General features: G+C 45.2%; 2 protein-coding genes across 22 annotated transcripts in view; one reads left to right on the top strand and one right to left on the bottom strand.

Moving 5' to 3' along the window:
* ELP4 (elongator acetyltransferase complex subunit 4) overlaps window positions 1-15742 on the top strand; it is a 144888-nt gene extending 129146 nt beyond the window's left edge. For 2 of the 3 annotated variants that reach the window (XM_030483000.1, XM_030483001.1), the window contains one exon: window positions 12141-15742. In XM_030483000.1, coding sequence (XP_030338860.1) covers window positions 12141-12272 — 132 coding nt within the window. In that variant the 3' untranslated portion in view covers window positions 12273-15742. The remainder of the gene's footprint in view (window positions 1-12140) is intronic. The other variant, XM_030483006.1, reaches the window with a different exon arrangement.
* A 7450-nt stretch (window positions 15743-23192) lies between these two features.
* PAX6 (paired box 6) lies at window positions 23193-48093 on the bottom strand. Of its 19 annotated transcripts, XM_030484300.1 has the most exons (14): window positions 41736-41925; window positions 41484-41627; window positions 38046-38122; window positions 37655-37709; window positions 34940-35070; window positions 33999-34040; window positions 33690-33905; window positions 32952-33117; window positions 28662-28820; window positions 27744-27826; window positions 27300-27450; window positions 27062-27177; window positions 24931-25081; window positions 23193-24184 (listed from the first exon to the last, which is right to left on the bottom strand). In XM_030484300.1, the coding sequence occupies exons 4-14, from the start codon at window positions 37662-37664 to the stop codon at window positions 24099-24101; spliced, it is 1311 nt and encodes a 436-aa protein (XP_030340160.1). In that variant the 5' UTR covers window positions 37665-37709; window positions 38046-38122; window positions 41484-41627; window positions 41736-41925; the 3' UTR covers window positions 23193-24098. The 19 variants fall into 19 exon arrangements, with proteins under 19 accessions (XP_030340160.1, XP_030340156.1, XP_030340157.1 ...); XM_030484296.1 differs by lacking the exons at window positions 37655-37709; window positions 38046-38122; window positions 41736-41925 and adding exons at window positions 44107-44219; window positions 48000-48089; XM_030484297.1 differs by lacking the exons at window positions 37655-37709; window positions 38046-38122; window positions 41736-41925 and adding exons at window positions 44107-44239; window positions 48000-48077.
* Between the last annotated feature and the right edge of the window lie 23055 nt (window positions 48094-71148).

The following is a 71148-nucleotide window of genomic DNA, read 5'->3' as shown; positions in this document are numbered from 1 at the left end:
GAAAAAAATACTGACACATGAAAAGTACAAAACCAAATAACAGCTAGAAGCAACTGAAAGCAAATAACTATAATTTGCCATATAGTTTCTGTACAAAACACATTTTTGATGTAGGAATCTGCTCAAATGTTCATCCCTCCCCACCCCCCCAGCTTCCAGATAAACAGTAATGTTTATTTTATCTCAATTAGTCACAAAAGTCTTGCATTTAATGTGATACCAGTTTCTGTCACACATATTTAATATATTTGTTTCAGTTTACACTGAGTCCCACTGTCTTAGAGTCATTCAAAAAGGTATTAGCATGACCTCTCTTTTAACCTTTCCCCAGCAACTTCTTATTCTGTGTTTAAACTTCTTTTAAAGCACTGGTTTGCCAAAGGGGAGTTAGCACCTGATCACCAATGTGATTTTTGTACTTTTTTATATGAGCAGTATCAATCACTGAGTAAATATATGCCACAGTATGTTTTCATACCAAAACAAGTTGATCCAATATTATAGATATTAAATAACACTTGAGTGATTTCTGAAGTCTAAGGTTATTTGGTAATAATACTACAAAAGGCTTTGTTAGCTGGAGTTTTAAACTATAGCCCTCATGAGTCATGGGGAATTAGTACTCAAAATATGAGATATTAAAATATGAATTATATGATGTCTACAGCCTTACCTGGGAGTTACAGGGTCTAAACATACTTCCTTATCAGTGCCAGTTTGAGAGTGAGAAGACACTGAGAGCAGAAATACTTCTTTTTTTCTCTTCTGGCCTGGATTTTGCCGTAGTGTGGAGCATCTGACAGTGGCATTCGCCGTTGCAGAGCTGAAGTTTCGAGCTTATGAAAAGCTGCAATCATAAACAAACTGGTCCTCTGTTTAGCAGCCTTGGTCCATAAATGTGCAGTATTTTGTAAACCACCAGTACATTCATCTGTGTAAATGATACTTGCTTTTAAAACAGAGATTAGTAATGATAGTTTGCACTTACATAGCACTTTTTCATTTCTCTAGCACTGTTTTAAAGTGATTGAATAATTTATGTTTCTCTACACCTAATAATCCTGCGAGGCACACTCAGAAAATACCTGTAGCAAAGAAGAACTTGTCCATGCATGAAAAGCAAAATGATTTAAAAAAAAAAAAGAAAAAGATAAAAAGCTGCAGAAAATTAGTCTGCTTCAAAAAGCTATTAAATTGTTCCTACCCCTGAAGCTTTACAAATGTGCTAATTATTGTGTTCTGGTCATGTAATATGTTTCTGCACAAAGTTAAGGCACTTTCCTGTTGGCCAAGCCCCTGTGCCATCAGGGGGGGCCTGGCGGGCCGTGTAACACAGGGCAGTGAATCTTCCCTTCAGACAGCGTGTGCTTCAGGTCTGAATGCCCAGAAACGCTTCACAGATGTTCTGAGCTGCCTAGCAATGGAAATTCTCTAATTCTAGCTGACCTAAAAAAGTAAGTAGGCTACTGAGCAAAGGGCTACTCCCAGTATAAAACGATACTCCCCCCAGCTAGCATTTACATTTTGCCCCCTCGTGCGCTCCTGTTTCATAACCAGCAACTTGCCAAACCTGTGACACTGGTCGCTTGAAACAGACATTCAGGAACGTAATATATTGGTGGTTTCTTTTCCTCCATCTCAGACATGGCTAGATCTTTGAGCCCAATGCTCCTTTCCAGTTGCCAAACCTGGTTAGTGGGATACACGATGCAGCCTGGTTAGAAACCTGTACTGCCGTGAGACCCAAGACAGCCAGTAGACACCAGAACCCCATCATTGCAGAGGGACTTTTTACAAGGGCTTGTAGTGACAGGACAAGGGGGAATGGCTTTAACCTGACAGAGGAGAGATTGAGATAAGATATTAGGAAGAAGTTCTTCCCTGTGAGGGTGGTGTGGCACTGGCACGGGTTTCCCAGGGAAGCTGTGGCTGCCCCATCCCTGGCAGTGTTTAAAGCCAGGTTGGACGGGGCTTGGAGCAACCTGGTCTAGTGTGAGGTGACCCTGCCCATGGCAAAGGGTTGGAACTGGATGAGCTTCAAGGTCCCTTCCAACCCAAACCAGTCTATGATTCTGTGATTCTATGGTTTGCATTTTGTAGTCAAATGTAAAACAGTACAGCTCACACTGCCTCAGTGCTTTCTAGAGCAATACTGCATGCCTTGGAGAGATTCTGTAGGTAGACACATTGGCCATTATCAGTAACTCATATGCAGTGATAAATAATGTGTGCATTTTCATGCATAGTTACATATTATGTTTGTGTTTGTATGCACAACTTCTGCAACTGATGTATACGAGGAAATCAGCATTGTTAATATATACAAAATCTAGAAAAACCACTGAGGCAGCAGCTGGTCCAGAGTCTCAGAGCAGGTCCCATTTTCCTCTGTTCTTCTTAGGAAAGCATTTCATTAAACTCGATTTTGTTGGATCTACAGACTAGATACTTGCGACCAGTGAAAGCCTGTAAGCCGTGCATGGTTTAGCAATAGCTGGCAGAACTGTTCCATTCAGAAATCTGTCTTCAATTCTGTTGGTTTTGAGTTGGCAAATCAGGCATTGACACGCACTTGTAATGGAGACTTGCCAGTGCGAGTTACCTGTCTTGGAGGACAACCTTTCTGTGAAGTGCTGAAATCTATCTGGATCATTTTATCAAGAGACAGAAAATGTTTTATCAGTTATTTGTGGTGTTGCACACCCCCAGATAAAATGGTGGGTTTAAATGGGTGTATTAATGACTTTTCTGAAAAGTGACAAAATATTTAAGCTGAGACAGAAGCCTGATAGATTACAGTGAACTGTAACAGATAGCTTTGGATACAAATGCAAATATTTGTTAGTTCTCCAGCTTAGCTGAAATTTTAGAGAGTGGCAGTAACGTTGTAGTATGTGGGACCCCCTAGAACAGATGCCTTTGTCTCTGAATGCTATTTCTCCCTCCTCACTTTCATAGCTTCTGTTTGTACACACAGTGTCTTGAACTCTTCTCAAGCTTCTCAGTAGAGAGACCCAAGTTGTTGTAGAGCAGTGCAGGCATTGCCAGCAACTCTGGAACTTTTCCAGTGAGCCATCTGTGGTTTGATACGAAATCCGTAGTGTGTGGCATGTTGAGATGTCATTCAAAGAAAGAGATGTGGAGGCACTGTCTCTATGAGAAGCTTCACAGAGTTGTAGTACTGAATTCCTCTCCTTGACACTCCAAGTTAAGAATTTAGTTTAAGCTAGTCATCCAGGTTTCCTGAATAATCAGCAGATATGGGCAAGCACTTGCAAGGATGATTCATCTTATCCTAAGTATATAATATAGGTTAGACTGAATGGCTGACTTGTAGACAGCTGCAATTAGGTTGAAAGAATCCATCAGGGAAGAGAATGTGACATTTACATTAGCATACATCCAGCTATCCTGAGAGCCCTAGAACTACTCAGACTTGCATCACAGGTCCCACACTCCTCTTATGTAAGCTCAAGGAGGAGAAATTCAGCAAAAAGAACAAATCTACAGGAGAAATGTTAATCTGTTTGCTTTGGACATAGATGATATAATCAGACTCCTGAACTACTGTTTGAATTTAGAACAGTATTTCCCTTCAGCATTTAGACAATGTATTCCAATCTCAACAATAACACACCTAGATAATATATCTACTCCTGCCCTCCATCCTTCCTTTTCTTCACTCCATCTTCTCTTCAGCTCTTTGTCACTTAATTTCTTCCCCTATGGCTGTTCTCTTTCACTCACCTTTCTGTGCAATATTTTTTTCGGCCAGAAAGGAAAAAAAAAAAAAAAAAAAAACCAAACCAAAACTTTGCAATTCATACAGTATTTAGGTATCATGACATTTTTCCTTCTGCCTGGATATTTTATCTTTCACCTCTTCCTTTTCACCTACTTTGTGATTTCAGACCATAAACTCATCAGGACAGAGACAGTGGTTCAATATGTGCTTGATCAGGGCTGGATCAGTATATCAATAGTATGCTATGTAAGTATTTAGTACAGTTCTGGTTGTAAGATTACCATGTATTTCTCTGAATTTTGATCAGACAACTGGTTGAACAGCTGTAGTCCTTGGATAGCCTATAACCATCCCTGATTAATCCAGCCCCCTTTATAACATCAGGAGCTGCTTCATTTTGTGGAGAGTACAGTTATAATATAAAGCAGGCCTCTTAATTGTATGTGTGATTTGGAGTACTTTGTGGTGCCAAACACTCAAATGTTCTCAATTGTCACAGAAGGTAAAATCTTCCTGATATTTTTATCTTTCCCTTGTGTCCCTTCACATATAGCAAATCATCTTTAACACAACTTGGGCGTTTTTCTTTGGAATGAAAGAGTTTGTTCAGACAATTGTCTGTGGTTTTCTGTCACTGAAACGTAGTGATTAATGCTGCATATACTGCATTACAAAAGCCCACCCATTTCTACTCACATGTTACTAGTTCTTCAGCCATCTGGAATCCTCTAGGGATTCACTTTACAGAAATGTACAGAATTGAATTTTATTTGTACAGGTATCTCTGAAAGAGTTTCACTTTGCAACAGTCAGTGTTTAAATCAAGTTTTAAATTCAGATTCAAGAATTCAGATTTTAAATACTTTGTATAGTTTTCTGGCCAGAGGACAGAAACAATACTCTGTGGTGTATCCAAACAAATCACACAGTTTCAATTGAATTCTCCTGGATATTATCATGTCACTTCTGTAAAGCAGGTAACACTGGAAAGCTGCACTAGAGAGGCGCATACGAAGATTCAGCATTCTTAAAAGTAAAACAGCTTTTACAAAATCTGTCACAAAATGAAGTGTGTTTAGTAATGGTTATTAATTTTGCCAGGTGTCTTTAAAGTCCCTGTTTAAATAATCTCCTTGTAGTATTGGAAACCACCACAAAACATCACTGTCCTGCAGATGAGGTGAAAATGAGAATTACCCTGGTTTTATTTTACATTCTCTAAGTGATGGAAAATAAGAGGTTTAGAATTGTGTTCAAGTGTTTTAAGTATTATTAGCTATATATAAAAAAGTATTTTCATATTAGCAATGTGTCCTTTAGCAGACAGGCAGGGATATGTAGGTAGAAGTATATTTATCAGCTATTCTTAGTGGAAGCCTTTTCTCAACACCTGATGTTAACAATAACTAATTTTGACAGCTCAGATTATGCTTTAAATTTAAAAAAAGGAAACAGGAAATGCATATGGTAGATGTGCTTATTTTAACATGGGTTGATCTAGTCATGATTAGTCAATCACAGTCACCTGAAAAGTAGAAAATTTTAGAATGTTCTATTTAAAAGTCAAGTCTTTTGTCTTCGTAATCAATTTAGAAAATGTATCCATTGCTGTGATTTAAAAATGATAATGTAGCATCTGTAAATACAGCAGAACAAGAAGAAACTGAGTCGTGTCCATTATACAGAAAACTAGTTACCAACTTGTTTGTTGCCTGAATTTGTTAAAATACTGAGAAAATTGTAACATGAACAGGAACGTAAGAGATTCATAATAAATGAGTTTAAAAATAGCTTGCCTAAGACCTAAATGCAGTTATGGGAGGACAGTCTGGCACCATTCTCTCCACAAGATAAATATAATAGATTGTGAGATGCTGTCACTATTTGTGAACCAAATTTCAGGACTGTAATAGGATTTCTGCATGACACAGGTCTAGGCCTGTTGGAATGACTTTTCACTTGCTGTGAGAGCTTATAATGTCTTCAGTGGTAAAGGGCTTACTGTTTTCTCATTGGGAAGTATTTTTACATTTTGTGGCATTAGTAAGAATTTTATATCTTTTCATAGCAATATTGTCAGATTTGTGTGTGAGTTGTTGCAAAGTTATGTCAACATAAGTGATATGGCACTCCAGTAGACTACATATCATATAAAAGATAATTCATTTCATCATGATACACATACCTAGTGTCTCAGTTGTCAAACTTGGTGAGAGAAGAGGCCAAAGCTTACAGACATCTCCATGGAAAATATTTGAACAAACTCTTCTCTCTTGAAAAAATTTCGTTTCATACCTGCATATCTTTGTACATGTTTGCTTCATACCTGCATACCTATACATCTTTGTTTCATACCTGCACATGCATTTTTTTATTAAACCCAAAGGTAGTAATTCGTTTTTGCAAAGAAGACCAGTTAGTTACTGTGCTTGATGGTGACCCAGTAAGAAAGCAGTAAAGTCACTGATTGGCAAGGCTAAGATGCTCCTGAAATGTGTATCTTCTAAGAAGTCTGTAACCATTTGGCAGCTACCTCAGTTAGAATTGCAAGATGCAACCTGTGGGGATGTCAGGTAAACCTGTTCATTCAGGACATTTGCACCATGTAAACAGACACATCGCAATGGCCCTGAAGCTGTGGCTTGGAGCATGGCAGAGAATCAGTGCCACGTGTTGCCACTGCATTGAAGGTAGTCTCAGTGTCCCTGGTGGGCTCAGCCACCTCTATTAAATGCTTCCCCCACTGCCCAAATAAGAAGAGCAGGTCCAGTGAAGGTATATAAAAATGCTGAAATCTAGGTACTATGAAAATAGAAATAATTACTGGTATTAATAAAAAGGTATTAATAAAAGAGGTATTAATAAAAAGACAGAAAAGGGAAAACAATGCAAGGGGTGCATTATGGGCGTCATAAGCAGAAGAGGAAACAGAAATAGGAACTCGATTCTGTACCACAGACTGTTCCTGTTCTCTTGTGTGGGCTTTATGGAATGGCAAGAGTTCTGCTTCAAAGAGAAATAAGCAGCGTATAAAGCTCCCCAACTAGGAGTCTGCATCTTTCATTTTCCCAGCATTCCTAAAATTCTTCTTCCCCCTAAACCAAATCCCTTCAGCTTTGGTGACTTCAGTGTTCGTGGGGTTGCAATAAATGGAACTAGAAGGGATCTAGAGAGGTCATTAACCCATCTCCCTGCCCCAAGGCAGGGCTGCAGCCAGAGTAGACTAATAAGCATTTATTTTATGGTCAAAGATCCAAATAAATTGCATTGCAAAGATTTTCTTTAAAGTTTAGTTTTGGGATGTTTGGGCTCAGTTGTTAAATCTTCATATAACTGTTCACAGAGTCATAAGGTTAACTTCAGTGGAATTACTTTAATATATATCAAGTTAAGAATAAACTACCACCTCTTTTTCTAAGAGATTCAATGGTTTTGCATCACTCATGATATTATGTGTTTGTTTGCTACAATATTGCAGTTATAATAGCTACAAAAATATAATAATGATCTTTTAATAATATGAAGAATAATTACTTTCAGTTAAAGCCTACGTATTGTTTCTATGCATTTTGTAACAAGGTATAATCAACATCAGGAAAGGCTGTTAGGAAAACTGTTGGTCAATCTTCTTAATGCTGAAGAGAAAAAAGTCTTACATTGGAAAGGTTAGTTTTTATAATAAATCTGTAAAACAATCCCCTTGATACAATAAGCTACACTGGCAAAAGCACTTGCTAGTGGTTTTGTCTGCTAGGGATTTTGTTGGTTTAAAAAAATAGATTACACCCCAACCAAAAGTACCAGCCAACTGGAAGTTCATCGTGAATAGAATAGCCATGGCTTGGATCTTTACACCCCAGTTTTGTAAGGCAAACCAGTGTCAGAAAACCATCAGTACTGTATTTGGTCCTCAGTGCTGGGACTGGACTAACTGTCTGCTAGGTGTCCCTTCTGGCCTGTCGTTTTACATATTCTTATCTTCCACTGCTACTTTTTTCCCCCCATTGAGAACGAATAAAGTAATTAGAAGTTTTCTTCAGGCAGAGGGAGGAGTAGAGTCCAAGTATGTAAGAAGTTTTGTCTGAACTGTTTTCCTTTCGTAATGCATGCCCTAAAGCTGTGTGCTTAGCTGGCTTCAGTGTAATTGTTCCTATCACTGCAAAGCCTTCAGGTTCTGTTTCGGGTGGGAAGCACCAGCACTCACATCATGCCCCTTCCCTGGCCATGCCTCCTTCGATAGCCAGTTATTTCTTAATCGAGTCAATGAAGCTTAGAGTCTGATTCTGAAGATCCTAAATTTAACCCTTCATAACAGCCTGCGTGGGTGAAAAGTGTGTGATCACGTAGTTTAACACACTATAATAATGCAGATACACGATTAACTTGCACAAAGGATTTTTACTCCAGCATTCCCTAGTTTTTCACACAGATAAAGTTTACCTTTCTTTGATACAAGCTTGAAGATATTATCACAAGGAAGGCAATTAGGGGTTCCTTTTTTCACTTGCATGTTTACTTTTGCCAGACTATGACCATTTTGCCTTAAAATACTGTTGCCTTGCCAGCTTGCTGTAGGTTTCAGGAAGTTTTGTGTTTATGCACATGCTGGAATATTTTAGGGAAAATCTTCAATTATTTAAAAGAATAAACAGCAGAAGGGAATGGAATATTGGCAGAAATGGGCAAGAGAAAGCCAGGACTGGCAGGAGCAGAAATTAAGATCTTGGAAGCAGAAAACTGAGACTGGGATTGCCAATGTGAGCAAAATCAGCTTGATTCTTATCAGACTGATAAGAGAGATTGAAAGGGATGGAGGCCATAGCCTCAGAAATAGCAAAGTCTGTCTACCAGAAAACATTTGGTCCTAAACTAGGACTTTAAATGTGATTGTTTTCTGTGGTCAGCAAATACCTGTGAAAATGTCTGATCATTCTGTAATAGTGGTGTTCAAAAAGGATCACAACCTATTCATGCTATCACTTACTGTTGTAGTCCAAGGGACCACAGTGTCTCTATCAGTGCCAAAAATAAAGGCCTGTTGTTTAACCTGTGGATGTCTGAATAATGCCACACAATGAATTTGCAGTTTGTGGTTTAAAATTTAGAATATTTTTAATGATATTAAAATATTTAATAGTTTAATATTTGCAGCCCTGTTTATATTTTTAAGCTGCAAACAGGAAATGTAAGGAATTGTAATTTGAAATGCCTATTTAGGCTTTATTCAGAGGAAATGTGTGTGTGTGCTGTGAATCAGATCTTAATGGCAGGATAACACTCAGTTGTTTTCAGAGGACTCTAGTGTTGCTTATTGTTCAGCATACATCTGATCTGAGGATGAATGTGGCACACACAGTGAAATGTGCTTCCTGGAGAACCAGTGATTTGCTGTCATGTTTGAAAATCAGGATTGTAGAGATGGCAAGGATTGCAGGAAGGATAGTCTCATAATTAAGACGATTGAAGGATATCGTAGAAAGTATGATGTGTCTCTGCCTATACCACTGAGCTTCTGTGTGATCATGCTGCTTCAACCCAGTATTTTTATTTCTGTATTCTTATTTTCTGTCTCTCACTTTCTGAGTGCCTGACTAGAGGTTCTTGAAGAATTACTAGGCACTCATAGCTGCAAATAAAGTTAGCATTTGGTCATGTGAAATGCTGTACGATGCTGAACATTCTGGAAAAGCAAGTCCTAAATGCCTCAGTTTGTGTTTCTGAAATTATTAGACACCTTTTGCCATGGGTTTTATGTGCCTGAATTTCCTATCCTTAAAATGGAGGTAACTTTGCTGCCTTATCTCACGAGAATATTAGGAAAATAGCACGGTTGGTATTTACGAAGCATTCAAGTGCTATAATACTGACATGTGCTATTGAAAAGCCATTCTGTCTTCAGAACAAGGTTTGAATAGTGTACAAAAAATGTCAGAAAAGTTCAGAGTAAACAGTGACAAAAAAACAAAATAGTGAATAGCCAGTCACTAAATGAGCAGTGTGCATCCTCCTCACTGAGTAAGTTGGGGCAAGAAGAGTATGTGCGTGTAATGAAACACTACATCATAACAAACACATCTGTAGAAGCCTAGTTCAGTCCCACCATCCAATCTGAGGATCTTTAATATCTGCTTTTCCTATTTGACTCTTTGTAAATTTATAAATATCAAGGACTCTTTTTTTTCCCTTTGGACCACACTTGAAGTCCAGGCCAGCATGGCAGGATTTACAGTTGTTCCCTGTCTATGGTATTAGGCAGTCCCTGTGTAAGAAGAGTTTGCCGTGTTTCAGTTCTGTTTGCTCTTCATGACCTTGCTCTGAATTCATTTGGCAGACTTGACAAGAGGGTCACTAATTGCAGGAGGAAGACAGTGGGACTACATTTTCCCAAGAGGAAGCTACCTCTCCTGCTCCCAGTAGGGGCAGAGAGGTTCTAACAGTGAGTGAGAGAAGGTTGGATTAGTTCTCTTGTCTCTTCACCTCCCACATACCAGATACCCTGTACCCTGCTAGCTTTTTTGGAAAGAAAATGTGACTGAAAGACGTGCCAAGTGCTCCCCTGCACTTCCTGGCTTTCCCTTGTCCTTCGTTTTCCAGTGGTCACAGCCCCTCTCATACAATGCAAGTTGTACGCTGGCTCTTTTCTCACAAACGTTTTTCTCAGCAGACAAACAAGATAGGCACATGTACTGGTTTATGTTGTATTGATGTAGAAATGAGGCATCATGGACCACAGTTCACATCCACAGCCATGCTTAGTCTTTTTAGGAATAAGGGAAGAATTGTAAGTGAAGGATACCATACACAACACTGATTTTAATACAGTGACATGTAAGAAAGAGCTAAGTAGTTACTGGATAATATATACAAGGGATGGTTTCTGGTACATAAATTGTGCTTCACAAGCAAAGTGCTACAAATAAATACACACATTTGTCCTATTTCAACGCAGAGGACTGTAATCTCACCCTGGGCACAGGCTTTCCTACTCCACATGTGTTACTTTATGCATTTCCTTCCCGTGGAGGAGATGGATAACCACCCAGCACACATTCTTCTCCCTCCACTGCCCAGAGCCAGGAGTGGCTGGTGGTAGGAAGCACTTCGGAGCACCTCTCAAGTTATAGGTCATTGCACAATCCCAAAGCTAGCAATGAATTGAACATCTGTAAATATAGATTTTTCTTATATAAATATTTAATATAAATAAATACTTTAAATTGCATTCTTATCTTACAAAAGTTGCAAAGATGTTGAATAAAGGCAACTGTATTTATGTATTGTGATAAAAGCAAAACCATAGCAAAAGCAGAGAATGCAATAGCCCACACAGCTTCCTAATACAGTTTTGTAGCCATTGCTGTTATCCTGTTCCCTTCAGAAGCATGTGCATTCTAAAGGAAGAGCCACACAGTTTACCCTTTGCCTACTAAATCTTTCAAGAAATATGCTTCTTCCATGATACCAGATTCACAAATTATTGCACTGAGTGGGAGATGCTCAACTGTCTCATCTGACCTGCTTTCGGTACCTCACTGTGTCCAAAGCAAGCTGAATAAAGCCTCAGTGTTACATTATTTTCACCTTGCTTTACAACAGCTAAATGGTAATGTCATGTCTTTTGTGTATCATCTCCAGTGTAAAAGAACCTCAGAGGGAGAGTTGAAATATTTTTGTCATAGCTGAAAAATAAGGCTTATTATGCAAGGACTGTGTGCTTGTGGACAACCACGTAACCTGTGTCTCAGTTTCCTCATCTGTAAACTGGATATAATGTTCCTACAACTCACAAGGGATGGCAAGGTTTCATCAGCATGTATGGTTGCCTTATACAGATACAACTACTGTCACTGCTTGGTTTTATCAACAACTATCAGTAGAACATGAAGAAGAATCGTTTAGCAGAATAATGCTGCAGCCACAGTGGGCCTGCTCCATCTTTTGACCAGGACATCATTTATTTTCAGACTCTGCCACAAAGTATGCACGTTTGAAATAAAACTATGCTTATATTGTAATGCCATAGAAATCAAAGAATTTGATGTAGGGGTTGACATACAGGCAGAACACTTGTTTTTAAAGGAAAAATGCCCAGAGATATAATTAAATACCTCAAGCACATTTGGATTTTGTTTAGAAGATTTTCACGAGGAAAAAAATCTGTTCCAATTTACAGAATCCAATATATAGAAAACATACAGAACTGTTCCCAGCTCAGCCTAAAAGAGTATCTGGGAAGTGTTTTATTTGTGTTGGTAAAAATTGATCAGTCAGGAAAAAGATGGCATTCTGAAATATGCTATGGAAAATAAATTCTACTGCAATTATTCTTTATTTTTCCTCTCTCTCTTTATGTTCTCTCTCTCCTCGTCTCCCTCCTGAAAATCTCCTGCCACAGCAACTGCATTTGCCTCCAGACTTGTCAGACACAGTGAGCCGCGCAAGCAAACAGGAGCTGGCAGGATCCGCCAAACTGCTGAGCTCAGGATGTGGTGCTATGGCCATCGGCAAGAAGCACCTGGACTTCTAGTGATTTCTCCTTAGCAGTTTCACTCATATTTATATGACACTCTAATTATGAGTGTTAATGACTTATATAAATATTTTTCTTAATGATTTGACCCAGCAGTCTTTAAAAATACATGTGATCATATGGTGCCGCCTTTTTTTTTTTCTTTTTGTTCAGTTTTCTTTGTACTAATTTTGGGGTTGTTTGGATTTTGCTTCTGTTATGTTGGATCCTGCCATTGTTCTGCTCGACTGTCAACATACAGTATATTTTGTTCCTTTCCTTAAAATACAAAAATTACTCTTGCCCCTTCATTTCTAGATGGGGTTTTTTTACAATAAAAAAAAAAAAAAGCTATATTTTCCAATGCAGTTTTTATATACTTACATGCCATTTTTTGTATGCATAATAAGTTAAGTTGGACGGTTCATTGAAATAAAGGAAAGAAATTAAGCAATGTCACATGTTATTCCAAAAGCAAACTACACAGTTGTGGTTTTAAAACATTTTTTATAATTGAAATACCATTCTTTAGGGCAATATTTGCATTAGTTTATTAAATATGTAATGATAAATTTAAAATATGTAAGATAGTTTTTATTCTAATATGCCAGTAATTAAGAATGGTGGGGGTTTTAATCAGCGATATATTATAGATCATTATTTTGCCTTATGGCTTACTACATGCATTAAAATGCACTTGAATGGATTTTACTAGCCATAGAGAAATGAAATTATTTCCTTCTGTAGTTCAAAACAGTAATCCTAAACAATTGAAGTCAGCACTATGAAATTATGTCAACAGACATAATTCAAGATTGAAATTCAAACCGACAGCTACATTAATGCTAGAAAACCAGAAGAGTGCATTTGAGCTCGGGGTAGGGTATCACAGCATGCTGGTCTAAAGCAGGGCAGAATATACAAGTAATTCACCTTCTGTACCCTCAGATATACAGTTTGTGAACTTCCAACTATTTTGTATGTATCTCTCCGTGTATCTCATCAAACAAAAAAATGGTAAAGCGAAGCTGACCTGTAAATTAAAGTGGTTTGCATTCTTTCTTCTGAGGCTGACTTCCATTTTGAAAGGTAATACCTTCTTCTTCGCAAAAGTTCCAAGCCACCCAGCTGTAAGATTGCATTACAGTTTCAAAATTTAGTCTTTATAATAGTGTATTACATGGCTGGAGTGAAATTGACTCTTCAAAGAACATGTTAATAGGATGCAATAATGGTAACTTATTTTGATGGGTTTGGAACCAAGAGTTGGTTAAGTGGTTGCTTTTTTTTTCCCTGCGATGCAGGTTCTTCTTTATTTTTTTCTTGACAACGCTGTGTAAAACAAAGACATAGCTTTTAAAACTGTCTAATACGATGAATGTCAATCACTTAAAAAACTCCACTGTAGCATAAACACATACTGTATACAGCTTTTATTCTGAATTAGAATAATTGAATCAATGACAGTGATTTGCCAGGATGTCAAATCTATCCATCATATCCTGTCACTACCAGTTTATTTTTTGTGATCAAAATCAAAAAGACTACTATTTTGTCATCAGCTATTTCATTAGTAGTAACAATCAGGTTTTCTCTTCTATATTTTTTAGATATGCCTGTTATATTTTTTATTTCTAAAGACACAAATCCTTTTTAAATCTTTTCAAAATAAAGTTTCAGAACTGAACTGTCAGTTTAATAAAGCAAAAAGACATCTACTTTCCTATGCCAATGTATTTAAAATATTATCATTGATGTCTCAAACATTTTTTCTCTTTTTGTGTTATGTGTTGAATTGAATGGAAGTTTTCATTAGATACTTAATTGTGCCTTTTGAAAGCATGAAATAATTTAAACACTTAGGATAAAGTGATTTTTAACAAAGGGGAAGTTTTACGTAGTATGTCTTTCTAATGTATATAACACAAAACACAGTATGTCTTTGTGAAATATAGTCACAGGACATATAAATTGCTGCCAATATACTTAAATAGGTCATTGACTTCACATACAGGGGAGATAATATCATGAAAGTCACAGTCAGTTTCTAGTTAACATATTAACTGAAAATTCTTTCCAAGTAGCATGTATATTCCATCTATGTGGATGTGTATATGTGCATCCTCTTCATTTAGAAGTTCAATTTCAAAAACTTTGGTAGGTTAATATCAAAGCTGACAAATATTTTGTATAATAAAAGGAATTCTTTCTGCAAATCTGGAATATTTTTTTCCTAAGTTACTAAACATGCTTTGTAAAGTAAGTGTTAGAGTATACAGATGTGCATTGTTGTTTACCTAAGGCAAAAACATGGAGCAAAAATTCTCTTCTTTGCTTCCAAAATATCGTATCAGTTACAACAACACATGACAGTGACTTGGTTGATCCAGCAAACTGGGAAGTGAAATAATGGCATGTACATGCTATCTGATAGTATCTAGATGTATAGTAGATAAAGTGTAGATTTCATTCATTACACCAAAAGCAATTTTGACTTGGGAAGCAAGAAAAGCATTTACATGGTGATTTTCTGTGGCTTTTCCCCATAACCACTCTGTGGCTATCAAGTTCCTGGTATAAAACATGCTTCAGTTCCTTCTTCTCTTGATTTGAAGACAAACAACTAAGGGGTGCAGCTCAGGTAATTGAAGAATGGGTGCAGCCTCTTTTGATAGGCTGTTGCAACATGCTACCAGCTTCTTTTTGCATCTTCAAAGCCCGCTTCTTGGCTTGTATGGAAAATCTGGGCGATTCTTACACCTGCTCAGAGGGCTCTTTTCCACAGAGATTGAGGTATGAGGCTTTTCTGTTTGTTGCGATTTTTTAAGCAGAACTTCCTACTTTTTAGCAGGCTACAAACTGAAACCGCTAAACTCAGCAAGGAAACAATAGATTCATCCCGGTGAAGACGTTCCCAATTCAGCACAAGAACCTGATCTTCACAGAATTGTGACACACAGTCAAGAAAGCAGTAATGAAATTTAAAACGTTGTGTCTTTAATATGTCAAATAAGAATTCTTTATATAATTTCTGTTGTGTTGAGGTTTTCAAAATATAAGTATTGGGAACATGAATAATATTATGATGGATTAAGTCTTCTTCTATGTTTGTAAAGAAATTTCAGAAGCAATTTCAAGGATGCAGCTGAATTCAATTTTCTGTAACAGTAGCTACAAGCGTCTGAAAATGGGCATTCAGCCACTTCAGATTTGATATGCGTGGTAGTACGCACTGTAAATCTAATATAAAATAGTGATGTTGCTCCAAACACGGCTTTTGAAAAAGTGCAAAGGTCTAACTTACAAAAATCCTTTACTGTGCCAGTATTGGAAAGTGAGCTATTAATAAAGTTTTTCTGAACCCACAAGGTTGTGACACACCCCTTTAAAAAACTATGTATATTACAAGTATTACACACACACTCATATTAAACCTCTGTTTCTCCAGGATCATCTATTAGAAATTTAATAAAGTGTTCTTCTTCTTTTGCCTGTGCTGGAGAAATGTCATCCATAACTATATAGCACAACAGAAATAGGAAAGAAGATGCTCTTATGCCTTTAAGAGGTGGTGGAAGCATGTACTATCCCCCATGACTTCTCTTGGGCTTTTTATTTTCTCTTGTGAGCTACCTGAGTGCAAGGCCTACGTTTCTTTTTTTAATCACACTCTGAGCACATGATGCTGCTTATTCAATAATAAATGTACCTGTGTAGAAAAAGAATGAAAATGAACCCTCTTCATCTTAGGAAAAAAGGCAGCTCAAAAGGAGGGGAGGGGGGGGAGGGAAATTAAAACAAATTCCACCACTTTTCTTTTTCTTTGTTTCAGTTTCTAGTCTAATATAAGCAAACATTAGGCTGGTTTGGTTTGCTTTCCAAAAACAAAATCTGTATTTCAGCAGTTAGATTTTTCAGAAGTGTTGAGCATCAAGCATCCTGGAGCATCTGCTGAAAACTTGGCTGATTATTTAAACTCTACCTTTAAATAATTTTGAAAGTTACTAGGCACATTGAACTAATTTACAGACCTTCTGTTCATATCAAAAAGAAGACATCAAGACATCTTTTGCATTTCCTGGTGCTGTAGACCTTAATCTAAAAATTCTTCCAGAGAAGTCAGTGGTAGACCAGGAGCAAGCTGGTAGGATTAGGTCCAGTGGGTCTTTTTTAAAGTGTTAGCAGACCTAGAGAGTTTGTAGCTGCATATTCGTCTGTTTAAAAATGTATTTTAGTGTCTTCTGACACTGACAGTAAATCTTAAATACAAAGTATAGCAAGAATCAAAAAGAAAGTCTTTACTCTCGGCAGGCAGATTTTGAGTCTGAATGTTCGTGCCTTCAGAATGCTCTCAGCACTTACAGCATTAGAGGTATTCCCTTCAAAGTCTTGAAACGAGTAAATTTTGGTGCACTTTCGAGTACTTTTTTTGGAGTCAGGTTGGAGCAAATGCACTTAAGAAAGCTCTTGCTCAAATTTCATGGGGCTAGACTTAAAGCTAAACTAATGAATAAAGCTGAATTCAGTCAAGACCAGATAGAGAGTGACGGACATAGGGAAACATTTGGAAGAGTTCTCCAGTGTGGTGAAATGTCCATTTATGGTGCTTCCCAGCCTACAGATAGCTCAGGATAGCTCAATGGTTTGGGGAAATTACTTGAACCAGAAGGAGTTTGATAGCACAGTCTTGGAGACACTGGAGTAACAAGTCCATCTGTGTGGGAGACAGTGCCTTCCCAGGAGCCACCTCTGCACTGGAGGGTTCTTCCCAACTAGTGAAGGGTTATAAATATGTAGCTTCAAATCTACACCATCAATACACCAGCTTCAGACAAGCAAATCAAACTCTTATCACAACAAAATACTGGGAAAGAGTTTGGAAGCACAAGCAGTATGGTAGGTAAGCACCATTCGCCTGATGGAGAGAACAGAACAGACAGCAAACGAATACATGCAAGGGAGCAGAATGGGGTTCCTTGCCTGTAGAAGGCTCTATGAAGTCTTAAATATGTCCTTGCCTAAACAGGTGTAAATCAACAGCAGTTCATGCAAAGCAACTGAATCAGAACTCGGTGTCCTGGGTTCAGGAACCTTCGCTTAAATAAGAATAGATGGGTTTGGGTGCATATTTTGCAAAGTAACAGTGTTGACTTAAATTCAGAGAAATCAAAGTGGACAAGTTGCTTATTTAAAAGCAAAAAAAATTATAAATTTTAAATTACGACTGGATTTTTATCTAAGCCAGTCTGACAGAGAGTTTTAAATATAAATAAACCCTCCCCTGCAGTATTTGAAACACACAGCTGCAGGCTACAGGCTCTAAATATGAATCCAACTTTGTAAGTAGAAATGTAAAGGGTAAAACATAAACAGTAGCAGGAAGAAATATAAATTTTCTTCATTTGTGATAAGTTAACATATTTATTTTAACAACCTGAAGGTCTTTATCTGCTCTATGCAGTTCCATATAAATTGGAGTCCTTCTGTTGCCCTGTATGTAATTTCCATGGAATAACCATTGATAAATTTCTCAAAATCCATCAGCATAAGCCTGACCTGAAGGAGGTTATCTGTGAATCTAGAAACTCCTCTGGTGAAGCTGGAAAAGCTCATATGTCCCAGGAGAGGAAGAACTGCAATTCGCAACCCTCACCGATTTTAGCTACTGGAGTGTACGTGAGGTCTGTCAGGTGCCTGGAGGCAATTGCAACCTCTGCTGGAGGATTTCATGCAACTTACAGCTCCTGTCAGTCACCTGAAGGTAACAAGGATCCTCCTGGGTCACTCACAAAACCTCTGCTCACCAGCTGCAACTCAACTTGGGAGGTCAGGCTCCAGCGCCAGAGAAACCATAGACCTCTACCAGCCCAGCAAAAACAGTAGCATGGTCCTTTGTGGGGGCAAAGCCCAGCAGCATCAGACATGCATTTTCACCTTGACCTCTTTCAAGATCACGATGGTCTCACCAGGGATATCCTACTGTGATATTACCTAGGGGGAGGGAAGGAACAGTTTGGAAGGCCCTGAAATTCTTGTTTTAAAACAGTCATCAGAGGTTCACCATGAAACTTAAGGGAAAGTAGGTTTCATGGGGACCTTTTTCTCAAGGGCCACCTTCAGAAGAAACAACAGGGAATCTGGCAGCTGGAAGTTTCATGAAAATCTGTCACGTCAGTTGTACATGTTAAAAGACTGATCAACCGTCTTCATTCCTTCCAGGTTTCATTTCTGCAGCCCCTATGAAAACACATTTATCTTCCACACAATCACTGTTGAAAACTATCTTAGGAGAGTAACCTATCCTAAGTAAGCCTAAGTAACTGGTGATACACTGGGGTTTTCTTTCTTTGCATCTGAGAGAATATTAGGGGAGGAATTAATTTAAAATATGTTCTAAAGCAAAGAACTTGCCAACCTGGCTCCTATCCAAATGGTACTATCTTTACCACCATGCATCTCATGCAGATTGCTCCATCCTCTGCTGTTTTCTCTAAGAATTACTAAACTGATAACATATGTGAGAGACTTGCCTAACGTCATTCTCCAGAGGTAATCCAAAAGGAGCTATATTCCATGCTTTGTTTCCCCCCCCAAAGAGGATGAACACTTGGGCTTCAGGGATTCCTCCTCACTTCAGCCAAAGACTTGCTGCCGCAGCTGCCTTCTCTCCACAGCAAGACACATAAATACTCGCTGTCTGAACAAAACTGAACAACCATCACATCTACTCTTATGTCTGTAATTCATATGCCTATTTCTAATGGGGGGGAGATGTTGTATTTGGGTGTTTGTAGGTGCCAATCACACTTTTGATTAGAAACAGGGCTGCAGGAGCTAATTAAGCAAGCAGGTGTCTTGTCAAAGAAGAGTTATTTTAAAAGAAGATGCTACTACACCATTCCCAGAGCAGAAGAGCCTTATCAGCGGTATGTGGCTTGATGCTCAACTGCTGAAGCTGAGGACAAGAGCAAATGGAAATGAACTGGGAAACAAAGAAAAAAAAAAAGGATTATATTATTTTGGTTTTGCTAGTGCTGTTTATACCATGGAAATCAAGAACAAATTTAAACCTTAGCATAACTCTAGACCTGCACATATTATTCAGAGAAAATGAGATCATATATTTTAGTCAGTAATATCAGGAAAATCAAAAAATCAATAAAAAGAAAGAGAAGAAAGAAGAGAAAAGAAAAAGAAAAGAAGGAAAGGAAAGGAAAGGAAAGGAAAGGAAAGGAAAGGAAAGAGAAAAGAAAAGAAAAGAAAAGAAAAGAAAAGAAAAGAAAAGAAAAGAAAAGAAAAGAAAAGAAAAGAAAAGAAAAGAAAAGAAAAGAAAAGAAAAGAAAAGAAAAGAAAAGAAAAGAAAAGAAAAGAAAGAAAAGGAAAGGGAAGAGAAGAGAAGAGAAGAGAAGAGAAGAGAAGAGAAGAGAAGAGAAGAGAAGAGAAGAGAGAAGAGAAAAAAAGAAAAGAAAAAAGAGAAAAGGAAAAAAGAAAAAAGAAAAGGAAAGGAAAGGAAAAGAAAAGAAAAGAGAAAAGAAAAGAAAGAAAAGAAAAAAGAAAAGAGAAGAGAAAATAAAAGAAAAAAGAAAAGAGAAGAGAAAAGAGAAAAGAAAAGAAGAGAAAAGAAAAGAAGAGAAAAGAGAAAAGAAAAAAGAAAAGAAAAGAAAAAAGAAAAAGGAAAAGAAAGGAAAAGAAAAAAGAAAAGGAAAAGAAAAAAGAAAAGAAAAGAAAAAAGAAAAGAAAAGAAAAGAAAAGAAAAGAAAAGAAAAGAAAAGAAAAGAAAAGAAAAGAAAAGAAAAGAAAAGAAAAGAAAAGAAAAGAAAAGAAAAGAAAAGAAAAGAAAAGAAAAAAGAGAAAAGAAATCCAAACACCTTTGGCCATGAGAAGTGAATTAAATAGGACTACCAATGGCTAGAAACCATAGGGGAAGAGATGTGTGTTATCAGTCCCAGGTTCTTTGCAACTGTAATCTTTCCCCCAAAGATAAATCCCATGTTAGGCTGCGTAAAGTAAAGCAGCCTACGGGGGCATTTTGCTCCCTTTATAAATAAAAACCTAGCTAAAAAAAAAAAGATGGTTAAATCCCCTTTCTGTATTACAGCCTAGGTGAGAAAGCAGCTCTTTCTGCCTTCTGGAGCAGGGCACGCACTGACTTGTGCTTACCTTTTAAAAACCATTAAAACCAGTATTCGTGTGACACAGGGCAGTTCCAACACATATGTCGCTGCATGCATGTCTGCTTCACCATCAGCATGTATGGCTCATCATCTGTCTGCTCTGAACAATAACTGTTAGGTTAGCAGCCTTTTCACTTGTAAATGTAAATATTGTATCTAGAACACAATATTTGAAATACAAAATACAGTGTTATTAAGACAGCACTCACACATCAATTCTTGTGTGACTATAATTTGTGAAATGCGTTAGGAGGGGCTTATAAATAAAGTATAAGGTGTTATTATGAAATACATTTTAACCAAATGCACAGAAATGTCTTATTCCTATTGAAATCAATAGCAAAACTCCCACTAATTTCAGTGGTAAAAAGAGGAGACCCTTGGAAATTGCTGTGTTACACTGAGCAATGCATTACACTGATTTCAGTCGTCATAAGAAATACAGATCTAGAAGAAGAAAGGGATGAAAATGGGTATTAGAGGCTGTTCAGAGCACGCAGAGGATTTCCATTTCCCACTGAAGCAGCTGGTAGTGGTGTCTGGTGAGGCAGCACGTCTGGTGCTGGGGCTGCTCCAGGGCCTTGCCTGGCCCCTGTGGAGCACCCAGGGGCTGGCACCAGTGCTCAGCCCCATGCTCCAGCCCACCCTGGGGAAGAGGCTCTTGACAGGACTGCAGGCACAATGTGCAGAGCAAGGCTGCCTGTAACCCACCGAGCCCCCGTCAGCAGCTCTTCAAGGCAAGCAGTGCTCTGAGGACCAAATGCCCTAACTTCTTCCCGATGTGCAGCCAGCCAGGGACTCTTCCCAGCCAACCTTCTTCCATAGCGCACAATAGCAAGCCAATCAGCCAGAAATGTCTTCTCTCCACCATGGCCAGCTATAGCCTGTCGCCGAAATAAGCTCAGGGTTCATCTGCACATGCAACTGCTCTACAGCATTGCTGCGGCTGCAAAGGCACAGGGCTGTGAAAGGCTGCAGCCCCACAGCACAGCCTGCCGTGAAGAAGGCTTCAGAAAGGGCATCCAGGGCTGGCGATGGCTCGATGGAGGCCACCAGCGGCTGGACCGCAGGTAGTGGAGCTGCAAGGCAGGGAAAACCTGGGAAGGGCAGGGAACAGCTGCTTCTGCCTGCCCATAAGCACCTGCAGAAACAGCACCACAGAACGAAATCTCTCAGGGGAGGAAGGGATGGGAAGCTCATTTCCATTCTTGGTTGAGCAGAAGTTGACATTTAGATAACAAACTACATTAGTAGGTATAAACACGCTAAGTGGCTATATAATGCTGGGTTTGTACCTGTAATTAATTGTTCCCAGGATCAATTTAGCTATGCGAGAAGAGACCTGCCTATTGTGGTGTTAATGTGATCTAGCCGTATCTTATAAATATATAATGTGCATGTTCATGTCTGATAAAAATATATAAAAATAAAAATTAACACACACACACCCCCATTTCATTAATATTTGCCAATGGAGGGCTTCCAGATAATTAAAACTAATTAATGCTGATATAATGAATATGCTTACAACTGACCGGTATCAATTAAAAAGAAGCGGTTTAATATTTTTGCACATTTTTGCTTGCTTTGGACTCTTGATTTTATTAACTATCATCTCGTGCTTTGAGCAAAGCTTCTCTTTGTCCCTAAAGGATTCGGAGTTTACGTGCGTTTAATCTTGTCTGCAGCTTTGCAACTACCTCAGCACCACAACTCTGCTACTCCAAGTTTACAGCGAAGCGTTATCTGCAGCGACAAATACGCCGAAAGGAAAACATAACCAGCCTAGATAGTATCTTTGCTTCACAAAGGCTGCTTGTGATGCCTGTGCTTTGACTCAAAACTCCTGGCACATTGGCTTTTTAATCATGAGATCCCTTTTTCAGCACAGCATCGCAAGTAACAACTGCAGCACAATGAGCCAGCTTCATAGATATGGGAATGTTTAGATTTCCCTGCCAGTGACTAAAGGCCTTTAGCTTTCACTAGCCAGTCCCAGCTCGCATTGTTGTTGCCTGTTGATTTGTCTTCTCTCATTATTCCTTGACATGCAGCTCTCCACCCACGCCCACACTAACAACCCTCACACAAAGCGCATTGAGGTATTAACCAGGTTACAAGTTCAATGGAAAATTACACTAAGATTGTGCTGTGTGGCAATATAAAGGGATGGTATTCACTCTCCCAAAGAGCCTGTTAAAAACACAGCTGGGTTTGGGGTTTTTTTTTCCCTTCCTAAGCATCCTAACAAAAACAATTTTTAGAAGTCAGGAATGTATATTTGTGTGTATATGCGTCTATACGTACTTTCTGTAGAATTACAACAGCCAGACACAGGCATGCATCGCATCTGCACCACTGACTGGCACAATGTAAACTCCCCACTGGAAATTCTACAGGATTCTGGAGTTCATTTAGAGCATCCCCAGAAACCCGAGCTAAATAAACAACCTCCTCCTGCTCTCAGCTGCAATTAGATACATGAACCTATCTTCTTTTTGTTAGCCCAAATTACAGGCTGGTTGAAGAGCTGAAAGTCTATAAAAACGGTTCTTAAGAATCCCTCCATACTGAAAACTGAAAATAAATTCAAAATAAGACTTAATGAGATTAACTTAACACAGTAACAAAATTTGCAACACCACACTATAAGGTTAAAAAGAAAATAGTATAATAAAGGAAATACAAAGGCTTTGGCATGGTTTTTACAATCAACAATGGTTAATTTTGATATGTAGTTGTGAACAACTTCAAAACACTTAAGTTTAAAACTCTTGCAAGCACTTTTAATTGATTAGGAATGAATTCTAGATGCACAAAAATGATTGGACTGTGAACAGTAGTACAACTATTCTAAGAACAATTAACTCTTGCCGACCAAAAAAGAAACGTATGATGCATGAAAATGTGTATAAAACATCTATAGAATATTCTTGTCAAATATAAATGAAATTAACTTTATTATAGAAATCATTCTGGGAGATTTCTAGGGAAGACAAATACTTACATTTCGACATAAAACAAATTGGATTATATCGAAGACACAATCTACCTTTTATCTATCAAACTCTTCATCGAAGCTCTCTCTTAACCCTTGTTTGCACATAGCTTCATCTGTTAACAACCTTTGGAAATACCAACAGATATTTTTCTTACATAAATCTAGTGCGTATTGTTCCAGGTTTAATTATATGCAATGGAATGATACAAACTTGGAACATCAATCCATAATCTATGAACAGATTGGTAGAAGTATTCGATATATCTTGATAAAACTCTTAAATTCGTGGCAAAGCTTGTTGATCATGGCTTCTTTTTTTTTTTCCTTTTCTTTTTTTTTTAAACAACTTCATGACCAACACAGATCAAACATCCATCCAGTCTACATTGTTCTTTTTTTGTTGTTTTTTTTTTTTCATTATAACATACAAATGCCCATTTACAAATAATACACCAAAATGAATAAAAGTTTGGATACCAAAATGAAGATTTGTTCCAACTGATATAATGCCTCCAGTCTACAAAGGTCCATGTGAAAGTCTTTTCCATGTGTTACAGCGTAGGGCACAGTTGCAGTACAGAAGTACTCTGAGAGCCATTCTTCCTTTATAAAATACTGCTGAACATCCAACTGTTGTCCATATAGTCATTTACGGAATTAACACATGTTTTACTGTAATCTTGGCCAGTATTGAGACATATCAGGTTCACTGCCAGGAACTTGAACTGGAACTGACACTCCAGGGGAAATGAGACCTGAAAATTGAGGGGGGGGAAATGGGCATTTTAGTTTTTCTACATATATCACAATTTTTTCTTTAAATTTCACAGATTTGTGCTTGTATTCTGCTAAATATTAAATCTGGCCATGTACCAGCCTGCAGAATCGGGGGGAGGGTGATATATATTTTAAAAACCTATGCACATCTCACTGATCTGTTGTTATAAACAAACTGTCATGCTTTGAGATAAATTCCAGAGCCTCGGCTTGTTTGTATCAGTTGGGAATTCAGCCCAAAATACACTGAACACTTATTTTCTCTTAAAATGTGTCTGGCTTGCTCCTGCTTACGCTGATACTTACCCTTTATACCCTGGTTTGCCTTCTTCTGCACAGGTTAATATTTCTGCCTTTTCAATAACTTCAAATCTTTAGCAAGAAAATAGCCTTTGACACAGACGCAGTAAAAACACTCACATACACTTAACTTCCTGGGTGTGAGAATCTCTGCTGAAATTTGACAGTGAAATTTAGAAATTAACGTCTGCTTTAGAAATTAATTATACAGGGAAGATTTTGTGGGATAGGGGCCTCCACTCTGCTGCTCAATCACCAGTCCTGTTAATCATCTGTCTTTCATTTACCCCTCTGGCAGCAGTTAAAAGTCAGACTTTCTGCTCTAGCCTGCAAGGTTATACACTGTCATCCTCTGCCCGGTTCAGCAGCTACTAAACCCAGCAGAGAGACTTCTCCCAGTGTATACAAATGGAAGACCACTCACCTGTGGAAGTGGTGCCAGAGGTGCCCATTGGTTGGCTGTTCATGTGTGTCTGCATGTGAGGAGGGGTGTATGTATCATAGCTCCGGCCATTCACCGATGGACTGGTGGGCAGCATGCAAGAGTAGGAGGAAGTCTGGCTGGGTACCGGGGGCTGTGGGAGCAAAGGACAAAATAGCCTTAAGTATCATCCAAGGGAAACATGGCATTACACTTCTAGATGAATGTGCCAGCCCTCGGAATCAGTGTGCACCAGCAAAAACAAGCTTCAGTTTCAAATTCAGGGACCCAGGGACCCAGATGTAAAGCCCTATTTAGGAGCTCAACCAAGCAGCCTCTTCCTAGAGGGTTTTGGTCTACAGCAACAACGTGGATGGTCACCGACACCTATTCAGACACGCTTGGCAAGCAAATCCCTACATCTAGACGTTAACAAGGGTGTTACACACCTAAGCCAAGGAACCAAAGCCTGAGCTCTGCCCTCGTTTGTACTTATGCAGAAGAAAGATGTCTCATGCCTTTTGCAGACAGAGACAGGACTGGCATCTTATCTCGCATTTGTGGTGTAACTAAAAACTATTAGGGGTGTAATAACTAGAAATTACTCTACTGACGCACACAGGCTCATCTTGCATCTGCAAGCGTGTTGCACATGCACACAGACAGTGTGTGGGTTTGGGGCATGTTGATCCCCCTTCAGAACCTCGGTCACCCCAAACCCTTGTCAGCAGCATCCCAGGAGACAAGACATGTCCATTTACCTAACTCCAATCCCCCTGCTAGCGGGAGAGCGGCTGGGTGCAGGGGGTGAGGGATGGCACGGTGCTGGCAAGGGACCAAGCAGGGGGATCTCCCACTCTGGCATGCCAACAGAGTGGGGACTGGTGCAGTCCCAACTTGGGGAGGCAGCAGGGGAGCGGGAAGCAGGATGAGTAATTCCCACACTCTGAGCACACGAGACTCAACACGTCTGCACATATTTCTTCTGTCTGCACATCCCCAACACACGCTGTCTCCAAAAATACCGACAGCCTCGCTCTCTAAGCACACAACGTGCCGTGCATCCGCAGGGGATGCTGACGGTTCAGCTGCCAGATCTCCCGCTCCAACATCACATGGCCATCACACCATGGTGGCCACATAGACAGGACTTTCCAGAGTGTCTCACACATGCCAGGTCCCTGCCCAGGTGCTTAGCGGTGAATTGGGGGCCTCCTGCTTTCCCAAGGGTCTCCTTCCCTAATCAGCCTTTTGATCTTTTGTCATCTGCTCTCAGCCCGCTGCCGGGATCAGCGCCACTGGCCTCCAACGTCATGGAATAGCGACCTAGCCAACGTCATTTTTTTCCATGGACTTGCGAGACTCTAACTTTATTTGGTTAATTTTGGTTCAGCAATTAGTAACATAGTAATTGCCGCAGTGAAGGAGTCAGGCTCTCTAATCTGCTCGCCTGCCTCTAGCAATGGTCAATGCTGTGTGCCTCAGACAAAGCTGGAAAACTCCCGTAATTGGCCAGCACCTTCCTAGGCCAACCCCACCATTAAAAAAGGAGGAATTTTGCATCTGAAAGGTCTATAGAAACAGACCCCAAAGGAATAGATTTCTTCCTAACCCAGCTGGTGATCAGCTAATGCTTTCAGGCATGAGGATTGACAGCTCTTGCAATTCTGGCTTAGCTGGCATAACCACTGATGCTAATCACATCCTTCCCTCTCTCAGGTGTTCCTGATGTGCCAGTGCAACATTGCCTACACCAAGAAAGTCAGATCCCTCCAGCAGCTTATTTAGGCAGCAGTTTCCACAGTACCGCACCAGTGAGTTCCACAAGTTAACGAAAGGGCAATGAGGGTAAAAGGGGTCCGAAAAGGGTTTTTTCATCCCAGATCTGTTTCCTTGTAGATTTAAGGACCTGTCTCTTTTCAAATTCCGGAAAGCGCATGTTGAGCACCAGGTCTTGCAGTGCCCTTTCCCTTGTGATTCTCCCAGACAGGGCTTCCTTTCAGATGCCAGGGAAGCCTATGGTGCCAATTTCCCTGCAGCATGGTCTGGGTTTGTAATCCCCTGCACTCCTGCACACCCCAGGGCCACCGAGTCCCAAGGGAGCATCGTGCCATGGCACTTGCACCAGACTTACTTGCATAGGCAGGTTGTTGGCCATGGTGAAGCTAGGCATGGGCGGCAGCGCGCTGTATGTGTTTGTGAGCGCCGTGTCTGTTCTGCCCAACATGGAACCTGATGTGAAAGAGGAAACTATAATAGAATAGACAGATAGATGAACACATTAGTTTAACCACAGTTACAATCAGCAATACAGTCTCAGAGTGTCATTTTCCCAAGAGGATGGATGAATGTAAGTGTGTTGGTGACATTACCGGGGGTGGTTGGTTGAGGGATCGGCTGGTAAACGCTTGTGCTGAAACTACTACTGATGGGAATGTGGCTGGGAGTGTTGCTGGCTTGTCTTCGCTGGTTCCTCAGCTTCTCTTCCCTTCTCCACTTGGCCCTTCTGTTAGAAAACCACACCTGGAAATACAGTGTTTGAGACATGAGTGACCTGACAAGGACTAGAGGTATGGGGCCTCCCCCACATAGCTCAAGGCCATGCTGATAGAAGTGCTGATAGAAGCTGGCTTGCAGCGTGGCAAAGCAGCACGCAAAAGCCAACCCCAGCTGCTGTTATTTTCCTGAAGGAAGAGATGGGCAAATACCTGGTCAGAAACCGGGGCCGCCCTGTGCTTTGAGAAGCCAGGAATAACAAAGATAGAATAGTAATAGTAAAAAATAATAATAGTCATAATTGCACATCGGCTCAGTACCTGTATCCTTGCTTCAGGCAGATCTATTTTAGCAGCTAGTCTCTCTCTTGCAAACACATCAGGGTAGTGGGTCCTCTCAAATTCTGCAAAGAAAATATTGCTATGTTAGTTGCAAAGAGTTAACGTGACCCACTACACAGCCAGTCATTCCTACACTGCCTATGCTCTAAATGCTTCTAAGAAACATTGCTGTGAAGGCAAAGCTGAGCTTTCTCTGTGTATTAGGAAGGAGGAAACCTTCCCTTGCCTGCTGGGGAATATCACTAAGGGGATGGGTAGGCTTGGGTGCAATGCTGCATCCTTCAAGACGCAGTGAGGGCTTCTGCTTCCGCGAAGAGGATCCCCAAGGCAGCTCTGACTCTGTCACCAAGAAGCAAAATGGCACATCACTAAAAAACAGCAGGAAATCGGGACAAAGATCCACAGTGGGTCAGAGGCGAGGTGCACCCAGGCTGGTCAGGGAAAAGGGCACCTGCTCCCAGCCCTGGGCAGTGGCAGCTCTGGGGATGGGCAGCAAGTGTGGGGGAAGGCACAGAGGACTGCTGCCAGCCCCAGCTCCCTGTCCTTGCCTTCCCAATGTACAACAGTGCAGGCCAGACAGGGACAGAGCACAGTCGGCAGGAAGAGATTTGTTCCCATGAGAGGAGCCCAGAGGGCAACGCTGATGTTTGGGTATGATCTGTGCCCTGAGAATGGTCCCTTTGAAAACATTTTAACAGGTTTTCAGTGCATACCGCAGCCATCGGTGAATGTTTGGAGTTCGATGAATAAAAGGAAGGAGGATGGAGGAAGCCATGGACTTAAAATATATATACATATATAAGACACATGAATGCCATTCTTCTGTTCAGCTCTTAATATAGCCAGGGCACATTTTGCTTTTCTCTCCTGCTTCAGCTGTAGGAAAATATCACTCACCTTTCTCAAGGGCTTCGATTTGCTCTTGGGTAAAGGATGTCCTATTTCTCTGCAGCTTCCTTTTCAGCTGGAGTCTCATTTGGGCCTCGTCTGAATCTTCTCCATTAGAGCTGATGGAGTTAGTGTTTTCCCCTCCTCCCTCCTGTTGCGGACAGCCATCTGCAGAATCGAGAGTCGGAAAGTGAAACGCAGGTACCCTTGTTTTGAGTATCAGAGTTCACTATATATCAGAGAAATAATGCGATTGAAAGCAAGTTCGGCCACATTTGCTGACACCCTCCTTTCTAAATGTCTCAGGTATCAAAACCACATCGCACTAACGACACGGGAAACACGGAAACATTTTGGTTTCCAGCATTATCGTAAACATCGGAAATGAGGAATTGCAATCACCTGGTCTTCATTTCATTTTGTTTTCCCTCTTGGATAAAACCTGCATAAAAATACTTTCCCCTGAAAGTGATTCTTCCCGTGAACTGCTGTTGAAGTGCCATGGCAGTCTCCTCTGTCTGCTGCATTTATTTACCTATTGCTATATTTAAAATAGCGATGTTCAGTATTTCAGATTATCTATAATCAGTAATTCCTATCTAATCAATTAGATGTTGATAGGTTTGCAGAAAATGCTATTAGAAACCAAACCAAGCTTGTAATCTTTTTTAAAAAATATTTATCCAGTTTTTATTTGAATTCTGCACAGTCAATTTCATTTTAAAGGTTGTGAATTTAGAAGTGCCTGCATTGTTCTGCAGTTTTATTCAACTATTGTATGAGTGTGCATTGCCTTGACACCTATTACTGAGCACAGCTGTAATTATATCATCACCAAGAACAGGCTATAATTGCTGAAAATGGAATTTTATATTTAGATAAAAGGACTGTCCATTCTTTGTAATGTGTTGCACCAGAGAAAAGTAAGATTTCTTTTAAAATTTTAACATGTAATTTTAAAAGAAATAGTAGCGAGTTCACTAACTAGCTGAATACACTGCTCTGCAGCTGAGCCTTTGGCATATCATTTAAGCAGTACATTTTTAATTAGGGCATTTCCCCCACTTTTAATGTAATTTCTGGTATTAAACAGGGGGGAAAAGTTTCCTTGTGCTCCCCTTTGGGGAGGTCTCAGGGCCCAGCCGGCTTTGCGGGGCTCTGCTGGTACCCAACTCGCTGTGGGGACAAGGAGCGGGTTCCTCTGTCGAGGCAGAAAAGTCCTTGTCCCTAAGCAAGTTTTCCCTCTCCTTTCAAAGCGTATTTGTCAAGGCGTTTTGATGTCGCATAAAGAGGTAGATGGGATGAGGGACCATGGGCTGCTTATGCTAATTCCCTTGAAAAGTTACGCAAAAAAAAAAAAAAAAAAAAAGAAATAGCGACGTTCCCGCTACATCCTTTAAATATTGTGGGAAATCAACTTTAAAGTAATATCATTTATAATCGGCAAACAATGGCCCCGGCCTTCAAAGCTCGGGGGGGGATTGTGACAGGATCTGGTGGGACCCTTTCAACCACTTTGAAATGTTTTAAACCCCGAACTTTTCTCCCCCATTTAAACCCGGGGATTCAGCGGCCGTGGTCACCATATGGGCGGCCGCAACCCCATTGAGGCGGCCGGCGGCGGGTGAATAGCGGGAGGGAGGGGGCTCGGGGGGGTCGGTGCTGCCTTTCAGGGGCACACAAAGCCGCCCGGCCCGGGGATGGCCGCACCAGCGCCGGGGGCCGCCGCCTCACCTCCACCACCGCCCTCATCCATCACTGTCCGCGGGGGCGCCCAGAGGCGGCGGGGATGGCCGCTGGGGCTCGGGAGCGCTCCCTGCCTCGGCCGGGGAGCGGCGGGCACCGCGGGGCCGCGCACGCCGTGCCCAGGGCCGGCCCAAACCGGGCACCCCCAAACCATTATTTCCTTTTTTTGAAACTTTTGAACCCACCTTGTTTTTGCACCCCCCCCTTTAAGCCAGCTCAAAGTTCCACCTAAACGCACTTGCCGTTGTTTAGAACCGACGGACAATTAAGAGATCTTTTTAGAAGCATCCCCTCCTTATTTTTTCTTTCTCCTTGCTTTTTTTTTCTTAAAAAAAACAAAACAAAACAAAACAAAAACAAAAAAAAAAAAAAAAAAACAAAAAAAAAAAAAAAAAAAAAAAAAAACAAAAAAAACCACCAAACAAAAAAAAACACCCTAAAAGGCGCGATCTCAATAGGGCTGTTCCACCTTCCAGACCTAATCTGTAAGAAAGAGAGTGAATGTCCGTCCCTATTATCCTATAGCCAGACCATCTGACGCTGGGTATAGGATTTGATTCCCGGGGAAAAAAAAAAAAAAAAAAAAAAAAAAAAAAAAAAAAAAAAGGAGGGGGGGGAGAAAAAGGGAAAAAAAAGACGCTGGGAAATAAAATCATTCCTTAGTTTCTTAGTGTCTTAATCAGTGAGGCGGAAAACAAGCAAAAAAAGATAGCAAACCAATTGCGGCACCTCTCAGCTATAGAGCCGGGATCAAAACATTGTAGCATCTGTTGAAAGAGAAAGTGTCTAAATCCTATAGAAGGCTTTAGTCTTATAAGAGAGGAAGGGAGAGAAAAAAAGAGAAGAAACAGTGTCTCGATGATCCCTAAAACCACTAAATCACTGGAGAATTTCTCCCGGATAGAGATGTCTCTTTTTGTTCTGTCAGCCCTCATGTATCCATTATTTTATTCACTGCTGCATGGCGTTTATCAGATTGAGACCATATTTATACCCCTCTGAGACCTAACCTCGCCTTATGCTTTTTGAGTAATGGACTCTTAAAATCCAGTAACATACCCGTGCAAGGGAAAAAAAACATTAGAGGGAGCATGAATATTCCAGAGGAAATCCATTTTATTAATTTTAATTTCGCCATGCGGCTGGTTTGTGTGCTTGCCTGCCTCCCCTCGCCTCTCGTACCCGTGCATACGCGTGTCCCCGGCCCTGTCCGCACAGCTCCGCACCCCTCCGCGGTATTTGGGAGAGGGCTCCCGCGTTCCCCACGCCCCGCCACGTTTCTGCCCGGGGGTGCGCGCTGCCCCGCGCAAACTGCGCTCATAGCCGCGCTGCGGGAAGGGGTCAGCACAGACCCCAGCAGCTCCGCGGATCTCCTCCACCCCGAGTCAGACGCAGCGCTGGGGCCGGGGGGACTCTAAATGTCTCTATTTAACGCCTTTATAAAATAAAGCTAAATTAAATAAACGGAGGCCGTTTGGAGCCGCACGGGCGGAAAGTGCGCTCCCCTCCGCCGCGCACCGCTGTGGCTGTGGGGTATGAGGCAGGGAAGGAGGGAAGGACGGACGGACCCAGAGCCCCGACGGCGGCCGGGACAGGGATGCTGGCAGAGGGGCAGGGGCATTTCCGGGCGCCGCAGGTAAGGCGAGCGGTGGGAGCCGGCCCGGCTCCGAAGGGGAACAGGGGCAAAACAGCATTTGAAGATAAACCCAACAACACAACAACCAAAACACCAAAGTGGGGGTGGGGGGAAGCGAGGGCTCCGCTCTATCTTTCTAGTGTCCTTCATAGATTGTTTTCTTCTCTTAAAACTGACATGTCTAATTGGCAAGCGGTGCCACATCGTGTCCAGAGGTCTCCTGTGGAACATTTCTACAGCTGTCTCCTTCAACTAGACGCTTATTCATGTCGCCTTAATGAGAAACAAAACGATCTCTAATGAGCAATTACATAGCGACAGAATTGTTCCCATAACAAATTCTTGCGTGTGACAGAAACATCCTTTGTACCAGATATTCCGCACACTGTTACCGATTTTTTTTTTTCCTTGCGGGGTGAAAACAAAAAGCAGGTTGTTGTATATAGACACCTCTTCTAAAGGAATGACCACAGCCAGGGAGAGAGCCCAGCCCCAACAGAGCCCGTATTCAAAAAGAAGCCATTAACCATCTTAAGTATGTAACGTAACATCCCATTATCCTTCATATTATCCCCTTGTCATTCCTACAACAAATACCTATTAATCTTCAGGATAAACAGTTTTCTATATTTACAAAGTTGTTTCGGGTCCATTGAGGAGGAACTATAATCAGCCCGGCGGAGATAGTTCCCGATCTCCCCGGCTTTGCAGACCCCGGCGCGGAGCAGGAGTCCCAGCCCCGGCCCCCGCCTGCTCCTCCTGGCCCTCCCCTGCCCGCCACCGGGCCGGGACCGGGCTGGAGGCCGCCGGCCCTCGCCTCCGCCTGCCCGGGGGGGCGGCGGGAAGGATCCCCTCGGCCACTGCCCTGCGAAACCTCCCCGCCGGGCAAGGCTGAGCCTCCCCGGGCTGTCCCTTACCTTGTGCGGGCTGACCGGGTACCGAGGTGCCGGGGTACCAGCCGGGCCGGGTGCCCCAGGTCCCTGTCTGGCCGTTCAGCATCCTTAGCTTGTCGTACATCCCGTCGGCACCCATCTGTTGCTTTTCGCTAGCCAGGTTGCGTAGGACTCTGTTTATCGACGACACCTGGAAGGCAAAGGACAGGAAAGACGATGGTAGTGCGGTAGCGCGCTCCCCGCCAGCCACCCGCACAACCCCCGCGCCCCCTCCGCGCTGCGGGCGGCTCGACCTGGGCGCAAGTCAGGGGTTCCCCGAGCGCCGGGTCCCAGCCGCCCCGACTCGGTTACTGCTGGCGGTGGTGCAAACAAACAAACCAACCAACCAACCAACCAACGACGGGGGAGGAAAAAAAAGGAAGAAGAAAAGGGGGGGGGAAAGAAACTAAAAAAAAAAACCCCAACCCAAACGCTGCAAAACCAGTGATGGCTTGGACTGATGCTCGCAGTCCTGAGGCGTCAGGCGCAGGGGTGACCCGCATATTTTTTATATATATATATATGTATGTATATATTCCCTCCCCCCCTTAAAGGCATTTGTCAGATTCTGTATGAAAAACAAATCCGCGCCTGACCCTGCCACATGCAAATGATGTGAACCTGCTATCCTCTCTTCTGGTAGCAAAACAAAGGAAGCAGAGGCTCGCTACGGCTACCCAGCATTGTACACGGCGCAGAGGAAGGTTTTGTTCATGAACTTACACTGGGTATATTATCGTTGGTACAGACCCCCTCTGATAGTAATCTGTCTCGAATCTCCCACGCAAAGATGGAGGGGCACTCTCGTTTATACTGCGCTATTTTGCTTACAACTTCTGGAGTCGCTACTCTCGGTTTACTACCTCCGATTGCCCTGGGTCTGATGGAGCCAGTTTCGTAATACCTGCCCAAAATTTTACTCACACATCCATTCGACACCTGGATAGGGAAGCGGACAGAAAATCACATTATTAATAATTTCAAGACAAAAATAAAATTGTTTAAGTATGCATTAAACAATGACAAGCTTACGTTTTGATTGTCCAGCACTTGGACTTTTGCATCTGCATGGGTCTATAACACAAAAATATACCTTAAATGGTATGAGAACTTACTTAGAGAGTCTTTTTTTTTCTTAAAAAAAAAAAAAATACATTCGTGGCCCTACCCTCTACAAAAGCGATACTTTAAAAACATTTGGAAGGGAAAAAAAAATCCGGTCAAAACGTAATTGGTTTAGTATTTATGTTAAAATACGCCTTAAATGCGAACAATAGCTAAGCCAGACTAGTCTCCATCGTCCTCACTGCTCTTAGACAGAGTACTGGGGGGACAAGGGGAGTGAGGGGTTATCGACACCTACATTTACAAAGCACCCCCGAGCTGCGCCGGATCGCCTTAGTGTCCGCACAGACAGGTTCCGGGCTAAACCCCCTAAAAACCAGCGTGGCTTGGAGAGGGGGAGAGAGGGTTCCTCTTTTTTTTCCTCTCTTTTATTCTTTTCCCACCATTTTTCTTTTTTTTTTTCGCTTTTTGGAAGGAGAAAAAAAAGGTAAAAATAAAAAAGCAGTAAGCCACGCCAAATACATACAGATCTCACAAAATCAGAAGTAAAAACGGGGGAGGGAGAAAGGGAAAGGAGAGGAAACTGAAATTATGCTGAGCCGTATAATTCAGTTTATTACAGAGAACTAACTGTAACGAAAGTGCAGGTTATCATCGGGTGGACATAAAAGGGAACAAAAAAAATTAAAGACCGTTAAAGGTGTGTGTATATATATATATATACGCGTCGAAAGGTCTATTTGCAGCGACAATCGAGCAGATGGATCGTTTTATTAGGCTGGAAGGCGGGTGGTGCTGGAGGGTGGGTGAGTGTGGGGGGGGTCGGCAATTAGCGCCTTGGCGGCCAGCGGTGGACAAAGCGGCTGCGGAGCGGCGCGGAGGGAGGGCGGGGGCGCCGCCGCCTTCACCTGCAGGATCCGGGAGATGTCGCAGGGCCGGGCGCCGCTGTGAGCGAGTTCCACGATCTTCTGCCGCGTGGAGTCGGGCAGCGGCCTCCCGTTGACGAACACCCCGCCGAGCTGGTTCACGCCGCTGTGACCTGCGGGAAGCACAGCGCCCACCATAGCACCCTCCGCTCCCGCGCAGCGCCCGCGCACGCCCCGCTCCGATCCGACCCAACCCGAGTGATCGCTCCCGACCCCGGCGCCGTCCTCTCCCGACGCTCCCCGGGAGCCCCCGCGGCTCCGGCCGGCGGCGAACCCCCGACCCAGCCCAAAAGCCCAGAATATTCCTGTCTGGATCGCCTTGGATTGCCTCCTTCCTTTGCGTTTTTGCTTTTTATTTTTGCCTCCCCACCAAAAAAAGAAAAAAAGAAAAAAAAAGGGAGCGGGGGGGGGGGGGCGGGGAAGGGAAAAAGGAAAAATACCCAAAACCAAGAAGCCGCACCAAAAAAAAAACCCCACCAACCCCCAGCACAGGGACGCCCGCCTGCATCCGCACAGCCGCAGCTCGCTTCGCCAAAAGCCAAGCGGGAGGCTTCCTCGCCAGTGCCCAACCTGAAGCTCCAGGCTTTGGAAGAAGTCTCCCTGGAGAAGCTCTGCTCTACGCGCTCTCCGCTCTCCTCTCTTTGGAGCCTCCTGACAAATTGACTCCAAGAGCCCAGGCTTCTTAGCAATAAATAAGCTCCAAATATAGAAGAGGGGGAAAATATGATGAGCCTCTCTGACATTTGTCTTTAAAATAAAACTAGCTGCACGTCAAGTTTGAGCTTAATTTCTGGAAATAGGCGGAAGTCGCCCCGGATCATGCATGGAAGGCTAATTGAAAAGATCAGTTGGAGCACTTGTGGCAGGCGTGTCACTTTATGACAGTACTCTCCTTTTGAAAATTGCATCGTCACGACAAATAGTAGCATGATAAAACGACCCTTTCTGTCCGCATTTGGATATCACTCAGACTAGATTGAACTCTCCTCGCTCTCCCTCCGAGGGAGGCTGCGGTTTGCGGTACCCGCGGGCTCTGCGCGGACACAACCGAGGGGGCGCGCTCCCTTCGCAATGGATTCGAAGTGACATCGGGGCTGGGGAATTTGCCGCCCGGGCCCAGCAGCGCGACCTGCGCTTCCCACCGCGGGGCGAGGAGCTCCGCGTCCCTCCCCGCCTGCGCCGCGGGGGGCGGCGGGCTGAGCCCCGCCGGGCGGGACGGTGATGGGCGCCGGGGGGCAGCCGGGAGGCACAGGCCCTCCGCACTCCCCCCTCCCATCCCTCGTTCCCCCTCAAAAACGCGTATGGGGACCCCATTCCGGAGGAGGAGGGGAACGGGGGGACACGCACCACACACTCTCGCCACCGTAAAAAATGGCAGCAGGGAAAGCAAAATCAAAGTTTCACTTAAAAGGTTAAGCCTTAATCATTATATAATTTCCCTGGAGAGCGGTGTAGATCTCGCCCAGTGGCAATGATTATGCGCCTTGTATTCTATTGCTAGTCATCTAATAGGAAAACATATGGTGTCAATTTGGATGCTCTGCACCATATACACCCAGGAGTTATTAACACAAAGCCTGAAGAGCCCGCCGCGACCTTTAAACAAAATAAAGGCTTCACCCGAATGATATCTTTTCTGCTTTCTGCGGTGGCGATCCCAAACGGCCGAGTGAAGGCATCCTTCCATTACCATAAACCCGCGGCACGCCACGGCCAAGGGCAGCCGCCGCTGTCCCACCGAGGCGCAGGTGATCCCACCCCGGGCCGACGAGGCTCTTTTTTTTCTCGGGATAAATGAAAATACATCGCACGGGCGGGCAGGCGGCGGCCCCGCAAGGAAAAATAAAAATAATCTTTAAAAGAAAAGCTCCACCCGAGGTTTCCTGAGAATCCCCAAACCCTGGTGGTTTTCCTGGTGCTCTTCACCCGGGGGACAACTTATGAACCGACTTCACAGAGGGATGATAACGGGGTCTCGGGGCCGTGCATCCCAGGCCAGATTCCGGAGCAGCACCGGGATAGGGGCCACCCGCGCAAAATAAGCTCTCCCCCTGCGCATGAGCGCCGTGGAGTTGCGCGGCCTCACAAAATCGCGACGGTCTACCCCGCGGAAGACGCGCTTCCCGAGATTGGACCTCACCCCTGGTCCTTCCCTCCCGACCTCCGCGCAGCCCCTCCCGCCGGAGCGCAACGGAAGACCGCTTCTCTCAGACACCGAGCCCGGCTCCGCTCCATGCGCTCCCGCGCTTTCCCCTGCGATAGACGCGCAGGCCCAGCGGCGAGGTCTTCAACCACATCACCGACGACAACAGCAACAACAAAGGCCCCCAAAAATTAATAATCCACAAAGACACCGGAACCGGGAAGAGAATAAACCCAAGAGGTGGCAGGAACTGCGCCTGCACGGAGAGGCTTGCTCCGACCCAGGAGCGGAGCGGGCAGGACACACGCCAGGGCCTGGGCCAACAGCCGGGTCAGTCCCGGGGACCGTCAAGGCGCTCCCGGCCTGCTCCACGCCACGCACGGCGGTACCCGCGCCCCGACGGGGCGGGCGGCATGCCTGGCCGCGCCGGGCCCACCGCGCCCGCGGAGCCGCCCCCCTTCCCCCGGCCCGAAGAGAGCCTTCGGCCCCGCGCCACCTGCCCGCGGCTCCCCCTCCTGCCCTCCGCGGCCGCGGAGGGGCGCGGAGTCACTTACTGTTCTGCATGTTGGGCTGATAGAGCAGTATCCCACGGGGCTCGCCTATAGCAGTCTATCGGTGATAAAATAGGCGTTAATCAGGGGAGGTAGGTAGTGCCCGCGGTTAAGCTGCAGAGAGTCTAATATCTCACAGGCTTACTTTGTTATCCCGAGGCATCTTCCCCCGATTAGTTTAAGGATTTGGGGGCTTTAATACCTCAGGGCAAAAATGTACATATGTATCCCTAACGCGAAAAAATTCAGGAAAAGCAACCCGCCAAGTGGTTTCTCGTTTTAATTGCATGCAGGTGGCGTGTTGCCTCGGCGTTAGTGCCCTTCGCCGAGGTGGTGCGTGAAGTGGAGCGACAACAACCACAAAGAGAGTCCCAAGTCATGTTTTTAAACTTGCCTGGAAGCGGGGCGGACTGTCCTCTCATACAATTTAGGGACTCGCACATCTGCGGGTCACTAGTTAAAGTCTTCCCTCTAGGACAAAGCAGAAGAAGTACATTAAGAAGTGCGGAGCGGCGCCAGGAAGGTGCGCGTGTGCCTGATGGGAGCGGCGCTGCGCTGCGCGGGGGTTGCGCGGAGGCTGGGCGGGGGTGGTGGTGGTGAGGGGGGTGGATCTGCCGGCTGCTCTGCTTGCTGGGAGCGGGGCTCCATTTTTACCTCCGGGTATTTCCTCGAGTTATTTATTCCCCCCCAAACCCCCCCTTTCCCCGCGGCACTAGCAACTTTTTCTCCCCCAAACTCCCCGTCTTGTGATTAACTTCTTTTTTGGTCTTTAGATCTTCCCCTTTTTCACTGTACTGTGACACACGCTGTCTACCTCGCCTCACTGCTTTAAAAAGTAAGAACAGGAGGGGGTGAGAACTGTTAAACAAAGCCTACAGAAAGCGAACAATGGCCTCCATTCTGCTCCTCTACCCAAACCCCGAGTGCAGAAACCCAGGCTCCTTAACCGGCCGCGCAGCTTCCCAACTCAACGGACCAACAACCCTCCAACTTACAAAGAGCAGAGAAACAAGCCCCTTCTCCCTTCATTAGTGCCTGCCTTGACCCAGCGCCTGGACAGTCCCCAGCGCCTTTTTTTCTACACACACTCCCCCCGCCTCGCTCCCTCCCTGCTTCCCCTGCTGCCTCTATCCTCCTCTCGCTACCTTCCCTCCCTCTCTCACCTCGTCCACCACCACCCCCCCGGCCCACTTATTTATTTATTTATGAGTCCCCCATGTATTTATTTGAAATCGTCGAGGGTGAAAATGGAAAAGTAATTTCTCGTTATAAATATCTGGCGGTAATTGTGTTACTGGTGCGAGTTGTTAGGGGTTGTAAAAAGATACAACAGCTCAGTGGGGTGCTCAATTGGGGAGGGACAATTACAATAAAGAGCCCATTCAAGGGGGTTGCTAAAAAAAAGGAGGTAAAATAATGAAATAGTCGCAGCCTTCATTTTCTCTCCCTTTTTTTTTCGCCTAAAAATACTCATTCTCTCTCTTTTGCGCCTATAATGAATATTAATTTTACTCTTCCTGCATATGATGGAGAATTCAAAGAGGCACGTTTCCCCATTCAGGACAAGCCATGGCATAATTTATTAAGTAGCTTTTAGTAATCTTAAATCCATAAAAATAAACATCAAACAAGTACTTTCTCGCAGCATGAAGACTTTAACTGGTAAATATTTACTGCTCTTTGAGAGCTACCTGATTAGCAGCAGAGCAAGCTACACTGTACTTCAATGGAGACGTGGCCGTATCTCCTTCAGCTGAACTGAACGTGAAGTCATCCCTTTAATACACCGAACACGTCTGCATAGACACACACCGAACGGGAAACCCACTTCTTCAGACACCATTTCCTCACATATTTCACTCACAACTCCTAAAGGTGGGGCTTAGGGGGTTAAAGGAGCCATCCAGAAAGCCCCCATGAAACTTCCAGCCCTCAGCTCTACCAGCACAGACCTCAGAAATGACAATGAATGGATTTAAAAAAAAGGGGGGGGGGGGGAAGGGGGAGGGAAGCCATGAAACAAAACCAACCCAAACTCCAAACACATCCGAAAGCGCTTTACAACAGAGGGCGAGGGGAGCCAAGTGCTTCAGCAAGGTAAGAGGAGGCGTGGGGCACGGAGCTCCAGCTCTGCTCAGCAACTCTCTGACGCCTCCAGACCGGCCCCGGGGACCCCCAGACCGAAGCAACACGATCGCGAAGTCGCCTTCTCCCACCGCCGTGCCCCAGACCCGCTGCTCCCCACAGGGACCCGCACCCGGCTCCCCGCGATGTGCCCTGTCCTAACAGGCCGGGCCTAAGTTGCCTGTCGGTTTTTAACCTCCAAATCTTGATATAACCTGATGGCGGACAGCATTTCCCCTCACCTCTCCCGGTGAAGCCGTAATTAGTCGTTAAGATGACAAAGTTTTGCCTTCTGGGGGCGAATGAGAAAAAGATAAAACCCGAATCGTTCTTCGATCAGGCACTGGTAAAGGTCAGCAGCTATAAACATTTATTGGCAAGGGCCACTTTTATTATTTTATGTCCCTAAGATGGAGAAGACTCAGTCAGTTTCCTTCTCCGGGACCTTGTTGTCGTTTCCCAAAACAGCCTCTGCCAGGTACATTTAAGCGTCCGAGAAAGTTTGTTTTCAAACTTTCTAGAAATTATTCCTGCTCTGCCGGCCGTGTAACACCCCCGGGCAAAGCGTTACAAGGTTAAATTCAAATCCACATTGGGACTGATTGGTTTTGGGGTTTTGGTTTGGTTTTGGGTTTTTTTCTTTCCAATTGCACTTGCGAGCGGAAAAAGGATCCCCTTTTGCTTTGCGCTGCCCAGGAGCAAATCCTTTTTATTTTAATTTTAATTGTTTTTTTCAACAGCAAAGAATTTGCAACTTCTTAAAATTTCAACTTCTTGTAAGAAGGAAAAAAAAAAAGGCTTTGCTATAGTAAGGGGTCGCAGGGATCAAAGAGGCGGCTGCGTGGCTCTTTCTTGAAGAAATAAGCGAGATTGGGGGGTTTTAAAAGCAAATAAAATATTTTCAAAGTATATCGATTTAAAAATGCAGCAAAAATATATATTTCCCCGAGCCGGGGCCCGGTGCGGGTGGTGCGGGACGGGCGGTGCGGGGCAGTGCGGGAGGCTCCGCGCCCCCGGCGCTTCTCCCGCGCCGGAGCTGGGAAAGTTGCCGGCACTAGGGACAAGTTGGGAAGATCCCCGGGTGGCTGATTAGAGCTGACAGCCCTTCAGCTCCGCTCAGCTCCCCGCCTGTACCGCGCCAGGGAGCTGGCTTGGCCTAGGATGTGACTTATATATTTTTTCCCTCCATGTCCCCCCCGCACCTCTCCCGGCCGCTCGCTCCCTCTTTCCCCACCACGATCAAGGGGGATCCTTCCTAACCGAGGCCGCGGGAACACAAAGCAGAAGCCGCGGACGGGGCCGCCCTCGGGGCGACGCGGCGCCCCTTCCCTCCTTCCCTCCCAGGCGGCGTGGCGTGGGGCCGGAACCCGGTGGGGTCCCGCCACCCGCTTCTCCGAAATGGGGCACCGGCAGCACAGACACCGGCGCTGGTGGTCTGTCTCCCTGCCCAGCGAATGCTGCGTGGGAAGGAGTGCTGCTGGCATTGCTTTCCGCGTCAGATGCTTTAGCTATTCCAGAGGACACGAGCTCATGTGAAAGGCAGAAAGTTTGTGAGCTCCTGAGCTGGAAAGTTCCCTGGGAAGCTCTTCGGAATGCAAATGGGAATAGGAGCGAGAGAGAGAAAGAGAGGAGGGGAGAGAGCGAGAGCCCTGCCTAAATATTAAAATGCAAGGAGGGAGAAGTTGGGAGAAGAAATGAGCAGACTCACCTTTATGAGGCATCCTGTCTTGTTGTCAAAGCTCCTGTCAACAGTTTTAAGAACGCACTGATTTGAAATGATGGTGCTTTAAAAAGAGTTGCCAGCAAAATAGTTTTTCCCCACTGAAGCTGCTGGTTGTGTGATCTCGAATTCCTGGGAAGGAGACAGAGATTGACAATAAAATGGGCTGTCAGTGACTGGAGAGCGAGAGATAAAAGAGTGTGTGAGTGAAGTGGGGAGAGAGAGAGAGACAGAGCACACCTATGCTGATTGGTGATGGTTCAAGTGTATTAATGTCTGTGCGCCTTGGTCTCTGCCTCGCCTCCACTGCTCTTCACTGGCCCATTAGCAAAGCCTGACCTCTGTCATCATCTTCCAGCAAAACACTTCCTCCCTGCGCCTTCCCCAGAGCGGGAAATGCGGCTCCGTCGGGGCTGGCTTTTCAAACCCACTAATCACTCCGCAACATGCAAATGCTCCCACACGAAATATTGCTTTATGCAAAGCGACGCCCGCGCCTCCCCGCCGCCGATTGGCCGCCCGCCGCCCGGCACTGCTCAGCGGGGCCGGCCCTGGCGATAGGAACGCGGCAGGCCCGGCTCCGCGCTCCCCGCTCCCGCTCCCGCTCCGCACCGGGGCTCCGCCGCCTCCCGGCCCCGCTCCGGCCCCGGGGACCGGCGCGTTTTCAGGTCGGGCAGGGGGAGGGGACTGGCGGGGGTTACTGGGGGGGTATGTGTGTGTGTGTGAAGGGTGATGGGGCGAGTTTAAGGGAAAGGTCAATTTGCATTTAAACAGTTCGCTTCGGTCCGACAATGGAGATAAGGGGAAAATAACATTCAAATGGTAAAGACATAAATATTTGGGAGACAGGCGCTTTGTCAGCGGTGAATCGCTCGGAGCTCCCCGAGGCCGCGGCCCCCCCTGCCCCGCTGCCAGCGCCGGGGAGCGGGAGGCTCTGCCCAGCCGGGAAAGAGCAGAGCAAATACACCATTTACTTTGTGTATTGAGGGCTCTTGTGAAAGGCCCTGAAGAGTCCTTTACCAAACACTCACCAACTTCTCCCACGTGCCATTTGTTGACCAAGGGTTGCCGGGCTGGGATTGTTGTTTTTGGTTTGGGGTTTCTGGTTGGTTTTGTTTTGTTTTTAAAAACACTTCGGAGGAGCTGGAGCGGCGGGGGGGGCTGGAGGCTGCGGCGGGCAACGGCCCAGCTTAAATCGGCAGAGCCCCCCCTCCCCCCCTCCCCGCCTTTTGCAAAGGGACCCCCTTCACCGGCTGCCAGGAACTCAAGGGGGAAAGTAAGTAAATGACTTTGCTGCTCTGACCACACACCACAAGTACATTTGTTGAATGCCGGACTATTAAGACACACCTCAGTAAACTCTAAAGCAACCCCTCAGCGCATGCATTTAAGGTTACACTGGGAGCACCAGTCCGAGCTCAGGGTGTCCCAATCGGTTACGGAGAGTGGTCCGGGGGGAGGGGGGGTTTCTGCACAGGGGTAAAAAAGAAAAATAACAACAGAAAAAAAAAAAAAAGGAAAAGAAAAAAAGGGGGTTGGGCGAAAGAAAGGGACGAAGAAGAGATGGGAAAAAGAAATTCCAAGAGCCATTGCGGAAAGTGGAGAGTATGAACGCGCAAAGCATAAAATGAAGTCGTAGCCGCATACACTTGACTTCTCTTGACATGTGAAAAGTGCTAAAAGTCAAAGCTCATCAATAAAGTATCTTGAAATTGAATAAGAGCCCTGACAACCATTGCATTCTTAAATAAAGTACAATGAGGAGACAAACGACTCTGCCAAGGAGTTTGCATGTGAGTGAAAGGGCGCCTCAATGGGAGCGGGATAATGGGCTGCCCGGCCGTCATGCACTGTCATCCCCGGTCCCGCCGAGAAGCTGCCACAGCTCCCTAATAGCACAAAATGGGCTCTTAAGAGACTGCTGCCTTCCCCTCCGCAGCTTGCTTCCCTTTCCCCGGGGCCCGGGGCCGCCACGGGCACGGCGGGGAGGCCGGGGCTGAGTCTGAGGCGGGCACCTCTCCCGGCCCTCTCTTGGAGTCAGGAACGGGCCAGGCAAAGCGTTTCCTCGGAGGCGGCGGGGAAGGGAGAGCCGCCGGCGCTCCTGTCCCAGGACCCGGCGAGGGGCTGGGGGCGGCTCGCCAATCCCAGGGCGGCTCTTGCCGCCTTGTCAGGCCTGAGCCAACCTGCGAGTTGGTTTGTTTTTTTGTTTCTTTTTGGTTGTTTTGGTTTGGGTTTTGTTATTTCCCTTCCCCCCCAGTCATACATATTTATAGAAACTGAGCCGAATATCACGATGGACATACGAGAGCGTTTGGCTGTGATGGGATCGCCCCTAAAGGTAAGGCAGGGCAGGAGCGAGGAGCACGGCCGTGGGGCTGCGGGCACCCCAAGGGAGGCTCAGCCAAAACGAGGGGGTTGGGTAGCTCCCCCCTCCCCGCTGCAGCCTCCTCTTCTTCCCCGCGCTCGCCTCCCTTCCTCCTCCCCAAAACTTTCCAAAGTACCAGCTGTCACCGCGTTATCCTGCCCGTGGGCACAGATCACTTCAGGGGCGCCGCGGAGATCCTTCAGAGCCACAAAAGCGCCCCGGCCGGGGCCGGGGTGCCGTACGAACCGGCGTCCCGCTGCTGCCCCGCTCCAGGCGAGTCCCGGCCAGCGTCCCCCGCCGCAGCCCCTCCGCACTCCTACTTGCTGGTGGCCGAGGCCGGGAGTCCCGCCGCATGCATCCTGCGGGCGAGAGAAAGGGGCTGCGATGTGTGAGCTCGCACGAATCCAGGAGGCTTCAGAGGGATTTTAAAAGCTGGGATCTAGTCCTTTTTCTGGAGTGAAGTCAGTTTTGTCCGTGGGGTTTGATTTTCTTTTTGTTGTTTAATTTTCCCCTCTCTAGCAAACGAGCAAAATATTTTTACCCTCGTCCACGTTAAAGGGGGGAAAGAGAGAAACCACTTTGTCCGAAATCGCAGGCAAATATCATTTTTACAAGGGCTCAATTAGCCATCCCTTGGATTAGCACCTTTTTAAGCCGCCTCGCCAGCATAAAACAGCCGTAATCTTGTTGCTATTTCCCCCTCGGGCGCAGCGGGCTTTGTGTTCCCTCCCCCCCCAAAGAAAAACTTTTAACGTTCCCCCCAGCCGAAAAAAAAATTGGAATACCGGGAGGGGAGGGCAGGGGTGAACCCGGTGACGTCACGGGGGGGGGGTGCCGCCGGTGAAGCGGGAGCCGCGAGCGAAAGTTGGGAGGAAGAAAGAGGAGCGGGGCGGGCCACGGTGCTGTGCGGGGCCGCCCGCCCCGTCGAGTCCCGCGGAACCGGGTCTCGTCCCGGCGCGGAGCCCCTCGGGGTCCGGCCCGGCTCCGCGCCGCCATTTTCCCTCCACCCGCGGAGCGGCTGCGCGGGAGCGGGACCGGCCTCGGCGCCGCTCCCTCGGCCAGGTTCCCCCCTGCCAGTCCCCTGCAGCAGCCGGACCCAGCGCGGCCCCGGCCGCCCCTCGCCCGCAGCCCCGGCGTTCCCCTGCGGCGCTGCCGGGCCGGGGAGCGGGACTTGCCGGGACGACGTGCCTCGATCCCTCCGGAGGAAACGCTCTGTTCTCTTTTCCCTTTTATACCTAGCAGCTTTCCAGCGGCCGCTCACCCTTCCGAGCAGGTTGCCGCCCTCCCCGCCCGGCCTGTTTTTTCTTTCCCTTCTATTTTCCTTTTTTATTCCCCCCTCCCCTTTTTTTTCTTTTAAGTGATTTTTCGACTTTGCCAAATGCTCCCTCTTCTTTTTCATTAGTTGAGAGGAGAAGCGCTACTGTGAGGTGCCTGGCGCTACCTTTTCCTAAAAGCCCTGCCCTCCTGCCGGTGCAGACACCCCCCCACGGGCGAGGGCTGCTCCGTGGGACCCCCGGCCCCGGCTCTCGGCTGGACTTAGACACCCTTTGAAGATTCCTACTTTAAAATCCGCACGGGATATTGTAACTCGCATTTTTCTGCATCTGCTTTTTCTTCCCTCCCCCTCCTTTTATTTTTTGTTTTGCTTTTAACTATTCCAAACAAAAAGAAAATACGGGCATAATAAAAAAGTGTTCTTAAAAAATACAAAGGTAAGTAACAATTATATGTGGCAAGGCTTGCTTTTTCCTCCCCCCCCAATTAAAATAATTTTCACTTTTTTACATGATCTTGTGCCTGCGTGTTGATTTGTGTGAAACAACAGCGTTTGCTTCCCTTCGTATTTTGTTAGGTGTCGAGAGCAGAAAGTGCTGAGTTAGAGACTCCAGGATCGTCTCCTTGTATTAATATCTGGGCTGCAAACTACCTTTTTTTAATACCCAGAAAAATGCTTAAAGTCCTCTTGTCCAGTTCGGTCTAAAACTGAAGAGATACACAAATCCTGACGTCTTAGACTACAATGCTTTTGCCTTCAGGACACTTAATGCCTATTTGTGTATGGAGAGACAGTGTTTGAAACCTATAATGCATAGGACACTGAGTTAAGCGGAGCTTTTCTAGTTTATAAACAATCCGCAAAAAGTTTGGAATCCATTTAACCTCTTTTATGTTGGTCTTTTGCATAAGGCACAGGTTTGTGTGGCAGATTAAAGGGGGGGGGGGGCAAAAAAAGGCTTTCTGGACCCTGCCTAAACTAGAGGACGAATATACATCTTTCTGTACGAGATAGCCTTTGATTATATCTATGTGAAAAGTGTCATGCAACCGGACCCGCTCGAAAAGCCTTCAGAAAAGAAAGGGGGGGTGGAAGCTTAGCGCATCCTGACGGGCTTTTTAAATGCTATTGATTGGGACAAGCTGTTCAAAACCCCAGTAACAGTTAATCTGCCTGTTAATCAAGCCACTAAGGAGCTCAATGCGAGTTTTATTAGCAACTGGAGAACACAGGCACCAGAAAGGATCAAAAGCCTACACCCTTGATATTTGTAAAACCAGCCTTTCCCAAAAATATATTTTCAACTACAAGGTAATTCCGAGCTTATCAGGACTCGCTCGCATCCCCTCGCAGATGGTTCCGCGGGCGCTGCCAATGCCACCAAACCAAAGGGACCGCCGAGGTGCGGGGTCTAACAACAGCCCCGCCAAGTGGGGGTCCCGCTTCCGCCTCCCACATCTCGGGCTCTCCTGGCCTCCCCAGTTCCCAGCAAAACCTAAATTTGGCCCACCACGAGGAACCGATACGGAAACGCCTCGGATCCACGTCAACTGTGTTATTAGGCTGAGGGGTCGAGGGCTTTCTTTCTTTTAGCTGGCATACTGGATTTATAGCGGCAAGTTTGCAGGGTACGTGTCCCTCTGCCCATCTTTTTGGTGGAGCCGCTCATTTAATTCCCAAAAACCAAAACCAGTTTAAATGGCATGGTTCCTAACTTGGAGAGCTTGAAAGTTGACTTTCAATTGATTTAATGACCAGAAATATTATTATATCGGCTAAAATCAACATTTGATCTTGTCATTTTTAATGCAAACCGATTGCTTTATATGTCAGCGAGATATGCATATAAAAGACTATCTGGTCAGAGGTAATTATGTCACAGCTTTTTCTCGGCATGACAGCTGGATAAACACCATCTCCAATAAACATCTCTAATTAGGGAGGAGGATCTGAGATAGATGGTGTTTGATTTATTACTGAAGGAGAATGTCCATTTACCGGTATATTATAGTGAAGCGTCGAAGGGAGCATTCCCACTAACGCACCGTAAGGAATATTTGGAGATGCCCGAGGACAGGTAAGCGGTGTTTTAGGTTTTACGCTGCTATTTTGTTTCGTGCCATTGCGGAGGACGAACCACCTTTCTAGGCTACCTCTCTCTCCCACTGACACCCTGATTTAGCGGAGCCACCCAGCACTGGGAAGGCGAGCCTGAGTTTGGGGGCCGAGATGTGGTCGTCTCTTGGCTACCGGACCTTCCCCAGCCTGACCAGGGCGACCGAGCTTCCGCGGCGACCGGCGAGCTCCCGGCGTTACCGGGGGAAAGTTGGCTGGGACGCGGCCCCCGACGACAGCCCTCCTCGCTTCGTCTTTCCGCGCCCTTCCGCGGGGCCGTGCGGGCCCGCCGCGCCGGACCCTCCGTGCCCTGCTGCCGCCCCGTCCAGACGCCCGGGAGGCCGTGGCCTGAGCAGGCAACCGGCTGCTCCAGGGCCCGGGGAGTGCGGAGGGGCGCACCCCGACGGGCGCGGTAACCAGCAGCTGCCCCCGCTACCAGGGATGGGTAACGGCGAGCGAGCAGGGTCACGGGGCGGGGGGAAGGGGAAGGAGGGGGCTGCACCGCCCGCGCGGGGGGGAAGTTTGGGAAGCGGCTTGCCCCGCCGGCCGCCCACTCCGCCCCAGGGTGCCCTCGCCGACGGGAGGGCAGCGGCCGAAGCCGCTCCCTCCCGCCCTCCTTCCCCCCCAGCCTGTTGTGCGGGGCTGCAGGCCGCTGTCTTCGCCTTCCTCCCTCGGGGTGGGGGTGCCCGGGGTCGGGATGAGCGGCCCCTCCCGTCGGTCCGGCGGCCGGGGCGTGCAGAGTCGTTACCTGTCAGCGGGCGCGGCAGTCCCGCGTCCGGGAGGAGGCACCTGGAGTCTCCGGTCGCCAATTTCCACGCAAGAACCTGCCACACAGTTTAAATGTCAATGACGGCAAAAGAGGGGTGCTGCCTTTGCACTAACTTTCCCTTAATATCCACGCCAGCGCCTCCCCCATTGGCTGGGCCGCCCTGGTGACGTCACGGCGGACAGTAGTTAGCTAATGAGACATTTTAGGCGACACGAGTGTGGACGGCGAGAGCCTGGACACCGCCCGCCCCGACGGCGAGCACGGCCCGGGGCTGAACCGCGGCTCAGAGCTCCCCCGAGCAGAGTAGGGGCGGGGGCTCCCCTCCCCCCCCCCCCAGCCCCGCTGCCTGCTGGCAAACATGGGCTGCGGCCCGACGTCTGCCCGCTGCCGGCCCTGTCCCCGGCTTCCCAAGCTGAGGCTGGGATGTGGCTTCTTCCCGTTGTGAAATGTCCTTCGAGGGCGGACACTCGGGAGTGGGTAAAAAGAAAACCCCAAAACCCGGCTCAGCTCCGCGGCTTCTCGGAAATTTCCGCAGCACTTCTGTTCCCTGCGAGAAGGAGAGCCCAGGCCGCGGTGTGCCCCGCATACAGCCCGCCTGCGCTGTGATCCGGGCCCGGCGGGTCCTGCCCGGGTTCCCCGTGCTCTCCATCCGCACCTTCTCCCATTGGAAACGGAGGGATAGAGGACGTTATTCTTTGCACGCACTCGGCAGGGTAAATAATTTATCAGCCCAGACTGTGGTCCATCCCCCTCCCAGCCGATGGTTTTATTGAACTACACTTAAATGTTTCATGAACCTGCCGCCCTCGGGCTTTGCGAGGTACCGGGGTGACGCAGGGCTGGGACCCGTCCCCACTCCTCGCTCCTGGTCTGTGGGCCGGGGGCCGGCGGGGTGCCCGGGAAGCCGGGCCGCGTAAGTCCCGCACGTTAGCAGGTAGCGGAGGCCCCGGGGGTGCTGCCCCGGCGGCGCTGCCAGGAAGGGGTTTCGCGGCGTGTTTGGAGCCGCTGCCATTAAGGGGCTTGCGGCTCCCTGCAACCCGGCAGGGTCCTCCAGGGAAGCGTTGGAAACACCACGGCTCCCGCCTGCTTATCTGGCTGTCAATAAAAGGAGATGGCTCCTAAAGCAGGGCCAGGTGCTGCCTCCCCTGCTCTCCAGAGCGCCGCTCTCCAGAAACTGCTCAGGCGTGAAGCCAAGTCTGCTTGGCCAGGCCTCGGCGGAGGCAGGCAAACAGTCCCCTCGCCAGCGCCAGAACGCTCTCTGTTTGCCTTTTTATCTCCTGAAAAAATAAAAAAAGAAAAAGGCGGGGGAGAAAGATAGAGGGAGTGGGAAGAGAGGCAGGAAGGTGGGGGAGCGCCGGGAGCAGAGTCCGTGTTTGGCCGTGAGGCTAAAATAAATAAATAAATAAGTAGAAGTAATAATAATTAAAAGGACGAGGGGGGTGTGCGTGTGTGTGCCAACCACGGCGCTCAGCGGCCGGCGGGATCCTGCAGCTGCGGGACCCGGCCGCTCCTCGGCGAGGTCCCCCCGGCCAGGCCCCCCCCGGCCAGGCCTGCCTCTCACCCCTCGGACCGCGGACACGGACGGGGGTGTCCTGGAGCGGAGCGGGCCGCCCCCCGCCGCGCAGCCGTGCGGCGCCGGGGTGGATCGGGCAAGGAGCGGCGCCGGGGACAGGGAGAAAAAGTCCCCCCCACTCCCCCTCCTCCTGTGTGTGTGTGTGTGTGTCCCGTTATCATTTTTTCCTGATGTCACCGTCGGGTCCGCAACCTTCACCTGGCCCGCAGAGGAGGGAGCGGAGCCCCGCGGGCGCGGAGGGGAGCCGGGCAGTGTGCGGGCAGCGGATAGGAGCACGGCGACGTGATCTAAGTATATAAACATTATACATATATGATTTACACCAAGATACGAAGTTGTGTGTGTGCGTGGTTTGGTTTGGTTTGGTTGGGATTTGGTTTTTTTCCCGAGGATGCTCCAAACCCCCGTGTTCACGTAGATTGAGCAATTCTCAACACACACTGTAATAATGAGCTTTAATTCTCTATCCAAGCAGAACTTGAGCAATAATAATAAGCACATCAGAACAATTTGTTTACTGTGGCATTGCACAGGCTGCAGGGTCCAAGACTAGCTACAATAAACGGTAAAAACCAAAGGAAACTCTCTAGAACAGGGAAAATATTGCAGTAGAAACGCGGTTTTGGCTTTCAAGGAAAGAGGCACTTGGCTCGTATTTTAGCTGGGATGTTTTGCCCTTGTCCAAGGTATGTGGTTTTAAATACTTTCTTTGCATTTCCCCCACACGTTTTTTTGCTTGTCTAACATTTCTCTTTCGCCTCAGGATTGCATTTGAGCCTTGGTGCAGAAATGTAATTTTGCTCTTGTTTTGTCGTTGTTGGTTTTTCTTTTATATCCTCTCGCAGTTTGATAGAAAATGAATAGCTCCATCTCTTCGAATAACAAATACTGGAGTTATTAGTGAAACGGCTTCTTGTGCGTTGCCATGTGAAGTTCCGAGTGGTTTCTGCCTGCGGTGCGGCTGCAGCCTGCCAGGCTCTCCTACGACCTGGTGGAGAGTTGCACCTACCTTCCTCCGGGGCGGGCTGAGGGCTCACAGGGGGCACCCCGCTCTGGGAGCCTGGCGAGGTGCAAACTTGTTGGAACAAGAGGGATTAGTGTGCGGGAGTGCGTGTTTGAGGGGGGCATTTAAGATGCTGCGAGAAACTTCTGTGAAGTGAAGAGTCCTAAAGACAGAAATTTAGCAGAAAGATAACATTTCCCCTTGTGAAGAATCCCACTGTAGCCTACTGGATAATAAGGCTATTATTTTCAATGTGGCAACCTCGTTTTCTCATCCAAAAAAAATTAAAAAAAAAAAAAAATCAAGATTTAAAAAAACCCCAACAACCCAACCCAACTTCTTGATTAAAAAAGAAACGTACAGCTATAAATCATGTCTTTATACCTTCACTTTGTAGCTGGACTTTCTCGCCCGCGCTCTATTTTTTTCCTTCTCGAGGACTCCTAATGCTATTAATTTGTCTAAAACTTTATTGTGGGCTGTCTTGAATTATTTCCCTTCTCTATCCTTTAAAACATTTTCATAATAAGCGTGACTCCGGACAATGTTTGATTTGTTTTTCTCCCCTCATCCCGGTTTAGACTGAGACATTAGCTGAATTCCCTGGGGGTGATTGGATGCAATTCGCTGAAAGTCGACAGGCACGTCCTGGATGTTAGAAATTCACTTTTCCTCAACGTGACAAGGCTGAGTTCGATCTACAATTGTATTTGAAAGGGCAATGAGCGGAAAGATCTCCCATCATTAAAGCCTCCCTCTTCTTTCGCAAAATAACAAGATACTTCATTTGCACACAAACACTCAGGGAAAAAAAAAACCAAACACCTCAAACCCCAACCGACCAGCGATAACTCTTTAGTAAAAAGCTATTTCTGCATAATTTGGGAGGGGACGAGGACATATCAAAAGGTATCGGAGGTCCCCCAAAGCGCCCATGTGATCAAGTTGACTTTTTACTTTAAATCTTGAATAAGATGTGAGTTGTAACAAGGGGATTTGCACTTACTCCATGACCCCTGTAATTGGATTAAATATAGACTGAGATGTACAAAAACATAGCAAGATTGACACCTGCCAACTGGACTTCCTTATGATTGATTGTGATGCTTCGTGCTGGCAACAATAATGAAATAAATTGTATGGATAAAACAGCACATTTGTCATTTCCGTGCCATAAGAGAGGAAGGCAGCATGTTAGGCAAGCTGTTAGCTGACAGGCGCGAGCAGCAGACACAACTAAAGAGCTAAACAAGGATTCCAGACATTGACAAGACAAATTATAACTTGTCACAACCTCTTTAAATTCAGAAGTTTTCAATTAACATATAGATTGCTGTTACATATAAGATCGGCTGGACTTTAAAAACATAAGCAGGCAGGACGGAGGGCGTCGGGGGGCCGCGGAGGCTGCGGCGCCGGCGCTGTTCCGGCTCTCACAGGAGCCGCGGCCGCGGGCTCGACGACCCGCAGCAGCCGCTACCCCAGTGACCGTTCTCCCGGCTTGGCCTTTGTGGCGGCACGGCCGTAGCGCAGAGGGGTGCAGGTAGCGCATCCCCTTATGGCATGCCGTGCTCCGCCGTGATAACCCTCCGCCCGCTCGGCCCGGGCTGCAAAACGCAGTCGGCGGCGGTGTGTCCCGTAGGTAATTGATTTGGATTTATGGCTCCCGGCGGCAACCCTCAGCGGGAGTTAGCGGGGGCTGAATGCGGCGCAGGGGGTCTGCCGCGCTCCTCCGCTCACAGCCGCACCCGTGCAGCGCTGCCACTGCCAGCTTCGCGAATCGGCAGGATGTGCAGGGTCCCCTCTAGGAGCGGGAAGGCTGCAGACCCCGGGGGACCGACCCCGGGGGACACCCTCCCCGGAGGGACTAAGGCCGGCATGGGACCCACACCCGGCCCCTGCTCTGCTACCCCGCAGGCGGCCCCGTCCCACTCGTGGCCGGCGCCTAAGCAGGGAAAAGCCGCGGTCCTGCCTAAGAGGGGGACGTCCCCGGCGGGGGAAGGACACGGTGGCACAAGGGCTTGGGTTTGGGATTCTCAGGATATCTAACAGGCAGCATGCAGCGTGCCCTGCTTGAGGCCGGGTCCGTGTCCGGGCCATCTGGTCCCAGCCAGGTCATTTTTGGGTAAGCCCTGCCTTTCCCGGAGCCTTGGGAGGCGACAGAGGGCTCCCCGGGCACGGACCCGAGCCCCCCGCCCTGGCCCGCTCCTATCGCGACCCCCAAAATGCCAACGAAACATTTTCACCCAGGACGTGGGTCCTATATTGCCCGAGGCGATGCTGACCCGGCCCGGAGAGCATCCCCCGCTAGCAAAAAGAGATCCTGAGTCTCCCTGAAAACCATCGGGTCCCATCAAGGGGCAGCTCCAGCGCTTAAACAAATAATTTTCATTCCCGTTTCTTTTGTGTGAGCAGGTTTCTGCTGGGTCCGAGATGGGAAAAGCTCAGGGCTGTAGCAGCGCGGCTCTCCCGGCCATAGCCGGGGCCAGAGGAAAGGGACCCTCTCCCCAAAACCCCGAGTCCCAACTTGGGAAAAAATAACTAATATTCCAAGGAGACCTTTCTATTCGCTGTAATTACCGCCAAACTCCTTCCTCTAAATTAAATGCTGCAAGTGATTTGAATCCTTGTAAAGCAAAAAACCAAGTTCCATCGAATTAGTTGTAGCCTGCCTGCTTTCCCCAGTGACTGCATCTATTAACATTATAATCTCCAACACCATTTTTTATGTAACACTATTGTTAGTAAATCAACTCCTCAGGTCCACAGAGACGCTGACCTCTGGCAATTCAGTGAAAGTATAATTATCTCCCCGAATCTTGGACAGATTTAAGAGATTACATTTCAACTAAATCTATATCAATGCTAATTTTTTCCAGACTCCAGGTGCTAGGCACTCCGAAACGGTGTTTCTGCCCAACAGAATGGCTTACAAAGAGGAGAAGGCTTGTTGTGTAGAGGGCCAAAAGAAATGAAGCCCCACATAAAATTACACCTATTTTTTGCTACAAAACCTGGTTCTTGTATGGCAAAGTTAAACAAAGCAGCTATGCTAAATTAGCGTTAAATAAAGGCTAGTTTAATGCTCGGTTACAGTCAACTGGTGTATATTTGATGGCTAATTGTCTATCAAAATTAAAAAGAAAAGAACAAATGATTCGTTATAAGAAGGTGTTAAAAGCTTCGACAAAAGGACATTTCACAAATATAATATCTGTGGATGGCGAATTGTCCTTTTGAAGCTTTTTTAATGTACTAAAGGCCTGGGACTCCGTAGATATGAATAATGGGGAGAAACGCGCTCTTTTATTCGGAAAGAGCCTCTTTTAAACCAGGCGCTCTAATAAACCGGCAAGGACAATATTCTGGGAGGAATGGGGACCCGCGTTGCGGTGATTTCCGACGGCCACTTACATAAATAATGCCTCAGTAGTAAAATGGCATTTAAATGTTATTTGGTTTGCGCTTAAAGAGACCTAAGCGCCTTCCAGGCGGAGAGCAGCTCTCACTTGCAAAGCAACCGATGTCAGCTGGGAGAAAACAGTATTTGTAGGGCTGCGAGGAAGGGAAGGGGACAGGGATGAGGACGGGGACGGATCCTGCCTCCGTGCTCCGCGGGAAGGAGAGGTGCTGCGCCGCCCGCCCCGCGTTTATTTGTTTATCAGGGTAATGGGCCAGGAAATATGTCAGTGAAAGGGGAGCAGGAGAGCCACAAAAATAAGAGGCAAAAATGGGACACCCCCCTTAAAAAGCTTCTGTGCGAAGTTAATTGAAGAGGATGGAGAAGAAGCGGTCGCCAGGGCAACCCCCGCCAGCTCCGCGGGCGCGGAACCCTGCGCGGCCGGTCCGTGTGGGGAGGGAGTGGGTCCGCGCCCCCGCGGAGGGCTTGTGGGAGAGCCGGAGTATGCAAAAAAAGCCCGACTAAATCATGCAGCAAGAACGACAAACCGTCTGGAAAATGGACCCATGGAGCAGCAAGAATGTACTTTTTTATCTTTGACAACTTGTGTCCTAAAGAAACTATCTTGAAGATAATTGAAATGATTACAATTCATTGCTGCCTTACTTTGAGTAGGAACAGTCAAATAATGAAATCTTAGTAATACATCAAAAATTTAATTTACATTACACCACTGCTCGAGGTTTCTTTTTTTTTCTTCTCTTTTTTTATGCCCAGCTTCCCCTAGAATTTTTGTGCTCACACATAATTCTGCACTTCGCTGCATTATTCATATTTTCAGGGTTATTTACCATCCCCTCCCACCCTTTCTCCTTTAGTAATGGTCTCTGAAGCTTCCAGGTGCGGGGGCTCTTTTTGGAAGAAGAGTACCCCAAGAGGCAAGGAAGAACCCCAGAACTCACCCCAGCAAGGCTCACCCTGCTGCAGCCAGGTGGTGGAGGAGATGCCCTTACCTTGCAGCCTGAGGGAGGGGTTCGGTTAACCTCCATCCTCCCGCAGCCTCTGGATGAGGGTTAGCCAAAACCCTAAGCTCAGGCTGCAATGACCAAAGGCTGGGCGGTTGTGGTCACCTCCAGCACGGTGCCCCCCACCCAGGGCAGCAACGATAGTTCATTTTTGGAAGCTGTTCTGGGGCTCAGCTCCTTATGATTATTATTACTATTATTATTACAATTATTATCACTATTATTAGTAGCATTAATTTTAATTTTTGTTATAATTATTATAATTATCATTATCATCATAACTATTGCTATCACTATTTATTATTATTGCTATTACTATTAATGACTGTTTTTACCAGGAAAACATTTCCTAGAAGCTGTAGGGTGTCCCCAGTGATGGGGGTGCTGGCTGGGGTGGTTTTTGCCAGAGCTTTGGGCTGGTGGAGGGCAGCAGGGCTCACCTGCCCTGGGAAATGCAGTGGAGCCAGGGGAGTCCTCTGTCCCAGGCTCCACTGCCCCAACGTCCCTCCTGTCCCCCCTTGCATTTGTTGGCCATGGCGCTGCCCAGGATGCCCAAGCCCCTTCTCAGCCTCTCGCCTCACAGATTGTGCAGGAGGCAGCCTGCCTTTTTGTCCAAGTCAGAAATGGACCGGGATACATACTCATTGCAACTAACTGTTTCTAAAAAAAAGACCATCTGGTAATTGTCTTCCTTTAGATCTTCCCTTAATTATGCTTTTAATTAAAGATGGTTCAAGGCATTGGACCACATGAAGGGCAGTAATTACAAATTACATTACAAACCCAACAGATGTAGCTCTATCTGCTGGGAAAAAGGTACCAGAATAAAATTTGACTAAACTTTAGGATAAATTAATCCGCTGCCTTGAGAACAGAAGCACATTTTTTATTATGCAGACTCTAGCCAGGATTTAAGTTCTCTGTCATGATTGTTTTCATATTTCTTTGACATCTATTGATTTGGAGGCAGCTGCAAGGCTTTGTCACAAGAGAGAAGAGCAGTCACAATATATTAGCTTGATGGCATAACTCGAATATGAGTAGGAAGGATAGAAACATGACAGGGAGCCACGTGACTGCGTGATGGGTCTCCAACAAAATAAAGAAATTAATTTTTAATAAAAAGCTTTAAAAATATGGCAGTTAGTGCAACAGCAAGGGGAATGATGGAACTTGTTAATTATCAAGTGCTGGAGCTTCTGAAATTTACCCCTGGAGATTAGGAGGGGACAGGCTTTTAATTCCCAGCTAGGACTTGTGCACTGGGCAGAAGTCACAAGGAGCAAAGCCGCTGCATGGGTGCGCTTGACTGGAGCCCACCCTGCCCCAGCAGCCAGCCCTGGCCTGGGGACGCTGGGGCACTCGGGTGCTGTGGCTGGGCTCGCCTTCACTGACAGGCACTGGAAATGAGCATCCCAGTTTGCCCATGATCTGCTCAGAGGCAGAACTCCTAAACCCCAAACGGAGTCAATGTAAAGCCCCCTCGGTGAGCGGATGCAAAGTAATGCAGACCCGATAGCCTCTGTAATGAGGGAAGGCAGTGCAGGCTCAAAGATTTCCAGAGGGAATATCGCCCTGCTAATCTGTGGTCACTGATGGCTTCAAATAAGCTACTTATAATGCATATTGCAGGGCTGCAGGAATATAGGCGTATGAACTCTTTTACAATGCCCTGGTTTGCACGCGCTGGCTGACAGACACATAGGGAGGAGATCAAGAAATTATGGGTGTAAGAGTTTATGAAATTCAGTTCTGGTTCAGTGGATAAAGACATCATTGATGATCAAGGGGCTGTTTTTAAGTCTATCTCCAGTTCAAAGTATGCGCCTCTCCTGCATTTTGCCAAAATCCCGTGCTAAACGTATAACTGGAAGCTCAAAGTATTTGAGCAGGTTTGGGCAAGGTAGCAGAATTTCCCTGTCTGGGGGAGGCTGTTTGTTGAAAGCAGTCATTGAAGTCAAGCTGGAGAGCAGGGACAGTGAAGATTCACGTTAGACGCTCCATCAGACCATTAAAAAGAAATTAGGTTGGGACGTTTAGTCTTCCCCTCTCCCAACTCCACCTCTATGGGAATAGCACAACAAAAATCTGGCCAGCACCTTAGCATGGGGTGAGGCTGTCTCCCCTTCAAGCCACAACACAGTCTGTGGTGCCTTCAAGCATCTCTTTAAGGTGAAATTGGACACAGGAGACTTTGGGTGCAAGGCTGCTTGGTGTTCCCCTTTTTGCCTGCAACCACTTGCACCTGCACCCCGTGAGACCTTATTGACTGCAGGAGCAGTGCACAGGCATCTTGAGTGCTCAGACTAATTACATGCGGGGTCTTATCACAGCTCTGGCTTTCTTCTCACACACGTAGACACGAACAGCAATGCTCTTCCCATCCTGTCTCAGGCTTGATTTCCAGCCTGCCTCTGCTTAGCTGAGCATGACAGGGCCCGGCCCAGCTTCTTTCAGCCCCAGAAGATGCTGCAGCACAGACCAAAGACAGATTAACTCGCCTGCACGCCCCTTACACCCAATCTCAGCTATACGTTCACACTTACACACCCTCTGTTAATAGCATCACATTTTTGTCCTTCTGAGGCGCACTAGCCCTTGTAAGCCTCTAACCCATTTTCTTACCTATTTCTGGATTCCATCCTGCTTGCAGTGGAGAAACACAAACAGACCCTCTTGGCTTCTCAGGGCGCTCATGTCAGGAAGGTAGTTATTTGGAAAGACCTCTTCAAATGCCTCTTAATCAGTCAACTCTGGGTTTCCAGTAATACTGTAATTTATGATTGCTCAGTGTCAGAAGGTATGGTTACACAGATACAATGCGCAATGCAGCTCCTAGACTCTCATTTCATTTTAAAATCAGCAAACATAACAGTCTTTTATTTGTTCAGATTTTGCCATAATTTCCAACTCTCTAAAAGCAGCCCTGATGACAAAATTCCATATCATAAATGCAGAATAATTTCAGGTTTAAAAATGATGCTACAGTGAAAATTGCATATGCCATCCAGGAAAACCTATGCATATAATGCAACTAAACAATATAAGATTATAGATCCTCTTGAAAAGCTCATACTGCTTATTTATGGAGAAACTTTTTATACATGTCCTGATTTAAACCATGGTTAAACCACAAAAATATGTCTTTGAGTATCAGCCAACAAAAACTTTTCCCCCAGATTGCAACGGTGCTTTTAGATCAGCTACAATATAGAATAGAGATGTATTTAAATATAGTCTATATTTATATTCTATATGAATTATAACTTTATTTAAATATTTCCTTATCTAGAATATATTTATATTCTCTATAGACAATGTAGAAATAGAATCTATGTTTTAATAATCCTTCCTTTCTTTGTGATTTGATTGCTCTGCCTATGGCAGAAAGGATGCCACATGTTACTGGACAAATGTTTGTGAAATATGTGAAAGACTACAGATGTTTCACTGATCTGCTGAGTAAATCTCAGACCCTTTTTGGTGATGTGGTCTGTACTTGTTTACATGGAAAGTAAGTGAGGCGTGCTTTTCTTTGGCTTGCAAGACTCACCAGATACAAAGTTCAAGTCATATATACAGGTCTGGCTTTCATAAGTCTGATCCAACACTCGCTGATGTGACAGACACATTCCCAGGTCCACGTGATATGGTCACTGCTCTGAAATCACAGCTTGCACAGTGCATGATGGTGTTTATGTCAATAACTGAATAGCGCAGTTTTTATTTCTGTTCTTTCATGGTCGATACAAAACACTTTTTTTCTTATTGTAGTCTAAAATTGAGCTTTTTCTTGAAAAAATGAGAGTTCTTATAGCTATTTAGTGTGGAGAATGTACAGTTTTATATATGAATGATGTGATTCTGGGGGTCTGCCCAATAAGTTGGGTAGGGATTGAAAGTAGATGGCAAACAAAGTATGTGGAGGAGTCTGTGCCTTTAACAGTGGATCTCACAGCCATTCATGTGTGAATTGTATTTCATGCAGTAATGATGTTGCATAAACTAGCAGTTTCAGAGGTGTAGAGTAGATGAAATAATGTCAGTCTTTTTCGGCGCAGAAGAGCCTATTCCTTGGAGTTTCTCTGAGCTGATGTTGTCTGCGGAGGGTCATGAATTGGGAACATCTGCGTGATTCACAGTGGCAAACCTGGCTCTGCAGGTCGGTGTGAGTGACCAGAAAACCCTGCTGTAAGGCTGTCATGCATTTTGTGAAGCCACGCTTTTAAACACACGTATAGATGGAATATCGTATTTTTTTTCTTTCCAGATTTAAAGGTGGATTGTATCAATAACACATCATCATAGCAAAGAAAGGGTGAGAAAATACTCGCTCCAAGCAGAACAGAAGCAAATTTAACACTTCCAAAAAGCACTGACAATTAGGCATAGTCATGTTTTTAAGGTGCAGTATTTTGGAGTTCAGTCCCTGTTAGACGTTTGTGTTAGGTGTTATATTCGGGGTATACCTTGCTCAGTGCCAGCTTCATCCATAGTGGGTCAGATGTTGCAGGCTTTACATGGAGACCGGAAAACTGCCCATTCTGCACCTCTGCCAGCGTGTTCTTTCCAGTTAGGTTTGAGAATAGCTTACAATTTGGGTAAAGAAAGAATATATATTGATTTATTCATCTTTGAGTACATGGGGAAAGCTTGAAGTTGCTGTGGTGTTTGGAATGACAGAATTATTTGCTGAGGACAATATCCAGGGTATATCTGTTACATGGCTTTTCAGTGTAATACCCAAATGTCTTGTCTGTGTGTGCATTAGATCTTAAAGATTAGCCGAAATCTGAGTATTTTGTCATCTATTTTTGCTTTTTCTGAGTAGTTTAAAATTGAGACGTTTGAGATGTTGTTAAGAACTTTCCCCTTCTTTCTTTAGCAAATGATTCAGTTGTCCTTAGCCAGTGGGTTGCAAGCCATACCTGTTAAACATTTGCATTGCATTGAAGTTCAGTTGCATAAAAGATTGTATAAGTGTGTACATTTGGAGGGCTCTGTGTGTGTATGTACATTCACACACCTATTGGCATGGTCCCTTAATTTTCTAGGTCTATCAGAAATAGAATCTCTCTTTTTGTTACAAGGACACTTTTATCTGTATACAATCTGCTGTGTGTCAAAGTGATAAGTATACACATGCAAATGCCAGATAAAAGTACAGCAGGACAGGATTTTTTCTGTCTATTCTTGCAAGATTTACTGACTGGCACTGGAGAGCCAAATGCTTCCTTCACATCAGCGCATCACCAAACCTGACCAGGAATGGTACCTATACAATACAAGTGGGCTCCAAAACGAAGCAGATTTGGAGCAAAGCAAGAATATTGAAATCATTCTCATTTTCTTGTCTTAAAAAAGAAAACGGTGTTTGTCTGACTGCAGTTATCTGGCTATTAATTAGTAGTACGCACCAGGGTTGGGATCTGAAGGATCCACACATGGTTCTGAGCCTCCTCATCAAGGCAGCAGCAGAGCACTTTCTGCCTGCGTTAACTTGTACATGGTTTCTCCAATGAAATCAGAAATCCAAAAACAAACCCCATCACTCAGGGACAATGTATAGATTTGTCACAGTCCTTGGAGGATTGAGAATCCTAAAATCAATGACTGCATTACACTGATCCGCACTTGTAGGTGTCTCATCTGCAATAGATACAGTACTGATAGGTTGCTTAATTTTACCAAAGCATTTCAGATCACCATGTGGGAAGGCACAGTGAAACTGTAATTAGATTTTCTGGTGTGACAAATACTTCTTAAGGAAGCCAATGCCATCAGTGGGACTATTAGGACATTAAAAAAAAAAAAGAATTAAAAATCAGGACTGCAATGTTTGATGTTATATTTTGTGAGCAGTAGGACTTTACATTACCAGCAATACTGGGGTTTGGGGAGTAAGGGGGTTGTGACCTAGGTATAAATTGCTTTTAGAACTGATATTGTTAAATACAAACATTTAGAGGATACAGAACAGTGAGCAATTGCTACATGCATCAAAGAGATCTATATTGATCTAAATAAAATGTGATTAATGTTAACCGTGCCTGGCAAAAATGCATCATAGCCCAAAGCCAGATTTACACCTACATGTGAAAACCAGAGACTAAAGCTGTGTGGAGGAAAGACTAGTGTCTCTGAGGCTGGTGGAAGCTTAGCCATTGCTCTCCCCTTTACCTGTCCGCTGCTCTGTGTTTTACTGCAGACATCACTTACTTGGATCCACAATCTGGTAAGAGGAAAGGTGAAAGGAAAGAAATCTGACCCAGTTATTCCAAATTTTGCAGATTTTGCATTTGGACGTCCAGGTTTTCCAGATAATAATGTGTTTTTCTAAGGGTTTTTCATGACATCCCAGTATCCTGCATGATTTCTCTCTGAGTCACATTCCAAATCCCCCTATTTAAACAAAAATCTTGCTTTTACTGTCAGACTTTGACTAAAAGCCATAACATCCTCAGATGGCTGTTTCAAAATCTGCTGTACAGTTCATGTACACAGACACAGAGCGTGCATTTGTGAATAAGTGTGTCCCCCAGACTCTTAAATTCACGAGGGTGAGGCACACTAGTAGCTGCTGAAATTCTCAGAAAATAAGGAATTTACAGCAGCTTTGTAATTGATTATTTTGTTCTTGTCTTCAGCCATGCCCTTAGCAATGTTTATTGCACATAGCAATATCCTTTGCACATTTGGAGGAGTAAATTAAGCATCTGTATTACATACATGTGTTTTGGAGCCTATGCCTGAAGCAAGATTAAAAAAGCATCTAAAATTAAGGGAGTGTTACATTTTCCCTAAAAATTACCCAAAGAACAAAACTGATACAAGTAGTGTGCTTTATAGTAAGTAGGTATAACCAAATTAATAACTTTTAGATACCAGTCTAGCCATTTCAGTTTGAATCAAACCAAATCACTGAAAAAAGCCATGTAAAGGGTGGAAACATCAGTGAGGAAGAGTAAACATTGAGAGGAAAGTCTAATGAAAGGAAACCCAGTATTGACAGATTATGTAAAGCTGAAGAAGATGCAGTAGAAAAACGCAGTCAAACATGGACAAAAATATGCTGTTTAGCAGGAGGGGCAGCTACATAAGCCAGCTCCAATTTGTGCAATTTGCCCTTCCCCTAAAACATAAGGCAAGTTCTCTTTAATGCAGAAAACTTTCCGGAGCCCCATATCCTTGAGGGGAAAGGATGGAAAGGGAACAAAGCTAGATCCTTCAGTGAGCTCCAAGCCATGTACAGCCTACCTACTTTCATCCGGGACTGGTGCTTCTTCACGGATCCCTCAGATCCAGCTAGGTTTGGTTTGGACACGAGGTGTTGCCTGCCCATCTCAGCCTGAGAAGGCAAAACCTGCAGTGACCTCCAATAAAGCAAGGGTGACCCAGCCAGGCTTTAACACAATCCCTTTGTGATTTGTCCCTGAGACAGACAGTGTTTGCTGAAAGATGATGGTGGTCCTTGAAGGGTGCTCCTACAGATCCTGCTCCTAAAAATATTCTGCAATTGCTTTTCCTAGGGATTTCATCAGCTTTCTGAGCTTCCTTGCTGCATGCAGAGTTAAGGCTTTGCCTGAATCTTTGCAGGCTTAGGGATCTGTATCTTAATTATTAAGCAGCATCCATGGTTGTAACTGGTTTCTAGTTAAGAGAAACCTTTGTATATAGCATCAATTGGATATGTGGTTATGGTAGCAACAAAGCAAAGCAGCCCTTGCATTACAGAGCTTAGAAATGAGTCGGACTTAGGTTCAATATGCTGTTTTGCAAATGACTTCTGTCTCATGTTACACAAAGAAATTTTATTTTACTGATATGAGATACTCCAAAAGAATAAAGATTCTCCCAGTATCTGGTGCTTGCTTAATACTAGTAATTTGTGTTGATTGTGCGCACTCAGCTTTTAACCATTATTCAGGCACCTATAAATCAATCACCTGAGGAAATTCATTGAGAAAACTCCAGAAATGCATTTTCAAGCTAAAATCTCTCATTCAGTAGAATGCTGAAGTTTTACTAAGCGGATTTTACCTCCACTTAAATATTTTCTAAAACCTTTCACGCATTAATTTTGCACATTTTAAATTATATATTATTGCCCAGCAAAGTATATCTGCAAATATCCTCATGTATATAGACAGCTGGTATCGCAGCAGGACAGGTCTGCACCTGTGTCCGAAGGGGTTACCGAAAACTAGACGTGCAAGTTCCCACATGTCAGCATAAGCCCGCCGAACAGTTTATATAGGCTGCTTCAGTGCAGATCAGACTTAGCAAAAAATGTCTTCCAGCTTGCACATAAGCCGTAAAAGTATAGAAAAATATTGCACAGACAGCAACTGCTTTTCAAACATTAGTGCCATGGTCACAGTCATGTAATCATTTTAGAAGGCTCTTTGGCGATACGTTCATGATATGAATTAAAAGCCAGAAAAATGCAGTGTTAAATAGCATGACCATACTCTCCCAAGCACAAACCAGGGCATCAAATATCAGGAAAACACAATTACACTCCAAGCATTTTTTTTTTTAATCAAGGCAAGATGTTCGCAGGTGTTCAGTGTCCAGGACCTGCTTGAAAGCCTTGTGCTTGATTTTCAGATGCTTTGTGCCCCTGCCCCTGGGATGGGCAAAGGCTCTGGATAAGGCCCTGCATGAATGATCCTGAAAGCTCTTAAGCACAGCTAAATTTCAATTGCTATGAAAGCTTCACACACATATATATATGTGAAGTATATGTATACTTTATATATATACACTTTATATATATAGTATATATACTATATATATACACTATATATACTTTATTTATATATAAATATATATTATATATATTATATATACTATACATAAAGTATAATGGAGTAAAAAGAAGAGATATTATCTCAAAATGATAAAATGATTTCCTATTTTCACTCATAACTACAAAATATTATAAAAATATTAGCTGCATAGTGCAATAGAAAAGGGAATTGGTCTTGGAAGGTCGTAGACTCATGAATGATTTCCTCTGGCAACAAGTAAACCTACCCACACCTCCAACTTTAGGAACAGCGAATATACTCACAGAGATCTCCACTAGTCTCTGCCCTGAAGCCAGCTTCTTCACTCTAAGATCACTTTTATTTAAGTTTCGTATACTTCAGCAAAATGCAGCAGAGCTTGACAAATTCATTTTGCAAGAGAAAGTCTGCTACAACTTGTTTGCTTTCCGGGTTTGAAATGGGGACACAGTGGAAAGCATTCCTAAAAAAAACCCACCACAGTTAAACTAAATTTTACAGGGCCTGTAAACACCGTGGTCTACACCACCAGATATTAGCATTGGTTAATAAGATGTTAAAAATCCTTTCTATACATTTCGGGTAGAGTTCAGTTATTTGGGCTTACAGATTTTACTTTCTCAGGCATACAAAATGATTTTATTTTGTAAATAAGATTTATTTATTTTTTTTAATACAAAATTACAATTAGATTTTTGAATAGCAAGAAATGATTATTAGAAATTAATGAGTTCTGTCAGGACCTTCAAAATATAAGTATGTTCTGAACTGGATCTCCCACTTTAATCTCCAATGTCTTTGACTTCACCAAGTAAGTCAGATCAGCTGCAACTACAGATTTCATAAGGTAAGGTTAAAAATCCAAGCAAAAATACAGAAAATGTGCGATCCCCAAACTCTACCACTCAATGAATACTTGAAACCCCTCAATCCTGTTCTCAAGTAAGCAGTGATATCTGCAGAAGATGTAACTACAGTTTTCCTCTAAAGAAATAATTCAGAAACAGCTGTTGATGGCAGAGGCCATCTAAGGAGAAATGAGATTATATGTGGGTTTATTGGGACTCTGTCCTTGTTTTGCACGGGGGGTTGTCTGTAGACAGTGTGGGACGGATAAGGCAGGACAGACAGTGTCCTTGTGAGTCCCTGTCCTGAACTGCAGAACTGCACTTGAAAAGCAGGAGCCATCTCAGCCATCCCTGGGAAAACTTGCCTGGGGCTCTTTGCTGATTTAGGCTACCAAATGCTATGAGGAATTTCACAGAAAATGACTTATTGCCCTGGTGCTACACAAAAACATCCCAAATATAGACTGTGCCCACCCTCAGGGGTCTGAGATTGTGGTAGTTGAAGTGGTGCCTGGGTGCTGTGGGGACGGGGCGTGACTGGGGAAGGTGCGTCCCAAGATGCAGGGATGGCATGTGCTATGGTGTGACTCAAGCTGGCATGTCCCGAGGTGTGACCCGGGCTAGTGTGTGCCATGATGCACGTCTGAGAGTAGCAACTGCCCAGGGGCAGGGCAAGGGTGGTACCTGAGTCATGGAGGTGTCCCCAGGTCACCTTGGTCTGCCAGCCCCAGCGGGCATGGGGTGCAGCCCAGGCACTGCCCTTTCTATGGGAGTTCCTGGGCACCGCAGAGCACCACTGCAAGGAGACATCTGGGCAGGTGGCACCGGCTACATGGGGATGTCCCTGGCTGTGGGACAAGTGGGTGGCACCAGGAATTAATATGCACCAATAATTCATAAGGAGACTTAGAGTGTGAGGGGGCTGATTCAAGCCCACAGAGCATCTGGGCAGGGAGAAAAGAGCCCAAGTAAGCTCTGACCTGTGGATATGATGCTGGTGGGATGGACAATGGCAGCTGCTGCCCCGCCTTGCCTTCTGAAATGGTTCATCAGTGCCCTTTCTTAAAATAATGGAAAACTATAAAAATAGCACATTTAGGGGTTCCTTCTGTCTCCTACTTTTTGAGATTTCCTCCCCGGTCAGGTGGGCTGGAAATGTATCTGAAGGAAAACCATGCTGCTCGAAGAAGAGCCTGATGCTTGGAGGCAGACCCTAGACAGCAGCAAACTCCTGTAAACCTGCCAGAGTCAGGGGCAGCAGGAGCTTGGGAAGAGGCTGGTGTTTGTGCTAGAGCACTACCCTGTGCCCATCTGCTGCTTCTGAGGGTTCCTCAAACATTCATGTTCCCATGCTGGAGGCAGGGGAGATGTGGGAGATGCTGACATGGGAGGGTGTTGGTGGGTAGCAAGGGAACTGGGATGCATCCTGCCCACATAGTGGCCATGGCTCCCAGAGGCTAGAGGAGGCCTTTGGGGAGGATGCGCCTAACTGGGATCTGCAATGTCACAGCTGCAGACAGGCACCATGGGCTGGGTGCTGATAGCAGTGAGCCTTTCCCAGGGCCTGGCTGTTCCAGATCCTCTGCTGTGAGCTCGGTTTTGGCTGCTGCTGCGGCAGGAGCCGGCTTGAGCCCAGGACACCCAGGCTGTCACCCTGGTTTGCTCTCACAACAGCACTTGCTGCTGCCTGCCAAGTGAGTGGCGCAGGGGAGACAGTGGATAATGCTCTGTATTGTGCTCCCTCAGCACCTTTTTCTCTTCCACAATCTAACCATTGTGTGTGTTTTATCGTGATTAAACTCCAGATGAACATCAAAGGGAGAGAAGTTCATCAAAACAAGAATGAAACAAAAGACTTTTAAAATGCGGTTATTGTGCACCAAGCAATGCTTTTCAAACGCAGAAAAGTTCATGCTAAAGGTAGACTACCTTACTGGTACTGCTTTAATGGGAAGGGGACTCAGGCGGCCCTCAGCGCCATCCAGCACCGTACTTGTTGCTGGAGCTGTTACTGCAAATCCCTCTCCGGTTTTGAAGCTCTGTCATGCATGGGTGCTGGAGCTGGCCGAGGCCACCAGTGTGCAGGGAACAGCCAGCAACGTCCTGGGAAAGCACATGCTTTATTCATACAAGTGAGTGGCACTTTGCTGCTCAAAAAATAAATAGTGAATGCTTTTTTCCTAATGAAGTGCTCTCTAATGACAGCTGGGAGACTTTGTTTTTCCCCAGGAAAAAAATGATGGGAACTCAAATAACCAGGAATAGTTTTGCAATTCGCCATCGTGTTTTTAAACTGTGTAAAATGCACTGGCCGCTAGAGAATTTTAAAATCTGGTTGAAGCTCATGCACAAGCTCATTTCTTTACTAAAAGGCAAAAAAGGACCTCGTGGGAGATGGGATGAGGCTGGTTATGTGATTGGCACTTCTTGCCAGGGGAAGGCAGAGCAGGTCTCCTTAGGAAGATGTCCATTAGCTAAGGTCATGTTCCAAGAACAAGCTGAGATCTGCTCCAAAGTCCCTGACGTCTGGGACAAAACCCAGTTGGTGATTTCAATGTGACTTTAAACTCACAAGTAAATATTTATTACTTACTTGATTGCTTACCTTTTTGCCTAAAATTAGAAGATTTTTTTGCTAAAACAAGTTGACATCTTCCCATTTCCCATTCAATAATTGCTTCAGCGAGAGAAAGCACAGCAAAGTAGAGCAGGTGAGAAATGTTTCAGCTCACAGTGAAGGGGGTGAATAAAACTCCTAGTCTTGGAGACAGTAAAGGATTTTTTTCTTTTCCTCAAATATCTATGAAGAAATACATTGTTTATGGATTTGGAAAACTAGATCATGGAAAAAAATAAAAAGAAAATGTCCCCCATATACCAGCCTTGCAACCACCGAACATGCCAAACTCCCATTGAGGTAATACTCATTTTATGCCAGAGAGACAGCATATGGCACAGAGCAATTTTCATTCTCAATTCTAGGTAAAAAGTTTATCACGAGCTTACATTGGGATTGATTTATTCAATCCAGAAGTGGAAGCCTGAGGACGATTGTCTGTAAGGTCTGTTTTGGGGGGTAGTACAGGCCACTTTCTCTGTTAAACCCATAAAGCCATAGGGTTTGGAGCCAGAGTGAGTACATTTGTTTACCTAAAACACTCCCTTCCTGCTATTAGTAGAAAAAACATAAAAAATGAAAAGAGCAAATATAAATAAAAATCAGAGAGAGGAAAAAAGCCTCTTAAAGCCTTGTAATATTAAAACCAGCCCAGCCCTCCCCATTAGCTTATTTGTAAAAGTAACCCATGCAGGGAATATATATGCCAAAGAGTTCCATGGACTGAGGGTATTACATGGTATGATCCAGACAAAGAGGATGTTTTTTTTTAAGTCCACATAAAGCTGAACACAAAGATAACCCACAGCTAAAGAAAGCCTACAGGTCTTTCTATAAAAAACCCCAAGAAAGCCTCTGCAAGAAGGGGTAAACAATTAACACAAATTTTAAATCAATATGCTGTCACCTTAATAGCCAGCCAAGTCAGCTAAGGCGGGTGTAATATGATGAGACAGTTTAATTCTTGTTATGACATTAGCTGCAGACTTTTACAACAGCTGAAAATGCTGGAGTGAGAAGAGTTTCCAATTATCACTGAGCTACGATACACAACTCTGGATTAGACCAAGGCATGAACAAGGGCTCCTCGGTATGACAAGCAACATGGAGCAAAAGCTGCAGAAGTTTCCCAAATCCGATGAAGATATTTTCCCTTCTCTTGATGAGAAGGTTTATTTCAGATAAAATAAGGCCATTTTTAAGAGCCTAGCAGTGAAACCAGCTCCCAGGCTGTGTGTGATACAGTATTATATATCATAAATCCGTACATCCAGGAGGTGAACTGAACCAATGTGAAGCGATTCTGTTTTCCCAGCTTCAAAAAATTAAAAGTCACCCAGGCTTGAAGGCAGATAGACAGGTAATAAGCCATGACAGCACTTCACGGGAATCCACAGGAATAGGCAAGTAGGTCTGCGTGTCAGCCATATAAATACGCCCATCAGACCCAAAGCTCTGAATAATACCGCCAAGTGTGAGCATGTCAATACTAAAGCCAAGCGGGCTGTGAACAGTAGCCCGAGGGAGCGGCAAGCTCAGCCCATGGCCCGCTGGGGAGGGAGGCTGCATCCCTTCCCCAGAGAGGGGCTAAGCCAGCCTCAAAATGCAGATCCCTGACTCGGAATGGGCTGTAATTCACACGCTGTCGGGAAGGTTCTCTGTCTGGGTAACTCAGAGCCATGTTCACTGGCAGGGGATATTTCTTCTCATTGTCTGGGATTGTTTTGCCCCAGTTTTATTTCATAGCTTGGTTTTGATCTTGGGTTTTTTGTAAACCTCGCAAGAACGACGCTCCTCCAGGACCCTGCATATGGAGAAGGACTTGTCATGCCAAACTACGCACCTCATTCACGGCTTTTGTTGGTCTCTTGGGGGCAATTGCAAACATGGGAAGTAGCTGGGAGGTTTGAAACAGCAACTCTTTAATCCAAAAATGGCCAGTTTTGTAATGCTCATGTCATGTCGCTCTGCCTTTTTTAATATTGCTTTTGGAAAAATGGGTCATGGTTTCTTTTTTAGATCATAAAGAGAGAAATCATTTTGTCAGGCCTCCCCCTGTACAGTGCTTCTGAGTTTCTTCCATGTTACTTCCCATAGATGAGAATATAGGGTCTAGAAAGGAGAAAAGTAGCCTGTTAAGAAGATAACTGGGGAAAGCCCCATCCTGAGCTGGAGAAGGTCATCACTGAAAAATAACTTATAACTCACTAAAATGCCTTTTCCACTCATGAAACCCCTGTGAGTGCTCCACATTCACTGATTACATCCCAAAAGTCCACCCCCGCCAAACTGGGTAAGGTCTTTGCTGAAAAATAAATCATCTCTCTCTAAAATGGCTTTCCCCACTCTTCTAAAATCCCTGTGAGTGTTTGTAGAAGTCACCTCGGGTGGCTTTGACTGCAGAAAGCAGCAAGAGTCCTGCTGCCCAGGGCCCTGTCTGACAGAAGGCAAAGAAACAGGATATCACAGAGGGAGAAGAGCTGAATTTCCACTCAAACCCCCAAATCCTAGCAGGGGAGATCTGTCTGAAGTCAGTCCTTGTTTTTTCTTTTTCAGCGGTCTTTATTTGGCAACTTATTTTTCAAAAGGTTGACCTGAAACGTTGCTGTGTCGTGCAGTATCTTATTCTGCATGATAAGATAAGATAATTTCTCATTAAGATGGTTGGCTTTCAATCTCCTCCTCTCCCTGGTAAATGAATGCATAAATAATACGCTCTAATATGTCCTGGATATGCGAATATGTCCTGGTTATGCTCTCTCTGCTATTTGCAAAGCCGAAAGGAAAGCTTTGGGTCTGTTGTGTCTCTCTGAGGGCCAAGGGGCAGCTGAGGGGTGGCTGAGGGGTGGTCAAGGAGTAAACAAAGGGCACCCATCCCCTTGCAGGTGCCCTGTGACCTGCAAAACTCTCCTTACCTGCTTGGCTCTGCGCTTAGCCTTTTTGCATGCAGTTTCTCTCCCTCAGTGCAGCCCACAAAACTCGCTCACTGTCTGCTCCTCTCCCAAAAATTCACCTCCAGCTTTTTTATTTCGCGATGTCAAATCCCTGGAGTGAAAAGGGGCTTTCGTGCCTTTATATGGAATTGCAAACCTGTATTAAGCCTCAAAAGATGTTTTTATCAAAGAATCTTGACAGCTGCCAACTTCCCTAAATCCCAGACTATCATTACACATTTAGTCTTAGACAGGGGATTTTTCTGGGTCTTCCCTCCTGACCCAATGATAAAGCCAAGTTCGTTTGAGATTGAAGATTCATTTATCTCTCCTTGGCAATTATCTCTATTACTGCCCACAATCCTTCCCAATCTTTTTATACAACATCCTGCTATTAAAGCCACTTGGCAAGCATTTAAAGCCCTGGGATAAGTTAACCATGCACAAAATATCCCACTTGGGTAAGGATCCAGCTATAAAAAATAAATGGTTTAAGTTCCGAAGGCCGTGGCTCAGGATGGGTATTCTTCATTTGTGAAGAGAGGTCATCATTACTGACAATAAAATTATGTAGGACCTGATCCTCCCCCACTGAGCTCAATAGCAAAATCACTTCTGATTTCAATGGTGTTTTCCGGGGTCAGTCACTGGGAAAGCCGACATTCCACAAAGTTGCTGAAAATCTATAATTGGATATATGAAGAGGGCTTTCAAAGAGATGTCAGATTTGGAGGCTTAGTGTAAACTGTGCTGCAAAGGAGATCATTTCATATAACTGAATAAATAAAGCTTTTTTTTTTAACCTTACTTTCCTACTTGATCTCTGATGGTGGAAAAGGTGAGTTCTGGAGACTCACCACCGGCATGGAGGAGGTGCCAGGAGCCTGGGTGGAGGGTGAGCTACCTCCTGGTGGGAAAGATCCTGCCAAGTGACCTG

This window comes from Strigops habroptila, chromosome 4, assembly GCF_004027225.2.
Source record: "Strigops habroptila isolate Jane chromosome 4, bStrHab1.2.pri, whole genome shotgun sequence".
Lineage (NCBI taxonomy): Eukaryota > Metazoa > Chordata > Aves > Psittaciformes > Psittacidae > Strigops > Strigops habroptila.
The sequence above is the reverse complement of the archived record's forward strand: the minus strand, read 5'-3'. Positions and strand labels throughout refer to the sequence as shown.

Bases quoted from the DNA above. Each gene is read 5' to 3' on its own strand.
- PAX6 (XM_030484291.1), bottom strand. The intron at 33,906-33,998 runs GTAAGCTTGTCA...TTCCCTATCCAG, and splicing joins AAGTGCTGGACAATCAAAAC to GTGTCGAATGGATGTGTGAG. The intron at 25,082-27,061 runs GTAAGTCTGGTG...TTGCTCCCACAG, and splicing joins CCAACAACCTGCCTATGCAA to CCCCCGGTACCCAGCCAGAC.